Source organism: Anomaloglossus baeobatrachus, chromosome 6 (genome assembly GCF_048569485.1).
Source record: "Anomaloglossus baeobatrachus isolate aAnoBae1 chromosome 6, aAnoBae1.hap1, whole genome shotgun sequence".
NCBI lineage: Eukaryota > Metazoa > Chordata > Amphibia > Anura > Aromobatidae > Anomaloglossus > Anomaloglossus baeobatrachus.
Window position 1 is genome coordinate 548,003,843 of NC_134358.1, and position 61,754 is coordinate 548,065,596.

At 50.3% G+C, this 61,754-nt stretch overlaps 1 protein-coding gene across 3 annotated transcripts; it reads right to left on the reverse strand.

Annotated features, from left to right (window-relative positions):
* Positions 1-31,133: 31,133 nt before the first annotated feature.
* On the reverse strand, positions 31,134-59,363 carry LOC142243583 (uncharacterized). Of its 3 annotated transcripts, none has more exons than XM_075315645.1 (5): positions 59,275-59,363; positions 57,671-57,814; positions 45,071-45,259; positions 42,202-42,340; positions 31,134-32,137 (listed from the first exon to the last, which is right to left on the reverse strand). In XM_075315645.1, the coding sequence occupies exons 2-5, from the start codon at positions 57,755-57,757 to the stop codon at positions 31,347-31,349; spliced, it is 1,206 nt and encodes a 401-aa protein (XP_075171760.1). In that variant the 5' UTR covers positions 57,758-57,814; positions 59,275-59,363; the 3' UTR covers positions 31,134-31,346. The 3 variants fall into 3 exon arrangements, with proteins under 3 accessions (XP_075171760.1, XP_075171761.1, XP_075171762.1); XM_075315646.1 differs by lacking the exon at positions 59,275-59,363 and adding an exon at positions 59,147-59,251; XM_075315647.1 differs by lacking the exon at positions 59,275-59,363 and adding an exon at positions 58,783-59,100.
* Between the last annotated feature and the right edge of the window lie 2,391 nt (positions 59,364-61,754).

Genomic DNA, 61,754 nt, shown 5'->3' on the forward strand with positions numbered 1-61,754 from the left:
GCTCGGGTCCGGCTGCCGCTGCTGCCGCGGCCTCTGCTGCTCGGTGGCTCGAGCGATGGGCCGGATCCCGGGGAACTCGAGCGGCGCTCCTCGCCCGTGATTGAAAAGGGGTTTGGTTTTGGGTATTGTTTATTGTCCGTGACGCCACCCACGGTTGTGGCGATTGTGTGGACACCACCGCTGCTCGGTATGGGGATCCCGGGAGTGGTGGTATGGAGCAGCTAGATGTTGGCCCTCCCCTCCGTGGGTAGGGGGGTTTGGTGGTCCCGGGGCCCGATGATGGAGAGTTAGAATGGTTGACAGGCGGGTTATGGGGCCTGTTGGGGTGCAGGGACGCAGGGGCAGTGCTGTGCCGCACGGCATGGAGGTACTCACTCAGCAAGGAATGATGACACAGTTCACGGTAAACAAGCGGCTGGTTGGACGGGTCCCTCTGACGGCTGCGGTGTTGATGTTCCCTGCAAGTTAGCGGTGACTGTCTCTTCCCTGCACCTAAATACGGTTGTTGGTAGCGATGGATTCCCACCGGTAACCCGCTCCCCGACTTGGATATGGGCCGGAGGAGCCCCTCTCTTTTGCCCGCAGGCGCTGGCCCTGGGAAACTGGTGCCTTGGCGGTGTCTCCCCAATATGGTTGGACGGTTGCCTTCAATCGGGACTTTGCTGTTTAGAGACCCAGGAGGTCCCCTTCACTGACGGATTTGGCAAATTCACAGCGACTCCAAGCCTTGCCGGGATCCGAAAGGCACCTGCCAATGGTGCTGGCTTCTCTTTGTGTACCGGTCCGGTACCGCCGGGCCACCACCCGTCCACGGTCCTTACGGTAGACTCCAATAGGCCACTCCTGCAGACGGTCACCGCCGTCTGCCAACCTTGCTGTCTCAGTCCGGGGCACACACCCGGACCAACTTCAGGCTTTCCAAACTGTCACTTTCTCTGTCACTACTCTCACTGTCCTCCTTCTCCTTCCTCTCACTTTGAACTCTCAAACTCAACTAAACTGCCTGGTTTTCCCGCCTCCAGGACTGTGAACTCCTCAGTGGGCGGAGCCAACCGCCTGGCCCACCCCCTGGTGTGGACATCAGTCCCTGGAGGAGGGCAAAAAGGATTTGTGTTTTGACCTTGGTGTGCCTGCAGGGAATGTGGGGTGTGTGGTGATGTCATGACCTGTGACCTCTGGCTTGCCCAGGGCGTCACATGGCCACCACCGTCCGCCTCTCCGGCTACACGAGGGCCTTAGGCTCCAACCTAGGCCCCAGTCTGCGTCTGCCTCTCTGCAGACCTCCTCTCTCTTCCTCTGCCTGGACTTCACTGCCTTTGTTTCCTGCCTCAGGCCAGCTAAACTCCTCGGTGGGCGTGCCCATCTGCCTGACTCCGCCCACCTGGTGTGTCTGTCTGAACCCGAGGGAAGAAATCAGGTCTCACTGGGGATGACTGCTGTGAACTGCTGGGGGTGGGGGTGTGTGTGTGTTGTTACCTGTGGCCCCTGGCTTGTCCAGGGCGCCACACTCTCCAACAGTAGATAGCTCTCCTCCTCCCCAACAGTATATAGCTCTCCTCCTCCCCAACAGTATATAGCTCTCCTCCTCCCCAACAGTATATAGCTCTCCTCTTCCCCAACAGTATATAGCTCTCCTCCTCCCCAACAGTATATAGCTCTCCTCCTCCCCAACAGTATATAGCTCTCCTCTACACCAGTATACAGCTCCCTCCTCTACAACCGTATACAGCTCCCTCCTCTGCAACAGTATACAGCTCCCTCCTCTACAACAGTATACAGCTCCCTCCTCTACAGCAGTATACAGCTCCCTCCTCTACAACAGTATACAGCTCCCTCCTCTGCAACAGTATACAGCTCCCTCCTCTACAACAGTATACAGCTCCCTCCTCTACAACAGTATACAGCTCCCTCCTCTACAACAGTATACAGCTCCCTCCTCTACAACAGTATACAGCTCCCTCCTCTACAACAGTATACAGCTCCCTCCTCTACAACAGTATACAGCTCCCTCCTCTACAACAGTATACAGCTCCCTCCTCTACAACAGTATACAGCTCCCTCCTCTACAACAGTGTACAGCTCCCTCCTCTACAACAGTATATAGCTCTCCTCCTCTACAACAGTATACAGCTCTCCTCGTCTACAACAGTATACAGCTCTCCTCCTCTACAACAGTATACAGCTCCCTCCTCTACAACAGTATACAGCTCTCCTCCTCTCCAACAGTATATAGCTCTCCTCCTCTCCAACAGTATATAGCTCTCCTCCTCTCCAACAGTATACAGCTCCCTCCTCTCCAACAGTATACAGCTCCCTCCTCACCAACAGTATATAGCTCTCCTCCTCTACAACAGTATACAGCTCCCTCCTCTACAACAGTATACAGCTCCCTCCTCTACAACAGTATACAGCTCCCTCCTCTACAACAGTATACAGCTCCCTCTTCTACAACAGTATACAGCTCCCTCCTCTACAACAGTATACAGCTCCCTCCTCTACAACAGTATACAGCTCTCCTCCTCTACAACAGTATACAGCTCCCTCCTCTACAACATTATACAGCTCTCCTCATCTACAACAGTAGACAGCTCCCTCCTCTCCAACAGTATATAGCTCTCCTCCTCTCCAACAGTATATAGCTCTCCTCCTCTCCAACAGTATATAGCTCTCCTCCTCTCCAACAGTATATAGCTCTCCTCCTCTACAATAGTATATAGCTCTCCTCCTCTCCAACAGTATACAGCTCCCTCCTCACCAACAGTATACAGCTCCCTCCTCTACAACAGTATATATCTCTCCTCCTCTACGGTATAGTGCCCCCCCCATCTGTATACAGCTGTGGGTGTAAGGGTTAATCACCATGGAACTACACTGCAAAGTTGAATTTGGCGGCTTTTCCGGCGGGCTGGCGGTGTAAGGGTTAATCACTGTGGCATGCTGGCGGTGTAAGGGTTAATCTCGATGACACTCCACTGCAGTCTTGAAAATTGGCGGGTTTCCCGGCAGGTGCATTACAGGCGGCGGGTGCGCGTAGCTTGGGAACGCGGCCAGGAGCAGGCGGGCGGATCAAATGGAGAGCAGGCGTGGCAGGAGAGGAGGAGGCGGTAGCGGCGCATGCGCAATAAGCGATGCTCATTCGAGACCCCGGATCATTTAGCCGCTAGTACTGAACAGGATCCACTGCCGTCTCCCCTTAGCCTCCTGATGAACCTCTGAAGGGAGGGGAGAAATGCGTTGTGGCCTGGCAGGCCTGGATTCCTGCTTCTCAGGGAAGTAATTCATCTTTTCTCCCTGTTATACTATATTATATAGAATATGATTGGAGCAACCTTTTCTATTTTGCAGTAATTTGCAGGGGTGTTTGTATCCCATTTTTCTTTCAGCTCCTGGGGTATAATGGGGAAATTATCTGAGCCCCTTGTGATATGACTCTAGGTGACTGTAATATACTTTTGGGGTATACCACCCTGTAACATATGAGGTTGTAGATAACTCTTATTGATCACTACCTTTCCTAAAGTGAGTGTGTATATAAAACTCCTTGGTTATTTACAAGGATAACGTGATCCATTCTCATTTATATGTCACAGGGTTCTGCACAATCTTTCTCTCCCAGTGCAGGGCTCAACCCCCTTTGGTTCTGGGTCCCTATCTTGTGGTCCTGCCTCCACCAGCATGCACAAATCCTAGTTACACCTTGCACCACACCTGTCAGGTACACCAGTGGGCTGCTTAAGCTGGAATAGGGCCGCCCACCTAGGGGGTCAGGCAGGGAGGTAACAAGTCAGAACAGTGGTAGCCCTCGAGCTGAGAGGAGCTCTGAGGAGGCTGGGAGTTTGAGCTCCCAGGGGAAAAGCAGACTAGGTCACAGATAGTGGTCTGGACCTGGAGGAGTCGGAGACCCGGTTGCGGGAGATTGGGACTGGGTGCCTGGCTAGTCTTGGAGGATAGCCAGCAGCCGCAGTTCAATAGCTGGGCTGGGACCAAAGGCACGTCGGGGTACATGGACCCTAGGTCGGGGAGAAGCTTCAAGCAACTCTGGAATTAACCTGTGGAGGACAGGTCCTGCCTATATGGACTGTTCCCACGAAGCTCAGATCGGGGGCACTAGCGCAACGAGGTGGATAGGGTTTTCCAAGCAGAGAAGCCCACTGGGGTCCCAAGCATGAGCTCCTGAGAGCAAGCTCCTCTGTTACTCTTAGCGGGGAGCGGAGCCCGGACAGCTTCAAGCTGACGGGCCAACTGAACACTAAAATACAGTGCCAGGAGGCAGGCCACGGACTGCCAGGCAGTACAGCAGGGCACGGGACCCGGACGAGCTCCCCAAGAGGGCAGCGGCACCCAGAGACTTGGTTTACTACGTTGTCAGCGTCTACTTTCTTGCTGAGTGAGTACCTCATTAACCCCTGCTCCCAACCAGCCCTGTGCTCCCCCTGCACTGTCGCTTACCATCCAGAGTCCCGGGACCTATCACTACCCGTGGAGGGTAACGTCATCTAGCATCTAGCTGCCCCACTCCATCATCCCGGGTACTCCCAACGGCAGCGGCGGTACTCCCTATTACCACACACCACGGGTGGCGTCACAAACTATATCTCCCCTGTAAATACCCCCCCTTCTTCATTTGAGTGTAGCCCCTAGCCCCCGGGTCCGGAGGCCCTCGAGTCATGAGTAATCACCCCTGGATCTGAGAGGTTCGACCGCTGCAGGGGCGGCACATGTTGACCTGACTGCACATGGACGATAAGAGAACAAGAAGACTGATGTACTTTTATGGACTTTAGGAGAGTATAACTTTTTTTCTACAGCTTTTAAACAGGCACTCAAAGGGCATAATTACTTTTTATGGCCAATCAGGTGGCATCATTACGTGTCAGGGGGCAATCTGGAGACATTATCAATTTTTGTTGGGCAGTTGGGATATTACTTAATACAAGAGTACTTTGATCATTTTTAATTGTTATGGGAAAATGTAAGGAGCATTATTATTTTATAGTAGTGCTGCGAATTAATATTATTTTAAAAAGGACACTCACTATTACTAATTAGAAGGGTACATTTGTGGTATTATTACACTATAAGGGGGCACTCAGTATATAATTACTTTATAAAGTGCCACTTATAGTCTTCAATGGGGAACACATGGGGTATTTTTAATGTAAGTGGCACTAAAGCACAAAGGCATTACAATAACATTTACTACCAGTACAGTATTAAGGGTACTGTGCAGCACAACAAGGGGAGGGGAAACAGGCAACAGATTTGTAGGTATCACGAGGAGGGAGAATTTGGGAATAAGTGGGGAGAGTGCTGGAAATGAGGTATGTGCGTATGCTGCAGATTTTCTGCACTTAAAAACTGCACTTTGTGGTAAAAAAAAAAAAATGCATCTTGTTGCTGAAAAATGCATGTGTTTCTTTGGTGCATTTTTGTGCCATGCATTTTTTTTAGTGTATTTAATGGCTTCAAGGGCTCAAAAACGCAGAACGAAAACGCACAAAGCATTGACATGCTTCTTCTTTTTTCTGCACCCAAAACTGCAATGAAAAAAAAAGAAAGAAGCAACGTGCGCACAGCATTTTTGAATTCTCAAACTTTGCTGGGAGAAGGAGAGACACACACATGCAGTTTTGGGCAACAAACTGCACCCCAAAAAAGACGGCAAAAACATGCAGCGTGTGCACAAGGACTAAGTAAAATATGTATGTAGCAAACTTGTGGCTAGACTAGATGGGAAATACAAAAAAATGTCACATATGAGTCTACCTCTGTATGGTACTCATAGCAATCTTGGCCTTTTTATAGTTATTTTTTATTAAATATCGGCATTGTCAGCTACTGAGGTGCCCACTATAATATTTGGAGCATGTCCACCATTTTACATTGGGGGGGCACACTCTGATGTCTTTCGTCAGATGGAGTGGTGTAAAGCACAAGCGGTGTCTCCTGTAGTCACAATAAACAGTTCAAATAGTACTGTAAAGTGTAGTATAGAAACATTAACCAGGCCAAGTGTCTGCATTATCTCAGACTCACATTATACATGTCCTTTTTTTCTTACCTTTTAAAATAGAAGTCCAAATATTGCAGATGCCATCTTCATTTACTCCAAGGCTGCTCGACAGACCAGTTATACTTTTTAAAGTCTCCAACCAATTGCATATGTTGTACATCGGTTATCCACCATCTGGAAAAGCATGCAGTGGTTTACAATTAATTACAAATAATTAAAAAAAAAAAATTTAAATTCTAGGCAAAATGAAAATAATTATCTTCTACAAGTTAATTTAAATGGGTTGTCTGGTGTAAAACTAGAAGTCTGCAGTCTCTGTATGTGACTGCAGACTTGTGAAACCTCACATTGCGTGCATTGTACGCCACAAGGATTCTCCGGTATCAGCAATATGATTACGCCTGGCCACAATCCGACTAAACTGTTTCCAGTCTCACTTAATACACTTGTATCAAGCAAGGCCGCACCCATTTAGTCAGACTCTGGCCAAGAGTAATCATATCGCTGCAACCGGAGAATCCTTGCAGTGCACGCGAGTGACTGCAGACTAAGGCTATGTGCGCACTGGAAAATGGAATTTTCTCAAGAAAATTCCGCAGGTATTCAAAGATTACCGCACCCGCGGTAAAAAAAACGCGGCAAACCGCACCCGAAATCCGCATGCGGTTTGCTGCGGTTTTACAGCGGTACTGTTCGCGGTATTGCCACGGTTTTGCCGCGTGCAGGTTGGTATGTGCTTTATTGCATTCAATGCAATAAAGCACATTGAAAAAAAAAAAGTAATTTCATTCTGAGATAGAGAAATAGACAGAAGAATAGATAGATAGACAGACAGAGGGATAGATAGATAGATAGATAGATAGATAGATAGAGGGATAGAGAGATAGATAGATAGACAGACAGAGGGATAGATAGATGGATAGATAGATAGAGGGATAGAGAGATAGATAGATAGACAGACAGAGGGATAGATAGATGGATAGATAGATAGATAGATAGATAGATAGATAGATAGATAGAGGGATAGATAGATAGATAGATAGATAGATAGATAGATAGAGGGATAGATAGATAGATGGATAGATAGATAGAGGGATAGAGAGATAGATAGATAGATAGACAGAGGGATAGATAGATGGATAGATAGATAGATAGATAGAGGGATAGATAGATAGATAGATAGATAGACAGAGGGATAGATAGAGGGATAGATGGATAGAGGGATAGATGGATAGAGGGATAGATGGATAGAGGGATAGATGGATAGATAGTCCCTGTGAGCACACTCAGCATTTCTCACGGTCGGCAGTGAGTTCACATTACCGGCCGTGGGAAATGCCCTGTAGTTACCTCTGCTGTCTCGCTGCGAGGCTGCATTCAGCAGTGTCTGTGTCAGTCGCGGCTGGATGCAAGCATCGCAGGACGCCAGAGCTGTGGATTACGTCGGAGCTTTGTTTCGGGAGGGGTTAATAAAAGGGTGAACGAGGCTTGTTTGTGTTTTATTTAAAATAAAGGATTTTTCGGTGTGTGTTTTTTCACTTTACTTACGGGTTGGTCATGTCAGCTGTCACATAGACGCTGCCATGATCAAGCCTGGAGTTAATGGCGGTGATCCGCCACCATTAACTCCTTGTATTACCCTGACTGCCACTGCTACACGGCTGCAGGAAGAGCCAGGGACACTCCGGTAGTGCTGCATAATGCATGCGACAGTCCCGGGGCAGCTGCGGCTGATATTCTCGGCTGCGGGAGGGAGAGTGAGGCGGGGGACATTAACCCTGCCCCTCTCCCTCCCCAGCCTGAGAATACCGGGCCGCCGCTGTGTGTTTACCTCGGCTGGACGGTAAATATGCAGCGAAGCCCACGTGTTTTGTTTTCTATATTTCCGTTTGCTTTCTATGTGTGTTCTATGTGTCTGGGTGTGTGTGTGTCTGTGATCTGTGTGTGTTTACTCTCTGCACGGCTTCCTCTTCCTGTAATGACATCACTTCCCTGCAAAACCGCAGGCAAGCGATGTACATTACCGGAGGTAAACCGCGAAATACCGCAGGGAATAACGCAGCAAAACGCAGTGAACTGCACAGAATTTGCTGCCTGCGTTATTCCCTGCGGGATTTCACGATTACATTGGAGTCAATGGAGTGAAATCCCGCAGCGATGTGCGGAAAAGAATTGACATGCAATTGTTTTTGCTGCGGGAATCCCGCAGCAAAACATGCAGCTGTCAAATTCCGCCCAGTGCGCACAGGATTTTTTTTTTTCCCATAGGTTTTGCTGGTGAATCACTGCAGAGATGTTATGAACATTTTCTGCAGCGAAACATGCAGCAAATCCGCAGAAAATCCGCGGCAAAATCCGATAAGTGCGCACAGGGCCTAATAGTTTTACCCTGGACAACCCTTGTAAGGAGTGAATGTACAGCACATTTATTGATCTCTGAGCCCATTTCCACCTTGTCTTTATCAAAAGAACAAATTCAATGCCAGTGACAATTTCAATAACATCATCTCCATTATGTACCTGTTTAATAAGACATTTCGCATCAATTCCTGCAGTGTGTATGGCATTTAGGGATTAAAAATGCTCACTGATTTTTTTTCAAACAAGCATCTATTAGTTTTGTCAAAGTAAAAAAAATTGGCACAGATCATAAACAATTATTGACAGCAACAGTGGTTACCTGCCCAGGCCACTGAATCTAATGCGCTGGCAGGGTGCAGCAAAACCCCTTAAGGCTACTTTCACACCTCCGGCTTTTGCAATGCGGCACAATCTGGCACTTTGCAGGAAAACCGCAACCGTTTTTTTTTGCTGCCGGTTGCGTTTTTCCTGCATAGACTTTAATTAGTGCCGCATTGTGCCGCATGGGCTTGCGTTCGGTCCGGTTTTTGCCGCATGCGGCAGATTTAGCCGATGCGGCGGCCGGATGGAACGTTCCCTGCTACGTTTTTTGCTCCGGCAAAAAAAAACCGCATCGCGCCGCATACGGCCGATGCGGCGCTTTTCCCAATGCATCCCTATGGATGCCGGATGCGGCACGATGCGGCAAAAACCGCATCCGGCCGCCGCATGCGGTTTTTGCCACTGCGCGTGCTCAGTAGCATGCCGCAAGCGGCAAAAACCGGACCGGCCACATGTAAAAAACTTATGCAAAGGATGCGGTGTTTTCACCGCATCCGTTGCATAGGCTTCACAGCCGGATTGAGCCGCACTGCTCAAACCGGATGTGTGAAAGTAGCCTAATAAACAAGGCGGCAACAGGTGCAAAACACTGATGGAGTAATCACTCACACACTGCCTCTCCATGGAGGGGGGTGATTAGCCCAAACATGTCTCTTCTGCTTGTTGTCTGTCCTTAGCAGGGGTTTCTTAGCAGCTATTTTACCATGAAGGCTGCTGCACAAAGTCTCCTCTTAACAGTTGTTCTAGAGATGAGAAGGTGTGTCCAAACTTTTGGTCTGTACTGTACCTGAAACACGGACGTCTGAAACCGGCCTTAAATTGATCTCTGTCTCAAATCTTTATAACCCAATCAGTCCCATATGAAAGTTCTTGAGAAATTATTAAAATCAGTATTTATTGTCAGCTATTTGAGCAGGCGCAAAACTGTGGTACAAATTGGTGAAGTACAGCTGAAGGTTCATCTTCCTTCAGAACAAATGATCCAGTCCAAATAAACTGTTCTACATTGTACTCAATAACCCCAAAGTCTGACAGTAAGACACAGCACCTTTGTGCACCTTGTCTTCAAAATTTTGGTTAATTTAAACACTTTTCTAACAATCAAAAATATTTGAATCTTAATATTCACTTACCAATATAGAAAACAATAATAAATGTTTTAAAGTGTTAGAATTCAAAGAAGAAATGATTACTTACATTTACGGTATGTTTTCCTCTGGATTGTTACGAAAATTCTGAATTGCGCTTTCGTTTCTCAGTGGTGTAGACAGTAAATGGATGTGAAATGGGTGTGGATATTACATAACATATTGATCTTTGTTATCTTAACAAAAAGAGGAATGTGGTATGTTTACAGTTAATCACTTGAGGGCGTAGACAATTTTGCAATCCAGACCAACATAGCTAACAGTTCTGGGGCAAGTCACTATATTTAGAAGTAACTAAAATTGCCATTGCTATTTGGGAACAAACTCGTCATGCAGGTGTGACGCCTTGGCCTATCAGGTCATCACAGGGTATTTTTGCAATCTGCCCTTCTGCACAGTATCCACTCCTCCTTGGTTACGGATCCCTGTTCTTCGGTGTTGCTAAGATCAGAGCCAGTCAAAACCCTAGGAACACTTTACACTACACCCACCAGACATACCATTGGGGGGTCCTGAAGGGAATAGGGCCGCCCACTTGGGGGGTGGTAGGGGAGAAGTAAAAAAGTGAGAGGCGTTGTGTAGTGACTTTCAAGAGGAGAGGTCACAAGGAGTTGTGTAGTGACTTTCAAGAGGAGAGGTCACAAGGAGTTGTGTAGTGACTCTCAAGAAGAGAGGTCACAAGGAGTTGAGTGGTGACTCTCGAGAGGAGAGGTCACCGTTGAGGAGCATGGCTCCTTGTTGTACTAGGTGGCAGATGTTGTTCTGGGCCTGGTAGGAGCTGGAACCCCGGTCGCAGGGGATCGTGTCAAGGGGCACGGATCTGCCGAGTAGGGCAGCCGGCGGCCTTGAGCCATCTCCGGGCAGGGGCCAGGGCCCAACGGGGACCCTAGTCCGGGAAGTAGCTTCAAGCGTCCTGGTAATTTACCGACGGGGGTGAAGTCTTCAAGATTCATCCCTCACCCACTCCAAAATCGGGGTACTAGTGCAACGAGGGGATAGGACTTTTCCCAAAACACAGTCCATCAAATCGCAAGCGTGAACCCTGAGAGCAAGATCACTCCGTTAGCCATACGGGTGAGCGGGACCCGATTAGTTCCATACTATAGGGTCCAAACAGTGAACAAGGTGCCACGGAGAAGGTCACAGGCTAACAGGCAACACCAAGGGCACAGATCCAAGCGTTATCCCTCCTTGATGTAGCGGGGCTCAGAATTCTGGTTTACAAGCTGTCCTTGTCAGTATTCTTGGACTGAGTGAGTACGCAGAAACCTTTCCTTTCCCAACGGCACCCCTTCACTGCCAACACCGGGCCCTGGGGCAACACCCCCTATGCACGGGGGGTTAAACACCTCGCTGCCATACCACCGCCACAGGGCTCCCCCAACAGCAGCGGTGGTACTCCACCTTACCACGCACCGTGGGTGGCGTCACGAACTTCCAAATCCCAGCATGCAGCTTCTCCACATTCAAGAAATCTAAGAGCAGGATCCTAAACAATTCAGCGATGAGTGTCTTTCTGGAACATTTAGAGGTATTGCTAGTTAGCTGCGCTTGGCCAAAAATGTTACTAGGGAAGTATTTAAAAAGTGGTTCTTGCCAATTTTAATTGCCTGCTGAAAATTATGCAAACACAATTATAGGTATTGCTAGTTAGCAGTGCCTGACCAACTGTAAATTTTCTAGGCAACTAGCTAAAAAGTTATTCTTGGCAATTTTAATTGCCTGCTCATAATTCTGCAGTGAAACACATTTATAGGTATTGTTATTAGTCTTGCTGGAAATTTGCTATTAAATAAGCTAAAAAGGTCTTTGTCAGGTTTCCGGGTTTTCCAGTTCTCTTTTGAAAGAGCTTGCCCTCAGTTAACATGGAGTTTAATGTTCTGTTGCCCTACTTCCTGTCCAGCTGCTTAAAAGGCCGCCTCTAAGCCTAGTCCAGTGCCTGAGTATACTGCTTGCTGTGTGCTCCTGCTTTGCTGCTTCTACTTCCTGATTGCCTTTTGGATCCTTCTGAAAGACTACCGACCGACTCTGGACCATACCCGGTTTCTCCAAGCTGTGCCCGGACTCCGTCTGCCGTCTTTGGTCAGCACTTCTGCCCGGTTCCTTCTGGTTCGTAACCACTCTGGACTATCATCCCGTACGGACACTTCTGGACTTTACCACTTGCCCCTTGTGTTCCCGGCTGCTGCGCATTTAGGCCTTTCGGGGTGATTGCCGGACAGTCCCTGTATAGGGGTTCGCTCTGGTGGTCTCCCTGGGGGAGTCCGGTGCGTGGCCCCGGGAATCCCCTTCGCTCCGTTTCGGGAAGGTATTTCGTGTGTGTGTTCTACTGTTTGTTCCGTTGTGTATCTACCGTGGTTACATATTATAAACATCTTGTACCAAGAACTCGTCTCTGGTTGTCATTGCCCTAACGCTATCGAAATCCTCAGAACGTACAATAGTATTACATTATACTCAGGCCTAGAGAGGATTTCGCTGGGGCAATGACTGAGACACGAGTAGATCAGCTCTTTTCCATGATTAACTCCTTACAGCAGGAGATGGAAGCGGTACAAACTAAACTTAGAGATGTGGAGGCACAGCTGGGTCATGATCACCAGGTACTGGGTCCGGCTATTCAGGATTTGCAAGTCAGAGTGGAGGCTCAGGAAGCCGTCCCCACTACGTCCGTATCAGCTGCCGGTATGCCTAGGTTACCCCCTTTCCGTTTCAATGGTGATCGTAGTCAGTTTCGTGGATTTGTGAACCAATGTATACTATTTTTTGATGTACATGCTGATTATTACCGTTCTGACCGGTCCAAAGTGTTATGTATAATCATGTTACTAACCTCACGAGCACTGGCTTTGGCTAATCCTATGATAGAGAATCGGGACATCCGTTTAAATCACCTGGATGACTTTCTGACCGCAATGGCGCAGATGTTTGATGATCCGAATCGCCGTGCTACCGCTGAATCGGCTCTCCTTTCCTTACGTCAGGGAAAGCGTTCTGTCGTTGAATACGCCACTGAGTTCAAGAGGTTAGTGGTAGACACCGATTGGGGAAACAATGCATTATTGTCTGTTTTCAGAAAAGGTTTGTCCGGTACCATCAAGGACGAGTTAGCTCGTTCCGAGTCTCCAGGGGATTTTGAACTGTTTCTCCAGCACTGTGTGCGTGTTGATACCCGCTTGACGGAACGGAGACAGGAAAAATGGGCAGCTGTAAACCGTGTAAACAACTTTGCGTTTCCTTCCAGAGAACCCGCTCTCAGGACGCCACGGGAGGCTGAGGACGTTCCTATGCAAGTGGACTCTCTGCAAAAGCGAGAGACCAACGAACGTCGTGAACACCGGCTCCGTGAGCGTTTGTGTTTCTATTGCGGTCAATCGGACCATTTCTTGATCGACTGCCCGAAACGTCCGAATCGCCCAAATAAGGTATTGGCAGCCATGGCAGAGTGTGACAACACGGACGCAGAGTCCGATATCTCTGAGGCAAGTGGACACCTGGATGCGGTATTTCCCTTGACTGTAATGTCCACCTCACCGAAGGACTCAGAAGGGAAATATACCCATTGCTCGCTCCCCATTCAGATTCGGTGGGAGGGACAGCTAATACCTACCTCTGCAATGATAGATTCTGGGGCAGGGGGAAATTTCATGGACTCCTCTTTTGCCAGGAAACACGGTATTCGGACTCAGCAAAGATCCTCACCGGTTACCATGGAGACGGTAGACGGATCTCCGTTAATCTCTGGACCGGTTGATCGGGAAACAGTACCGCTAGAATGCGTGATGAAGCCAGGTCAGCAGGAGATCCTTGTGTTCATGATCATTTCTTCTCCTCATTTTCCGATTATTTTAGGTATTCCGTGGCTACAGTCTACAAATCCAGTCATCGATTGGGAGACTAAGGAAATATCCTTCCCACCGCAGAGTGGTTCGACCGTTAGTCCAACTGTTCCGGTTCCAGTAACACCGACTGCGGAGGGCACTGTACAGGTACCTGTTCTACCCCCGGTTTATAATGACTTTGCTGATATATGCGACAAAAGAAAAGCCGATCGGCTTCCCCCGCATAGACCGTATGATTGCCCCATAGACTTACTCCCAGGGGTGGAGACCCCGTTTGGTCATGTCTACCCATTGGCGGCACCTGAGCTAGAAGCACTAAAAGAGTACATTGATGAAAGTCTAGCCAAGGTATTTATTCGCCCGTCTACCTCACCAGCAGGGGCACCCATCTTTTTCGTGAAAAAGAAAGAGGGGACTCTGAGACCCTGTATTGACTACCGGGAACTGAATAAAATAACCATCCGGAACCGGTATCCGTTACCGTTGATTCCTGAGCTATTGGAGAGGGTCCAACAAGCAAAAATATTCACCAAATTGGATCTCCGTGGGGCATATAATCTACTTCGCATACGTCCCGGAGACGAGTGGAAGACCGCGTTCCGATGTCGGTATGGACATTTTGAGTACCTAGTGATGCCTTTTGGACTTTGTAACGCTCCCGCGGCTTTCCAACATCTAGTTAATGATATTTTTAGGGATATCATGGACCAATTCATGGTGGTTTATCTGGACGATATCCTAATCTTTTCTGATTCCCTACAGGAACACCAGGAGCACGTCAAGACCGTACTTACCCGGCTGAGGGAAAACCACCTGTACATCAAACTGGAGAAATGCGAATTCCATTCCTCACAAATACAATTCTTAGGTTATGTCATCTCTCCTCAGGGACTGGACATGGAGTCTGGCAAGATACAAGCAATTCTAGACTGGCCGGAACCGGGAAACATCAAAGAGGTACAACGCTTTGTCGGTTTTGCCAACTTTTACCGACGCTTTATCCGTAATTTTTCAGAGATCGTTCGTCCCATCACTCTGTTAACCAAGAAAGGACAGAAGTTTGTGTGGTCCGCCCAGGCCCAGGAAGCATTCCATCGTCTCAAGGTTTGTTTTACCTCAGCGCCAATATTGGTACATCCGAATCCCGCACTTCCCTTTATCGTGGAAGTCGACGCTTCCGACTACGCCTTAGGGGCCATCCTTTCTCAAAGGACTGGGGACAAGAGTCTCTTGCATCCGTGTGCTTTCTTTTCCCGCCGGTTGTCCCCTGCAGAAAGGAACTATGACATTGCGGACAAGGAATTGTTAGCGATTATTTCAGCTTTCAAGGAATGGAGACACCACTTACAGGGAGCCGCGCAGCAAGTGATAGTACTCACAGATCACCGTAATCTGGAATTTCTTAAATCTGCCAGGTGTCTGTCTCCACGGCAAGCCCGTTGGAGTTTGTTCCTTAACCAGTTCAATTTTATCGTTACATACCGTCCAGGTTCACGTAATGGGAAAGCCGATGCCTTGTCCCGAATCCATGCCGTGGACTCCGTGCCTGGAACCCCGTCTCAGACCGTGTTATCGGATGCCAATTTCGTTGGAGTAATCCAGGACCAGGACTTGTGGAAGGACATCAAGCTGGCCTATGATGGTGACGTATTTCTTGCTGCCCCCCCGAATGATGTAACTCTTGTTCTTCGGAATGGTGTGTGGTTGAGAGAACGACGCATTTATGTCCCGGAGGCCGTAAGACTTCGGGTTCTCAAGTTGGTCCATGACTCCGTGTTGGCTGGTCATAGGGGGGTACAGAAGACGCAGGAATTTCTGAGCCGTTTTTTCTGGTGGCCTACCTGTTTAAAGGATGTAAAGGACTATGTCCACTCATGTGTGGTTTGTGCCCGGTGCAAGGTCCCTCGTGTGGCTCCTACGGGACTCCTCCAACCGTTACCCGTGCCATCTCGCCCTTGGGGGTCTATCTCAATGGATTTTATTGTGGAGTTGCCAGTCTCAGGCGGTCACAATACCATTTTGGTGGTGGTGGATCGGTTGACTAAAGCTGCTCACTTTATTCCGTGTACCGGTCTTCCCTCAGCCGCAGAGACAGTGGATTTGGTTATCCAGAACGTATTCCGATTGCATGGGGTACCAGACGAGATCATCTCTGACCGGGGCGTGCAGTTCACGTCTAGGTTCTGGAAGGGGTTTTGTACGGCACTCCAGATTGATGTCTGTTTGTCTTCTGCATACCATCCTCAGACGAATGGGCAAACCGAACGGACTAATCAAACCCTGGAACAATACCTTCGATGTTATGTCAGCCATCTGCAGGACGATTGGTTGAAGATGCTTCCGTTGGCGGAGTTCTCGTATAACAACACTCAGAGCAGCTCCACTAAGGTAACGCCCTTTTTTGCTAACTTGGGTTACCATCCGACTATTGTGCCTAGGTCACCGGTTGCGGTTTCGGTGCCTGCGGTGGAGGACAGATTGACAGAGCTACGACAAAATCTGGAGGTTCTACAGGACACTGTGGCTACGGCTCAGGAGCGGTACAAGAGGTCGGCAGACACTCACCGGAAACCGGCACCCTTGTATAAGGTAGGAGACTCTGTATGGTTATCCACCAAAAACCTGAGATTGTGTGTCCCTTCGCAGAAGCTGGGACAAAAATTCATCGGTCCATTTAAGATCACCGGGATCGTGAGCCCTGTGGCCTGTCGGCTGCGGTTACCGCACCATCTGAAGGTACATCCGGTCTTTCATGTTTCTCTCCTCAAACCCGTTTCTCCTAATACGTTTCATGGTCGGGTCGTGCCTCCTCCTCCGCCTGTGATGGTCGACGGCGAGGAGCAGTTCGTGGTTGAGGACATTATTGACTCCCGGCTCCATCGTCGTCGGCTTCAGTATCTGGTACGTTGGCAGCGGTACGCCCCCGAGGACGATTCCTGGGAACCGGTGGGTAACATTCGGGCACCCCGGAAGATTGCTCAGTTTCATCGGCGGTACCCGGATAAGCCAGGTCCTGATCCGTCCTGAGGCCGTTTCTGGGGGGGGGAGTAATGTCAGGTTTCCGGGTTTTCCAGTTCTCTTTTGAAAGAGCTTGCCCTCAGTTAACATGGAGTTTAATGTTCTGTTGCCCTACTTCCTGTCCAGCTGCTTAAAAGGCCGCCTCTAAGCCTAGTCCAGTGCCTGAGTATACTGCTTGCTGTGTGCTCCTGCTTTGCTGCTTCTACTTCCTGATTGCCTTTTGGATCCTTCTGAAAGACTACCGACCGACTCTGGACCATACCCGGTTTCTCCAAGCTGTGCCCGGACTCCGTCTGCCGTCTTTGGTCAGCACTTCTGCCCGGTTCCTTCTGGTTCGTAACCACTCTGGACTATCATCCCGTACGGACACTTCTGGACTTTACCACTTGCCCCTTGTGTTCCCGGCTGCTGCGCATTTAGGCCTTTCGGGGTGATTGCCGGACAGTCCCTGTATAGGGGTTCGCTCTGGTGGTCTCCCTGGGGGAGTCCGGTGCGTGGCCCCGGGAATCCCCTTCGCTCCGTTTCGGGAAGGTATTTCGTGTGTGTGTTCTACTGTTTGTTCCGTTGTGTATCTACCGTGGTTACATATTATAAACATCTTGTACCAAGAACTCGTCTCTGGTTGTCATTGCCCTAACGCTATCGAAATCCTCAGAACGTACAATAGTATTACAGTCTTCTTGGTGCTTTTCCATGTGTGCTCAAAATTAGGCAGTGAAACGCATTTGTAGGTAGTGGTACTTTTTATTGCCTTCACAATATTGCCAACTCAGGCAGGAAAGAAATAATTAATTTTTTGTGTCACGTGTCTGACAGGTGTGGGTGTAGGTTTGCAAAACATCTGTTTGAAAGTGGAAGGGTACATCAATCATTAGTGGTAAATCACAACAAGGTTGTTGTGGAATGAAAAATAGGTGGGGTATTGGAGATGTACGTTGGGGAAGTTCTGTTAGTCAAAGGTCTAATGAGCAAACGCCGCCTCATCCTATCCCAAGAGAAATGAGAACAACTTCTGTTACTGGACAGCCTACTCCAATAGATTTTTTTTGGCAGACGCACATAGCTTTAACTTTGAAATGAGGCGGATATACAGCAGGTGCTGGAGTGGATGGCAAGCGCTGCATCAAGTGGCCTTTCCTTTTCCTGGATCCTGGTCTAGATGAAGTAGGGTCCCAGCTAGATCCCGACCTTCGTCAACTGATATCCCCCGGGGGTGGAGGTAATGATGATGAAACTCAGATTCCTGAGGCACACTCGTACTGTCCTGTGATGTCAGGTCAGGAAAAGGAGGATGGGGACAACACAGAGTATGATGATGAAGTTGTAGATCCCATTTGGTGTGAACCCAGAGGCATGCAGTTGAGTAGCTCAGCAAATGAGGAGGAGGAGGAGGAGGAAGGCAAGGATGTTATGTTGATGATTCCTGCACAAACATGTAGTGATGCAACCATGAGAAGCACTGCATCCTCATCCACAACTCTGGCTGTGGCCAGCACCGGTGGCAGGTCTCCGGTTTGCAGGAAGAGTTGCCTAGCCTGGGCCTTTTTTGAGACAGCAAAGGAAGACCCAACTTTCATTATCTGCCAATGTTGTAAATAAAGACTCAGTAGAGGCAAAAATTCAAATAATTTGACTATTACATGCATGAACAGGCACATGCACAATCAACATGCATTACTATGGGAATCTCACTGCGCTAAAATGAGAACTACCGGGCCAACCCAACAACCGGAAACCAAATCAAACGCCTCTGCTGCTTCTCTTCCTCCTGTGATCAACACCTCAGGAGCCAAGTAGTTGGGTGTCCCATACAAAGTTGTCATTAATAAAGTTTCACCAAGAATTTTGGACTGCCCAAAATCCGTGCTCTTTTAACAACATTCTTCATTAGTGGACGATAGCAGCACATTTTCAAGTTTTAGATTGTGAAAGTGTAGACCGCCTAATGTTCATAAAGATGAAGTCATGGATGTCCAGTGACTTTGCCAACCCAGTCCCACCCTGTGCAGACTAGGCGATGGTGTAGTGTCAGGCTTCTGTTAGCAAGAGGTCTACGCCTGTCTATCATGCATCTCTTGATCTCTAACATTTAAATGCCAAGCCACATCCTGTGGGTTGCATGGACCATACCTCCCTTTTTTGCAAAGACACTATGGTGTAATGGGGGAGGCAATTGAAGTCACTGAACTGCTGTCTGCCTGAAATGTTTTTAAATCTGAACACTCCAAGTCGGTTTTAAAAGTTATATTTTCACTTCAGTTTCAGTGGTCTGGGAACAAGAGGCCTACTCCTGTCTGTCATCTTGCTGTCTCTGGTGAATGTAGAAATACTGGTTCAGGCCTTGTTCAGGGCTGTTCCAACGCAGCCATGTTGCTTTGTTGGGCTATTTGTAGTGAGTGCCAACTGTTGTCACTTTTCCTGTTGCCTGACCTTAATTTTTGGAAATGTGGAGACACCAAGTAGGGTCTCCAAGTTGTCTTTTGTCTGTAGTGCCAGTCTTCTGGGAGCAAGAGGCCTAGTCAGGCATGACTTAATTTATAAAATGTCGGGTCACAGCCTTTGTGTTGTATGGACCATACCTCCCTGCTCTTTTAATGCCCTATGGGGAGGTGGGGCAACTGATGCTTCTGTATTGTTGTCTGCATGAAAGGATTTTCAATCTCGAGACAACTGATAGGTCTCAAAGTTGTCTCTTGTCTGTACTGGCAGGGGTATGGGATCACCAGCCCTACACATCTCATCCACCTCTATATTTCTTATGTCAATAGTCTAGGAAGCTAATAACTATACCGAAACAATGGTGCTGCACTGTAAAACGTATTTTTTTGCTATAATAAAAGCCTTTCAAACCCCCTAAAGGTGTTTTCTCTGCCTTATGTATGGCCTCCCATTGAACTCAATGAGGTTTCATAAAAGTTCGAAGTTCAGTTTGATAGAGGTTCAAAGAACCTTGTGCGGTTGGGCTCGGTGAACCGAACCTTGAGAGGTTTGCTCATCTCTATATGTGGTACCTCTGTGCTGCTGTGAATAACTAGATCAATGGGTCTAAACAACATCTTGGAACAAATTTATGAAATAAACCATACATTGAAGGGGGCTTTACAAGCTGCAACATCACTAGCGATGCCGCTAGTGTTCGCATCCGCCCCCGTCGTTTGTGCGTCATGGGCAAATCGCTGCCCGTGGTGCACAATATCGCTACTACCCGTCACACATACCTTCCTAACGACGTCGCTGTGGCCGGCGAACAGCCTCTTTTCTAAGGGGGCGGTCCATGCAGCGTCACAGCGATGTCACATGGCAGGCGTCCAATAGAAGCGGAGGGGCAGAGAGCAGCCGCATGAAAGTCACGCCCACCTCGTTGCTGGAGGACGCAGGTACGGTGTTGTTTGTCGTTCTTGGGGTGTCACACGTAGCGATGTGTGCTTCCGCAGGAACGACGAACTACCTGCGTCCAAAATCAGCAACGATATTTGGGAAATGGACGACGTGTCAACAATCAACGATTTGGTGAGTATTTTGCATCGTTAGCGGTCGCTCGTACATGTCACACGCAACAACGTCGCTAATGAGGCCGGTTGTGCGTCACGAATTCTGTGACCCCCAACGACATCTCGTTAGTGATGTCGTTATGTGTAAAGCGGCCTTTATCCCAAGACATTATTTGGACTCACTCATTCAGAGCAGCCTGTTTCTTGCACATGAATGGTTGTGTCACACAGGAAGACACCCTAATTCTTTTTACCCCATTTCTACCAGTTAAAGTCCTACTGCACTTTTTTTTTCTGCCCTACTTCTTTCCTCATCTACATGTCTCATACTGGTAACTCCTTTTCATTTACAATAAGCTCTGGAGGCATATTCTTAAGGCCCCGTTACACGCTACGATTTATCTGACGATCTCAGTAGCGATGTGACACGCCCAGATCGTAGTTACGATTTGCCGAGATCGCACATAGGTAGTTTAGTAGTGGTCACACGTACACATCTCACAAACGACACAACATCGTTCAGCGATATATATTGTTAGACCAAGGCGGTCGTGTGGATGTTGTTCGTCGTTTGCAGGGTGTCACAGGTAGCAATATGTCTGCTGCGTTCCAAACGACGAACAATATTTTGGAACTGAACGACGTGTCAACGATCAACGATTTTCAACCTATTTGCGATCGTCCGGAGTCACACGCAACAACGTCGCTAATGATGACGGATGTGCCTCACGGAAACCGTGACCCCGACGACATATCGTCAGATAAATCGTAGCGTGTAACAGGGCCTTTAGGCAAATCTGTGTCCGCCCGGCCCATAGATTTCAACAGTTCATTTACATATTAAGATAAATTTAGATTTCTCTGAAATAAAATATTAGATCGCATATAACAAAATGCCATTATATTAAGCTTACAAAGACCTGCGTGCCCATACAGACAGCTTAGGAAGATTGATCTTACTGACAACAGGTTGCACATGGCACATCTTCTATTTGCGAAAAGCATGGATAGAGCACGCACAAATGAAGTCTTTGGCTACTTTCACACATCCGGCTTGAGCTCTGCGGCTCAATCCGGCTGTGAAGCCTATGCAACGGATGCGGTGAAAACACTGCATCATTTGCATAAGTTTTTTACATGCGGCCGGTCCGGTTTTTGCCGCTTGCGGCATGCTACTGAGCATGCGCAGTGGCAAAAACCGCATGCGGCGGCCGGATGCGTTTTTTTCCGCATCGCGCCGCATTCGGCATCCATAGGGATGCATTGGGAAAAGCGCCGCATCGGCCGGATGTGGCGCGATGCGGTTTTTTTTTGCCGGAGCAAAAAACGTGCCAGGGAACGTTCGATCCGGCCGCCGCATCGGCTAAATCTGCCGCATGCGGCAAAAGCCGGACCGAACGCAAGCCCATGCGGCACAATGCGGCACTAATTAAAGTCTATGCAGGAAAAACGCAACCGGCAGCAAAAAAAAACGGTTGCGGTTTTCCTGCAAAGTGCCGGATTGTGCCGCATTGCAAAAGCCGGAGGTGTGAAAGCAGCCTTAGGTTAAATTCACATAAGACCTCAACTTTGCAGACCAGTCATATAAGCAGGCTCAAGAAATTGCAATTTTTTGCCAAAAATCTCATATTTATAATAAGTACAGTTGGAATTTTTAGTGCTGTAGTGCACATTCAGTGCTAGCTTTTTTGTTTTTTCTTCATTAAATTCAGGTAAGACCTGAACTTTGCAGACCAGTCATATAAGCAAATTGTGGACGTGATGGGCTCCATATGCAGCTCTGTATGTGTAGCGCCCCACAGGGCAGGTGTTTTAACCTACTTGTCGCCGGGCCTGGGGTGCAGATCCTCTGCGTCGTCACAGGGTGGCTTGGCCTCGAGGCGTACAGGAAGGGAACGATGGCGGTGGACGGGAGGCAGGAATGGAGGATGAGGGTGGTAGTTGGAGGATGGGGGTGACGGTTACGAAAGTCTATATGATGTTCGTGACCCCACCTGTGGTACGCGGCCAGATATGTGGCTGCTGCTGCAGAGTCTCTCACTGGGACAGATGTTAGATGCAGCCGGGATAGTGTTGCTCCCCACAGGCAGAGCGGGATTACCCCGGGGAGGATGTTGGAGGACGGGGGGGTGGTGGTAGTCCCCATTGGCACAGCAGCACTGGGCGACGGCGCCAGTTAAAGGGGTGGCAGAGGCAGGGGCTGCGGTTCCAAGTCTCTTTACTCACAGGTTGTTCAAGCGCTGCCCCAGAGTGCCGATCTCTGCCACGATGGGCTCCAGCCGAACCCGGATCCGTCGGCGGTCACAGACGGTGCCCGTGAAAGTCTGTTAGTGAAATGTCCCTCAGTTACTATCCGGAACTCGGGCCGAGCCTCCTGCTCCAAGCCACCAGGCCCACGAAGAGGGAGAAACACTAACTCCAGTTGTCAGTGCTAAGTGTTATCCCAAGCTGTGCCCAGGAAGGTTCTTAAGGTTCTGTCTCTAGTGTGATGGTTAGGCCTACTTCTACCCCATGTGGTGCCCGCACCCAGTGGTTGTCCTAGCGACCGGAAAAGTCCAATGCTTTGTAATGGCTCACTATCCTGTCTGCCCTAGTCCAACCCCCTGTGAGTAAGCACCTACTGTTGTATGTGTGTGTGTGTTTTGTGAAGGCACTGGCAGGTTAACCCCCTCTTGACCCGGGATAGATATTACCCCATAAAAGTGGTGTAATACCCTGTGGCGCCTGAAGCCCAGGGGCGCCACATATGCTTGTGTGCATAGCTAATGAGCGTGTCACTATTTACATGCACTAGTCTGGTACATAAATCGGGCCAGACTAACCCATGCTGAGGGAAATGTTAGCAATATCTAGACAGAATTACTTAAAATGAAGGGAATTTTGTTACTTACCGTAAATTCCTTTTCTTCTAGCTCTTATTGGGAGACCCAGACGATTGGGTGTATAGCACTGCCTCCGGAGGCCACACAAAGCAATTACACTAAAAAGTGTAAGGCCCCTCCCCTTCTGGCTATACACCCCCAGTGGGATCACTGGCTCACCAGTTTTAGTGCAAAAGCAAGAAGGAGGAAAGCCAATAACTGGTTTAAACAAATTCTCTCCGAGTAACATCGGAGAACTGAAAACCGTTCAACATGAACAACATGTGTATCCGCAAACAAACCAAAAATCCCGAAGGACAACAGGGCGGGTGCTGGGTCTCCCAATAAGAGCTAGAAGAAAAGGAATTTACGGTAAGTAACAAAATTCCCTTCTTCTTCGGCGCTCTATTGGGAGACCCAGACGATTGGGACGTCCAAAAGCTGTCCCTGGGTGGGTAAAGAAATACCTCATGTTAGAGCTGCAAGACAGCCCTCCCCTACGGGGAGGCAACTGCCGCCTGCAGGACTCTTCTACCTAGGCTGGCGTCCGCCGAAGCATAGGTATGCACCTGATAATGTTTGGTGAAAGTGTGCAGACTCGACCAGGTAGCTGCCTGGCACACCTGTTGAGCCGTAGCCTGGTGTCGTAATGCCCAGGATGCACCCACGGCTCTGGTAGAATGGGCCTTCAGCCCTGATGGAACCGGAAGCCCAGCAGAACGGTAGGCTTCAAGAATTGGTTCTTTGATCCATCGAGCCAGGGTGGCCTTAGAAGCCTGCGACCCTTTGCGCTTACCAGCGACAAGGACAAAGAGTGCATCCGAACGGCGCAAGGGCGTCGTGCGGGAAATGTAGATTCTGAGTGCTCTCACCAGATCTAACAAATGTAAATCCTTCTCATACCGATGAACTGCATGAGGACAAAACGAAGGCAAAGAGATATCCTGATTAAGATGAAAAGAGGATACCACCTTCGGGAGAAACTCCTGAATGGGGCGCAGCACAACCTTGTCCTGGTGGAAGACCAGGAAGGGAGCCTTGGATGATAGTGCTGCCAGCTCAGACACTCTCCGAAGAGATGTGATCGCTACCAGAAAAGCCACTTTCTGTGATAGTCTAGAAAGTGAAACCTCCCTCAGAGGCTCGAAGGGCGGCTTCTGGAGGGCAACTAGTACCCTGTTCAGATCCCATGGATCTAACGGCCGCTTGGACGGGGGTACGATATGGCAAACCCCCTGTAGGAACGTGCGCACCTTAGGAAGGCGTGCCAAACGCCTCTGAAAAAAGACGGATAGCGCCGAGACCTGACCTTTAAGGGAGCCGAGCGACAAACCTTTTTCTAACCCAGATTGCAGGAAAGAAAGAAAGGTAGGCAATGCAAATGGCCAGGGAGACACTCCCTGAGCAGAGGACCAGGATAAGAATATCCTCCACGTTCTGTGGTAGATCTTAGCGGACGTGGGCTTCCTAGCCTGTCTCATGGTGGCAACGACCCCTTGGGACAATCCTGAAGACGCTAGGATCCAGGACTCAATGGCCACACAGTCAGGTTCAGGGCCGCAGAATTCCGATGGAAAAACGGCCCTTGGGACAGTAAGTCTGGTCGGTCTGGGAGTGCCCACGGTTGGCCGACCGTGAGCTGCCACAGATCCGGATACCACGCCCTCCTCGGCCAGTCTGGGGCGACAAGTATGACGCGGCTGCAATCGGATCTGATCTTGCGTAGCACTCTGGGCAAGAGTGCCAGAGGTGGAAACACATAAGGGAGCCGAAACTGCGACCAATCTTGCACTAGGGCGTCTGCCGCCAGCGCTCTTTGATCGCGAGACCGTGCCATGAAGGTTGGGACCTTGTTGTTGTGCCGTGACGCCATTAGGTCGACGTCCGGCACCCCCCAGCGGCGACAGATTTCCTGAAACACATCTGGGTGAAGGGACCATTCCCCTGCGTCCATGCCCTGGCGACTGAGGAAGTCTGCTTCCCAGTTTTCTACGCCGGGGATGTGAACTGCGGATATGGTGGAGGCTGTGGCTTCCACCCACATCAGAATCCGCCGGACTTCCTGGAAGGCTTGCCGACTGCGTGTCCCCCCTTGGTGGTTGATGTATGCCACCGCTGTGGAGTTGTCCGACTGAATTCGGATCTGCCTTCCTTCCAGCCACTGCTGGAAGGCTAGTAGGGCAAGATACACTGCTCTGATTTCCAGAACATTGATCTGAAGGGTGGACTCCTGCTGAGTCCACGTACCCTGAGCCCTGTGGTGGAGAAAGACTGCTCCCCACCCTGACAGACTCGCGTCTGTCGTGACCACCGACCAAGACGGTGGTAGGAAGGATCTTCCCTGTGATAATGAGGTGGGAAGAAGCCACCACTGCAGAGAGTCTTTGGCCGTCTGGGAAAGGGAGACTTTCCTGTCCAGGGATGTTGACTTCCCGTCCCATTGGCGGAGAATGTCCCATTGAAGTGGACGCAGATGAAACTGCGCAAACGGAACCGCCTCTATTGCCGCCACCATCTTCCCGAGGAAGTGCATGAGGCGTCTTAAGGAGTGCGACTGACTTTGAAGGAGAGCCTGCACCCCAGTCTGTAGAGACCGCTGCTTGTCCAGCGGAAGCTTCACTATCGCTGAGAGAGTATGAAACTCCATGCCAAGATACGTTAGTGATTGGGTCGGTGACAGATTTGACTTTGGGAAGTTGATGATCCACCCGAACGCCTGGAGAGTCTCCAGTGCAACATTCAGGCTGAGTTGGCATGCCTCTTGAGAGGGTGCCTTGACCAGTAGATCGTCCAAGTAAGGGATCACAGAGTGTCCGTGAGAGTGCAAGACTGCTACCACTGCCGCCATGATCTTGGTGAACACCCGAGGGGCTGTCGCCAGACCAAATGGCAGAGCTACGAACTGAAGATGGTCGTCTCCTATCACGAAGCGTAGAAAGCGTTGGTGCTCTGTAGCAATCGGCACGTGGAGATAAGCATCTTTGATGTCTATTGATGCTAGGAAATCTCCTTGAGACATTGAGGCAATGACTGAGCGGAGGGATTCCATCCGGAACCGCCTGGCGTTCACATGCTTGTTGAGCAGTTTTAGGTCCAGAACAGGACGGAAGGAGCCGTCCTTTTTTGGAACCACAAAGAGATTGGAGTAAAATCCTCGCCCCCGTTCCTGAGGGGGGACAGGGATCACGACTCCTTCTGCTCTTAGAGAGTCCACCGCCTGCAGCAGGGCATCTGCTCGGTTGGGGTGTGGGGAGGTTCTGAAGAACCGAAGTGGAGGCCGAGAACTGAACTCGATTCTGTACCCGCGAGACAAAATGTCTGTTACCCACCGGTCTTTGACCTGTGACAGCCAAATGTCGCAAAAGCGGGAGAGCCTGCCACCGACCGAGGATGCGGAGGGAGGAGGCCGAAAGTCATGAGGTAGCCGCTTTGGAAGCGGTTCCTCCATTTGCTTTCCTGGGGCGTGAGTGAGCCCGCCAGGAATCTGAGCTCCCTTGTTCTTTCTGAGTCCTTTTGGACGAGGAGAATTGGGCCTTGCCCGAGCCTCGAAAGGACCGAAACCTCGACTGCCACTTTTTCTGTTGAGGTTTACTTGCTCTGGGCTGTGGTAAGGAAGAGTCCTTACCCTTGGACTGTTTTATGATTTCAGCCAATGGCTCACCAAACAGTCTGTCTCTAGATAATGGCAAGCTGGTTAAGCATTTTTTGGAACCAGCATCTGCTTTCCAGTCCTTTAACCACAAGGCTCTGCGCAAAACCACAGAATTGGCGGACGCCATAGCGGTACGGCTCGTAGATTCTAGGACAGCATTGATAGCATAGGTCGCAAACGCAGACATTTGCGAAGTTAGGGACGCCACTTGCGGCACTGCTGGATGTATGATAGCATCCACCTGTGCTAAACCAGCTGAAATAGCTTGGAGTGCCCACACGGCCGCGAATGCTGGAGCAAACGACGCGCCGATAGCTTCATAGACAGATTTCAACCAAAGGTCCATCTGTCTGTCGTTGGCATCTTTAAGTGAAGCGCCATCCTCTACTGCGACTATGGATCTAGCCGCAAGCTTGGAAATTGGGGGATCCACCTTTGGACACTGGGTCCAGCGTTTGGCCACCTCAGAGGGAAAAGGATAACGGGTATCCTTAGAACGTTTAGAGAAACGCTTGTCTGGATGAGCGTCGTGTTTCTGGATCGATTCTCTGAAGTCAGAGTGGTCCAAAAAAGCACTTAATTTACGCTTGGGATACAGGAAATGGAACTTCTCCTGCTGTGCAGCTGCCTCCTCTGCAGAAGGGGCTGGGGGAGAAATATCCAACAGTCTATTAATTGCCGATATAAGGTCATTAACCATGGCGTCACCATCAGGGGCATCCAGATTGAGAGGGGCCTCAGGATTAGAATCCTGATCACCGTCCTCAGTCTCATCACAGAGAGACTCTTCTCGCTGAGACCCTGAGCAGTGTGATGACGTGGAGGGTCTTTCCCAGCGAGCTCGCTTAGGCTGCCTGGGACTGTCATCTGAGTCAGAGACTTCAGCCTGTGATGCTTGAGACCCCCTTGAAGTACGGATTAGTTCCAACTGAGGGGGACCGGAGAGCATAGACACAGCGGTGTCCATGGTCTGAGTAACTGGCCTGGACTGCAAGGTCTCCAGGATTTTTGTCATAGTCACAGACATTTTATCAGCAAAAACTGCAAAGTCTGTCCCCGTCACCGGGGCAGGGTTCACAGGCGTCTCTGCCTGGGCCACTACCACCATAGGCTCTGGCTGACGAAGTGCCACTGGGACTGAACATTGCACACAATGTGAGTCATTGGAGCCTGCTGGTAGATTAGCCCCACATGCAGTACAAACAGTGTACACAGCCTGTGCCTTGGCACCCTTGCGTTTTGCGGATGACATGTTGCTGCCTCCTCAGAGCAGTACAGGGTGTCCAGCCAAGAAGCGACCTTACAGTGCAACTATATATATATATATATATATATGGTACCAAGAAAAAAGTACACTAATATAACACTGAGGCACTAGTGGGGCCAGCACTAAAGTGCAGCTTACCGCCCGCTTAGGAGCGGGTGTGTGGTCGCCGAAATCCCTTTAGTCTGGGTCTCCCAGAGCCTGCTGCCTTTCCCCAGCCAGACCGCATGTGTAATGGCTGCCGGCGTCCTTGTGGAGAGGGGGGGCGGGCCCTGGGCGTATACAGACGAAGAGCGGGAAGCCTGCTTCCCACTGTGCCTAGTGAGAGGGCTGGAGCATGTAAATAAAGCTCCAGCCCTCGGCGCTGCCAATTGAGCAGCGTCTCTCCCCTACCCTGATTGACAGGGTGGGGGCGGGAACGAAGCGGCGTTAGGCCGCAGAAGCCGGGGGCTAAAGTTAGAAGCGCCGCCGCCGTAAAAGCGCGGTCGGCGCAAAGTCCCCGGCGCACCACAAGTCGCAGCTGCGCCGCCGCTCCAGTAGCGGTCGGCGCAGTAGTTCCCAACATGTAACGTCACTCAGCAAAGCTGCAGTGACCTAGCCCCAGCGCACAGCGCTACTGTCCCCGGCGCACTATAACGCTCAGCAAGCCTTGAGAGTGTCCGTGCCTGCCGGGGACACAGAGTACCTGAAAGTTGCAGGGCCTTGTCCCTGAACGGCACTCCCGCTCCAAATCCAGCAGGTTCTCTGGGTCTGTGGATGGAGCCCGGCCTCAGGGCTTGGGGGCCGGCAAGATCCCACTTCCACAGAGCCCTCCAGGGGATGTGGAAGGAAAACAGCATGTGGGCTCCAGCCTCTGTACCAGCAATAGGTACCTCAACCTTACAAGCACCACCGCGGGTGAGAAGGGAGCATGCTGGGGGCCCCATATGGGCCCTCTTTTCTTCCATCCGATATAGCCAGCAGCTACTGCTGACTACAAACAGTGGAGCTATGCGTGGATGTCTGACCTCCTTCGCACAAAGCAGAAAACTGGTGAGCCAGTGATCCCACTGGGGGTGTATAGCCAGAAGGGGAGGGGCCTTACACTTTTTAGTGTAATTGCTTTGTGTGGCCTCCGGAGGCAGTGCTATACACCCAATCGTCTGGGTCTCCCAATAGAGCGCCGAAGAAAAGAGCTTTAGAGTCATGCCCACGATCAGTATTTGCAGTGGTTTGGATGCAGCATGCTTCAGCTGCTACCAAAACGCTGCGTTGCACAGTACAAGCATAGTGGAAAGGATTTCTAGAAATCCCGTGCCCACTGTGTTTGTTTTTTGCGCAGCAAACACTGAGCTGCAGTGTAGTTTTCCAGACCGCAGCATGTCAATTGTTTGCAGTGGAATCGCATGTGTCCTCCATGGGGAGAACACAAGCAGGAGACCGCAGTGCACTGAAGCCTGATCGTGGGCACAAGCAGTTGCGGTCTCCTGCGGAGGAGACTCGTGGACCTGCAGGTCAGGACCCGCTGCATCCAGGACAGAGTGAGTCCTGATCATGGGCACATACCCTTAGGCTATGTGCGCACGTGTGCGTATTTCATGCAGTTACGCTGCGCTATGTAGCACAGCGTAACTGCATGCGTCCTGCATCCCCTGCATAATCTATGGAGATAGTGCAAGGGCCGTGCGCACGTGGCGTCTTGGAGCGCAGCGCTTCGGCTGCTGCCCGAAGCGCGCGTTCTAAGAAGTGACATGTCACTTCTTTCCTGCGCTCTGCCGGCAGCCCCCGCTCTGTATATGGCAGGGGCTGCAGTCAGAGCACATGGAATCGGGTTTTTTTTTTCATTACGCACTGTTTCTGCAGCGATTTGAGGCGCACGTGTGCTGTTCAAATCGCTGCAGAAATTTCTGCAGGGCAGAATGCAACGTGCGCACATAGCCTTAAAGTGTAGATGAACATAAATAGGACAAACAATGCAGTTACAAAGAGGATAAACAGGCATGACCGGTGAGAGCACACTTACTTTCAAGGCACTTGCAAGCAGTGAGGTTAAAGTGGATGGCAGAATATAACCCTTCCAAAAAATATTTTCTTTCGAATTCTTCTGCTCTTTCCTCTTCATATGGAAATATGTAAAGACTTTTTACACTTTGCACTTTGTTAGCAATGTAGATGGCACACCCTGACACACCGATACCGCAATCACGCACTACATATGACATAAAACAACTATTAGAAGTTTATGACCACTCACAATTGGTTATCTTCACTTTTTGTTGATTGTTTTGCATTTTTTTGATCAACCTATTTGCACAAGCTTTATGGCATAATTGATTGATAACAATGATGTGAAGGTTGAGTGCATTCAAATAGAAAATATACCATATGGGCAGTACAGTGGCTCAGTGGTTAGCATTGTTGGTTTGCAGCGCTGGGGTCCTGAGTTCAAATCAACATCTGCAAGGAGTTTGCATGTTCTCCGTGTGTTTGTGTGTTTTTTCACACACTCCAAAGACATACTGATAGGGAATTTAGATTGCGAGCCCCAATGGGAACAGTGATGATGATCTCGGTAAAGCGCTGTGGAATATGATGGTGCTATATGTGCATGCCTAATAATAATAATATTATACCATGTAGTTTTAGCCCCTTCACCACACGGCGATTTTATATTTTTAACCTTTCTTAATCCTATCAAGGCTGCGGTTATCCCGGTTGCTTGTGCACCTTTTTCTACCTCACTTTTTCCTTCCACTCAACTTTCCATTATTAAGCTTGCATACAGCACTCTGAACAGCCAGCTTCTTTATCAATGACCTTTTGTGGCTTACCCTCCTTGTGAAGTGTGTCAATGACTGCCTTCTGGACATCTGTCAAGTCTTCCCCATCATTGTGTAGCCTACTGAACCAGACTAAGGGACCATTTTAAACACTTAGGAAGCCTTTGCAGGTGTTTTGTGGTAATTATTCTAATTTTCTGAGATAATGAGTTTTGGGTTTTCATTGGCTGTAAGCCATAATCATTAACAGAAATAAACACATTAAATAGATCTAATACATAGGAATAGATCCCTCTGTGTGTAATGACTCTCTATAACATACGTGTTTAATTTTTTGTATTCAATTAGTGAAATAAATTAACTTTTTGATGATATTCTAATTAATTGACATGCACCTGTATACAAAGGATGACGGTATTTGATTTTTTTGTGATTTTGTAAGGATATTTTCAACACTTTTTTTAAAAAAAAAAGTTATCAATTTTTAATCCTTTTTTAGATATGGACATATAAAAGTAATTCATCATTTTAATATACAGATACTGGTAAAGTTTAGGTCAGGACCTTCCTCAAGGTAATGTTCCCATACAGGTGCGAGGGCCTGTAACTGATCGTTTCAGTGTGGAGCTTTCAGGTGTGCGATGAGTCCAGATTTCTGAACGAAGCTTTTATCACACTGTGAACACGAAAAAAGTTTTCCGCTTGTGTGAAGTTTAATATGTTTAGTCAGATATGATTTCTGTGTAAAGCCCTTGTCACAATAAGGGCAAAAGAACGGCTTGTGTCCAATGTGAATCATCTGATGGCAATGGAGGTTGGATTTCAGCAAGAAACGTTTTCCGCACTCGGTACAAGAGAACGGTTTCTCCCCTGTGTGAATGCGCTCGTGTTTTGTCAACGTTGCTTTTTGGGCAAAACTTTTCCCGCACTGTCGACAAGAAAACGGGCGCTCCCCTGTATGGGTTCTTTGATGTTCAACCAATTTTGACTTCTGGGTAAAGCATTTCCCGCAAAACGAACATTGCTTCTCTCCAGTATGAATCCTTTTATGTTCTACCAGTTGTTCTTTCCTCATAAAAGACTTGCCGCACTCGAGGCACGTGAATGGTTTTTCCCCAGTGTGAGTGCGCTGATGGGTGAGGAGTCTTGAACGAAACTTGAAACTTTTACTGCAGTCGGAACAAGAAAATAGCTTCTGCCCTTTCCGGCGCTGAGAAATTATACCCTGGGGACAGAGACCAAATTGTTCGGATGTAGGTGCGGATACTTGTTCGTTTTCACTTAGGTTAGATGAGGTGTATTCAGCAGGGATCGGACTCTCTATACTCTGCAGTATAGAATTTTCTGAAATCTCTTGGATTAAATAGTCGCCTGTTTCAAGTTTGGGAGTAAAGATTATATCCTCATCTGTTGGGAAGATAAAAAGAAATGTATGTAAATGTTCAATAGGTTTCACGTGAGTAACTAATGAAATTAATTTAGCAACATGGCGTTAATCTCCAATTACTTTGGCCATTTATGGTTTATAGTACTGGCTTCAAAATATTAAAATGGGTAAACCCAAAATCTGAAGACAGCGGGGGCGGACCGCCGTCTCTACAGGAAGCGGTGGGGGGGGAGGACCTCCGTCTCTACAGGAAGCGGTGGGGGGGAGGACCTCCGTCTCTACAGGAAGCGGTGGGGGGGACCTCCGTCTCTACAGGAAGCAGTGGGGGGGGACCTCCGTCTCTACAGGAAGCGATGGGGGGAACCTCAGTCTCTACAGGAAGCGGTGGGGGGGAACCTCCGTCTCTACAGGAAGCGGTGGGGGGAACCTCCGTCTCTACAGGAAGCGGTGGGGGGAACCTCCGTCTCTACAGGAAGCGGTGGGGGGGAACCTCCGTCTCTACAGGAAGCCGGGGGGGGGGAACCTCCGTCTCTACAGGAAGCGGTGGGGGGGAACCTCCGTCTCTACAGGAAGCGGTGGGCGGGAACCTCCGTCTCTACAGGAAGCGGTGGGGGGGAACCTCCGTCTCTACAGGAAGCGGTGGGGGGGAACCTCCGTCTCTACAGGAAGCGGTGGGGGGGAACCTCCGTCTCTACAGGAAGCGGTGGGGGGGAACCTCCGTCTCTACAGGAAGCGGTGGGGGGGAACCTCCGTCTCTACAGGAAGCGGTGGGGGGGAACCTCCGTCTCTACAGGAAGCGGTGGGGGGGAACCTCCGTCTCTACAGGAAGCGGTGGGGGGGGAATCTCCGTCTCTACAGGAAGCGGTGGGGGGGGAACCTCCGTCTCTACAGGAAGCGGTGGGGGGGGGGAACCTCCGTCTCTACAGGAAGCGGTGGGGGGGGGGACCTCCGTCTCTACAGGAAGCGGTGGGGGGGGGACCTCCGTCTCTACAGGAAGCGGTGGGGGGGGGACCTCCGTCTCTACAGGAAGCGGTGGGGGGGGGACCTCCGTCTCTACAGGAAGCGGTGGGGGGGGGGACCTCCGTCTCTACAGGAAGCGGTGGGGGGGGGACCTCCGTCTCTACAGGAAGCGGTGGGGGGGGGACCTCCGTCTCTACAGGAAGCGGTGGGGGGGGGACCTCCGTCTCTACAGGAAGCGGTGGGGGGGGGACCTCCGTCTCTACAGGAAGCGGTGGGGGGGGGACCTCCGTCTCTACAGGAAGCGGTGGGGGGGGGACCTCCGTCTCTACAGGAAGCGGTGGGGGGGAACCTCCGTCTCTACAGGAAGCGGTGGGGGGGAACCTCCGTCTCTACAGGAAGCGGTGGGGGGGGGGGGATCTCCGTCTCTACAGGAAGCGGTGGGGGGGGGGACCTCCGTCTCTACAGGAAGCGGTGGGGGGGAACCTCCGTCTCTACAGGAAGCGGTGGGGGGGAACCTCCGTCTCTACAGGAAGCGGTGGGGGGGGGAACCGCCGTCTCTACAGGAAGCGGTGGGGGGGGAACCGCCGTCTCTACAGGAAGCGGTGGGGGGGGAACCGCCGTCTCTACAGGAAGCGGTGGGGGGGGAACCGCCGTCTCTACAGGAAGCGGTGGGGGGGGGAACCGCCGTCTCTACAGGAAGCGGTGGGGGGGGGAACCGCCGTCTCTACAGGAAGCGGTGGGGGGGGAACCGCCGTCTCTACAGGAAGCGGTGGGGGGGAACCGCCGTCTCTACAGGAAGCGGTGGGGGGGGGGGGGCCGCCGTCTCTACAGGAAGCGGGGGGAGGGGACCTTCGACTCTACAGGAAGCGGGGGGAGGGGACCTTCGTCTCTACAGGAAGTGTGGGGAGGGACTTCCACCTCTACAGGAAGCACGGGGGAGGGACTTCCACCTCTACAGGAAGCACGGGGGAGGGAGATCTCTGCCTCTACAGGAAGCGGGGGGGGGGGGAATTCCCGTCTACAGGAAGCGGTGGGGGGGAGGGGAACCTCCGTCTCTACAGGAAGCGGTGAAGGGGGGGGAAGGGGAACCTCCGTCTCTACAGGAAGCGGTGGGGGGGGGACCTCCGTCTCTACAGGAAGCGGTGGGGGAGGGGACCTCCGTCTCTACAGGGAGCGATTGGGGGGACCTCCGTCTCTACAGGAAGCGGTGGGAGGGACTTCCACCTCTACAGGAAGTACGGGGGAAGGAGATCTCTGCCTCTACAGGAAGCACGGGGGAGGGAGATCTCTGTCTCTACAGGAAGCACAAGGGAAGGGGGGGGATTCCAGTCTCTGCAGGAAGAGGGGAGGGGATTCCCGTCTCTGCAGGAAGCGGGGGGAATCTCTGTCTCTATACAGGAAGTGGATCTGCTACTCTCTAGGGAGCTGGTATGGATGTCTGTCTCTTATCTCCCATGTCTGTGAAACTGCGTACTGGTTTCACATACTTGCACTTTCTGTTTGGTATAGGTAAGCCATTGAATTGTAGCAAGGGCTATGCTATATACAGTCATATGAAAAAGTTTGGGCACCCCTATTAATGTTAACCTTTTTTCTTTATACCAATTTGGGTTTTTGCAGCAGCTATTTCAGTTTCATATATCTAATAACTGATGGACTGAGTAATATTTCTGGATTGAAATGAGGTTTTTTGTACTAACAGAAAATGTGCAATCTGCCTTTAAACTAAATTTTACCGGTGCAAAAGTATGGTCACCCTTATCAATTTCTTGATTTGAACACTCCTAACTACTTTTTACTGACTTACTGAAACACTAAATTATTTCTGTAACCTCATTGAGCTTTGAGCTTCATAGGCAGGTGTATCCAATCATGAGAAAAGGTATTTAAGGTGGCCACTTGCAAGTTGTTCTCCTATTTGAATCTCCTATGAAGAGTGGCATCATGGGCTCCTCAAAACAACTCTCAAATGATCTGAAAACAAAGATTATTCAACATAGTTGTTCAGGGGAAGGTACAAAAAGTTGTCTCAGAGATTTAAACTGTCAGTTTCCACTGTGAGGAACATAGTAAGGAAATGGAAGAACACAGGTACAGTTCTTGTTAAGCCCAGATGTGACAGGCCAAGAAAAATATCAGAAAGGCAGAGAAGAAGAATGGTGAGAACAGTCAAGGACAATCCACAGACCACCTCCAAAGACCTGCAGCTTCATCTTGCTGCAGATGGTGTCAATGTGCAACGGTCAACAATACAGTGCACGTTGCATAAGGAGAAGCTGCATGGGAGAGTGATGCGAAAGAAGCCATTTCTGCAAGCACGCCACAAACAGAGTCGCCTGAGGTATGCAAAAGCACATTTGGACAAGCCAGTTACATTTTGGAAGAAGGTCCTGTGGACTGATGAAACAAAGATTGAGTTGTTTGGTCATACAAAAAGGCGTTATGCATGGAGACAAAAAAACACAGCATTCCAAGAAAAGCACTTGCTACCCACAGTAAAATTTGGTGGAGGTTCCATCATGCTTTGGGGCTGTGTGGCCAATGCCAGCACCGGGAATATTGCTATAGTTGAGGGTCGCATGGATTCAACTCAGTATCAGCAGTTTCTTGACAATAATGTGCAAGAATCAATGACGAAGTTGAAGTTACGCAGGGGATGGATATTTCAGCAAGACAATGATCCAAAGCACCGCTCCAAATCTACTCAGGCATTCATGCAGAGGAACAATTACAATGCTCTGGAATGGCCATCCCAGTCCCCAGACCTGAAGATCATTGAAAATCTGTGGGATGATTTGAAGCAGCTGTCCATGCTCGGCGACCTTAACTGAACTGGAATTGTTTTGTAAACAGGAATGGTCAAATCTACCTTCATCCAGGATCCAGGAACTCATTAAAAGCTACAGGAAGCGACTAGAGGCTGTGATTTTTGCTAAAGGAGGATCTACAAAATATTACTGTCACTTTTATGTTGAGGTGCCCATACTTATGCACCTGTCAAATTTAGTTTAAATGCGGATTGCACATTTTCTGTTAGTACAATAAACCTCGTTTCAATCCAGAAATATTACTCAGTCTATCAGTTATTAGATATATGAAACTGAAATAGCAAAAACCCAAATTGTTATAAAGAAAAAAGGTTAACATTAATAGGGGTGCCCAAACTTTTTCATATGACTGTATATTTAAATTATTTGTCTTTTACTGAATTTGTGTGAAAAGACTGGCAATGCTTCAAGATGCTCTTTTCTAGTACAAGCTATATTTTATTCTGAATTCTTTTTGTCAATGGCAGCATGAAAACATTCTGCCATTGGAACGAAAAAAGAGAATTTTGTTTACTTACCGTAAATTCTTTTTCTTATAGTTCCGTCATGGGAGACCCAGACCATGGGTGTATAGCTACTGCCCCCGGAGGACACACAAAGTTACTACACTCAAAAACGTGTAGCTCCTCCCTCCTAGCATATACACCCCCTGCTAGCCAGATCTAGCCAGTTTAGTGCAAAAGCTGAAGGAGGACATCCACCCACAAGAGAGACAGAGTAAAAACCGGAAGAACCGGAACCTCTGTCTACAACAATAACAGCCGGTGAAGACACACGGAACAAGAAACCTGCCAACAGGCATAGGGAGGGTGCTGGGTCTCCCATGACGGAACTATAAGAAAAAGAATTTACGGTAAGTAAACAAAATTCTCTTTTTCTTCATCGTTCCTATGGGAGACCCAGACCATGGGACGTTCAAAAGCAGTCCATGGGTGGGAATAAACAGACAACTGAGAAGCAGGCAAACCTAACTTCACAAATGGGCGACAGACGCCGGAAAAATGCGTCTGTCCAAGCCCACGTCTGCCAAAGCATGAGCATGCGTTGGGAGTGCTTCGAAAAAGCATGCAGACTAATTTGAGCTGCAGTCTGACAGACCTATTGAGCCGCAACCTGGTGCCTGAAAGCCCAAAAATAAAGGCGCCGACAGGTCTGCCAAATGTGCCCCGATCCCCAGCGGGGAAGGCACCTGAGTACACTCATAGGTCTCGGAAATGGCCGACCTAGGCCAACATCAGGGTCAGCTTAGATGCCGAGAGACCGTTACGCTGACGACCAGTCAGCACTAGAGAGGTGCACCGCCTAATAACGGCGGTGCGAGACACATAGATCCGGAGCGCCCGCACCAGATCCAGGATATGCAACGCTTCCTCAAGCGATGAACAGGAGCCGGACAAAAGGAAGGCAGGAAAATTGCCCCGGATAAGGTGGAGACAGAAACCACCTTAGGGAAAAAAGTCCGGAGTCGGACGAAGACCACCTTGTCTTGATGCAAAAGACCAAAAAAGGGGAACGACTCCGAGAGAGTGCAGCCAGAACTCTCAGGCGGGAAATTATAGCCACTAGAAGGTGTACCTTTCTGTGAAAGATGAAACAACAAAACCTCCCCAAGAGGCGCAAAGGGGGGTTTCCGGGAACCGGGAGGACCGGATTAAGGTCCCAGGTCTCCATAGACCGCCGGAAAAGCGGAATGATGTGAGATGCGCCCTTAAAGGAGCGCACCAGAGCCAGCCGGGCGATACGCCGCTGGCACATACTGACAGGGCCGAGACCTGTCCCTTAATGAGGGATAGTCCTAGCTGTAGACCGGACTGTGGAAGGGACAGGAGGGTCGGCTAGGCCAAAAAGGTCAAAGGACACTTTGGAGCTCGAGTCAAGGCAGAGATGACTTCGGGAAGGATATCAGAAGTCGCTAAGATCCAGGACTCAAGAGCTATGCCGTCAAGAACTCTGACGGGAAAAACGGACCTTTTGAGAAAAGGTCTGAACGGTCCGGAAGATGCCATGGCAACCCAACGGACAGAAGGAGCAGGTCAGAGGACCAAGCCCGCTTGGGTCAGTCTGGAAGAATGACCCGACGGCCCCCTTTACCGATCTTGCGCAGGACTCTGGACAAGAGGTAGAGGGTGAAATTCGAAAAGAGACAAGCTGGGATCAAACATGAACCAGTGTGTCTACCGCAAAACCTGAGGATTGTGGACCGCGGTTGGACAGCTGAAATAGCCTGCCTCGTAGTTTTCACATCTAGGATGTGGACTGCGGATACGGTGGACTAAGAGTCCCTTGTCCACTGAGGAATGTTGAGCCGCCAAGATTGCCAGGCGGCTGAGCGTCCCGCCCTGGAAGCTGAAATAGGAAAACGCTGTCACGTTGTCCGACTGGACTCGAATGTGCCTAGCCGCTCACAGATGGGGAAGGCTTGGAGAGCCAGAAATACAGCAGTGATTTCCAGCACATTAATCCAGAGGGCTGATTCGGACAGAGTCCAAGCGCCCTGCGCTCCACGGTGGAGATATCCTGCTCCCCAGGCGGATAGGCTAGCATCCTGGTGAGGATCACCCGGGACGGGCCAGAGAGGAGCGCCCCTGAGACAGAGTGGCCGAAGCCACCACTGAAAACGAGCCTCTGGTCAGTGGCGAAGCCACCACCCCGTGGGAGGATTGAGTTCGCTTGTACAGCGGAAAACATCCAGACTCAGAGGACGCAGGGGAAACTGGGCAAGGAACCGCTTCCATTGACGCCCCTGGTTCGAAGTCAGAGTGGACTTAGACAGAAAGACAAGCCACCCGAATAGGTCAGCGTGGCGAGAGTGAGCGAAGCACTCTGCTAAGAGTCAGCACAGGATGAAGCCCCAACAAGAAGGCTGACCAGGGCAAAAGATCACTGCCAAACCCTAGGGGGGCAAGGACCGTAATCACAGCTGCCTCAATGATAATATTCGAGGGGCCTTGGCTAATCCCAAGGGAAGAGCCACGAATTGGACCACTCCGATTGTCAAAACGTAGTCAACGCTGGTGAGAAACTGCGATTGACTCCTGCCGATAGGCAGCTCTGATGCCGATGGCTGCTAAGGAATCTCCTTGGGCTCTTGATTGATCCGGTGAGAAAAACACACGGAACAAAACCGAGACTCCATGTGAAAACGCCCCACCTGGCCATGCTTGAAAAGCTAAAGATCCAGGTCGGAAGGCACCGCCCTCTTCGGGGACTAGGAATAGATTTAAGCAAAAATCTCAGAACCGTTCCCAGTCGGGAACCGGTACAATTACTCCATTGGCCAGCAAGAAATGCCACAGCCTGTGAGAAGGCGGCGGCCTTGGAGCCGGGAGGAGTTGACAGAAAAAATCTGTTTGGCGGGTGGACAGAAGTCCATCCTGTAGCCCAGGGAGATATAATGTCGCCCCCATTTAACGGAGACGTGTTAGAACCCTACGTCGCCAAATGGAGAGAGCCTGCCACCGACCAAGGAGGTTGTTGGCGTGGCTAAATAGCTCGGAGGAAACTGACTCAGTGACAGCATCTCCTGCGGTCTTCTGAAGACGCAGCTTCGAGCCATTTGGTTCCATGAACCTAGGCTGAGCTAGAGGACGATCAGATGGAGGAACGGAAACCATCGAAACCTCAACTGATTCCTGCCCTGGACAGGTTCCCTGGTTTAGGTTTGTGGCAAGGAAGCACACTCCCCGCCAAGAGCTTCCTTAATTTCACCCAGCTTGGTTCCGGGGAAACTGGGCCCACCAAGGGGGAGCCCAGCCAGGAACCTCCATAGAGGCATCTGCCTTCCAATTTCGAAGCCACAGGAGCCTGCGGATAGCGAGGAAGGTAGCCCAGACCACCGCCGTGCGGCGTCTAGCATGGCAGACCTGGCAGAGGATGAAAAGACTGAAGTCTGGAGTTCAGGCAACCGTTTTGGGCATAGAGTCCCTGTGAGAGAATGCATCTCATCCAGAGAAGCAGAGAAGTTACAAAAAACCGCACTGCTGTAAGCTGAGGAGAACAAGCTCCTGCCGTTCCCATACCGACTTGGCCCAAAGGACAACCGGGCGGACCGCAGAACCTTAAGTGAGGAGCCATCAGCCACTGACATAACGGTCCGGGCTGAGCCACCTGAGGTGAATGAGCCCACTTCTTGACCACCATTGGTGGACAGGGGAAACACAGTCCTCAGAAACACGCTTCATCTCAGAGCGGATTGAGGTCCAGTACAAAATTAATGTACGGTAGAATCCTATAGAGGTGCCGTCAGCCACTGATACAACTAACCGGGCAGTCTAGACCGGAGTGGCTACCCTCTCTGAAGGGAGGGGGAGACAGGCAGCAGAACCCCGCTGTGGGGTCTGCAGGATAGGCTGTGGGCTTGGACGCAGCGGGCTGAAAACTGGAGTGGTTAAGTAACACACTCCTTGACCTGCTAAAGGTAAACTGTGCCTTTCTGCCAGCGGGGAATACTCCCCTGATCAGGCGGACACAAGAATAATGGACGCAAGCCAATCATTCGCATCTGCGTCACCTACGGACGGATCAATATACATAAAGTAGCGTCCGTGTCCGCGGTAGAGACATCTTCCTCGTCCGGTGAATCAGCTCGTAATCGGAGCTGCGGGACGGGGAGGACAGGGGACCCTGCGTCTCCCTGTCAGGAGAACGGGGTCTGAGCCCAGAAGGAGAGTCCCTTGTGAGCTTGGCCGAGCGAGCAGAAACGCCCTGAGAGGGGAACTGCATGCTCAGCAGATGCCGGGACAGCCGACCCCTGGAAATAGGAATCCTATGGGGGTCAGCCGCCAAAACCGGAGCAGCTGGAGGGACCATTAATGAGCCCCCATGCTGAGGGGCCACAGTGGTTAGGAGCTCGGTATAGCCGTACGAGACTACCTGCAGTGGATAATAAAAAAACAGCCTGCAGCCTCGCTCTGTGAGACATGCTGCAGAGGTGGGGGCTCTGTCTAGCATGCGTAGAATACCCAAGTCAGGGGTTCAGCCTGGGGGGACTCCCACCTAAGAACCATTACAGTGTGCCGGTTCAGGCAATATGAGGTTACATGCAGCACATGTAGAGTACAGCCTTGTTGCTTTGCTGCTAGAGTGAGACATGCTGCTGAGGAGGAGATTCTATGATAAAGAATTAACTCCTTCAGAATGCCTGAGAGTGTATAAAAAGTGCACAACCAGAGGTTGTGACTTATCAGGCCATATTATGAGTGCCCTCCGGATTCCAAGCCTGGACCCTCAGCCAGTATTCCCTCCCTGTGCTGCAGGGCAGCCAGCGCCGACCAGTGTACTAAGACGCTGAGAAAATGGCGCCAGAGTGAGGGGGGGAGGCGGGGGTTAACCCAGGAGCGGGAATCGGAGGGCGAAGGAGATGTACAGGGGAGGGAATCATCACCTCAAAAAGGAGCGTCCTCCCCTGTGCAGAGCGGCCGGCGGGCGGCTCTGCAGCGTCCCCCTGCATGCCTGACATGCAGGGGAACGAAACGAAACTAGGCCGCGGCTGAAGCCGGGGCCTAAAGTTATGCATGCGGCCGAAAATCAGGCCTCATCGGCGCGGTTCTCAGTAAAAACTGTGGAACCGGCCGGAAACACAGTAAACAAAGCAGCATTATTCAGCAATCACTGTCCCCCGCAATAAAAGTGCCCCACATGCAGAAAGACCCTCTGAATAAACGTCTCTATACTTAGCTTTGAGACGCAGGGTCCAGTCCCTGTGGGGTGGGGGTCAGTGCTCCATCCAGCAGGGTCCTGCACAAGGGCTGCGGATGGAGGCCGGTCTCCTGCAAGGCAGTGAGAACCGTGTTGGCTCCCACTTCAAATCAGAGCCCCTAAGGGATGTTGAAGGAGCGCGGCATGAAGGGCTCCTGCCCTGAAGTCAACCTTAACAGCACTGCCGCCAGGGGAGTGTGAAGGGACATGCCGGGGGTCCAGTGGACCCGCTTTTCTTCCAAATCTTTGTAAAAAATGAAAAATCAAAAAGGGATGCATGTGTGTGTGTGGATCCTCCTGACACAAAGCAAGAAACTGGCTAGATCTGGCTAGCAGGGGGTGTATATGCTAGGAGGGAGGAGCTACACGTTTTTGAGTGTAGTAACTTTGTGTGTCCTCCGGGGGCAGTAGCTATACACCCATGGTCTGGGTCTCCCATAGGAACGATGAAGAAATAAATATAAAAATCATTACTTTATTGTACGGGTAAAAATTTTCCTTTACAGTGCACAGTGTTCATTACTGTAGGAAGAGTTAAATGACGACGTCCTCACCCACCAACCCCTTGTAGCCTCTTAATGAGGTCAATACTAATTTACCATAGATGGTTTCTGCTTCCGGTGATGGAAGCTGCTGGTCATCCAGGACGATGTTCTCGTACAGATTCTTGTTTTTATCTATATAATCCCATTCTTCTATAGAGAAGTAGACAGCGACGTCCTGACAGCGCGCAGGAACCTGCAATATACAAGGATACACACAGGATTACAGGCGTCATCCCATACATCATTTTCCGACTCCTGATCTTTCGTAACTTCTTGCTTCCCTGTGTGTCTTTTGTTGCTGCTCCTAATCTGTGTTATTGGGAGATGATGCCTTGAAAAAAGAAGTTTTCTTCTTCTAGCAGCTGATAATAGTTGAGTCTTTCTTACTTTCCCTCTACAAGGAGCGATAATTTCCATGTCTGTAGAGACTTTCCTCCTCTCCTGATGGGCAGAACTGAGCACAGCTGTTTAAGGCCCCTTTCACACGTCAGTGATTCTGGTACGTTTGTGCTTTTTTTTTTAAACGTACAAGAATCACTGACATACGCAGACCCATTATAATGAATGGGTCTGCTCACACATCAGTGATTTTTTACAGCATGTGTCTCCGTGCGGCGTACCCGCGTGTGCGTGATTGCTGCACGGAGACATGTCCATTTTTTTCTGGCATCACTGATGTTCCACGGACCACGCAGTGGTGTGGTCCGTGAAACACGTGCCAGAAAAAAACGTGCTTTTAAAATAATAAACATTTTAACTCACCTGGTGTCCAGCGATGTCCTCTGCAGCCCGTTCTCCAGGCTCTTCTGTGCCGGCTGATTACTGTCGCGCATATTCATTATGCGCGACACAGCCGACCCAAAAGCAGCTCCTGCAGGGGTCACCGCCGGCCGGATGCTGCGTCGCGGGAGGATTCAGCACCACGGACAGCGGGAGCGGGCGCAGGTGAGTGAATCTCTAAGTGCAATCACGGGCCACGGAGAACGGAGCCCGGATTGCACTTAGACAACCCACGTGTGCCGTGATTTTCGGCACACGCAGGGACATGTGCGTGTTTTACACGCCAGTGAAAAACGTCTGTGTTTTTCACTGACGTGTGAAACGGGCCTAATACTGAGGAACTGCGCAAATACTGACATATTGCAAAGGCAAAGACTGAATATTTCTACACTATCCATTACTTTTCAAGGCTTCTGCCCTTGTCCACGGCAGCTGGATCTCATCTTCTGGGCCTCATCTGATGTCTAATCAATGCAGGGAGTTTATCACAATTTCTTGGGGTTTTGTGTATCCTTCGGCTTTTTGAACATTGACTGCAGGTTTTCGATGGGAGGGCGGCACAATGGCTCAGTGGTTGCACTGCAGTCTTGTGGTGGCTCAGTAGTTAGCACTGCAGTCTTGCAGCACTGGGGTCCTGGGTTCAAATCCTACAAAGGACAACATCTGAAGGAGTCTGTATGTTCTCCCCGTGTTTGTGTGGGTTTCCTCCGGGTACTCCGGTTTCCTCCCACACTCCAAAGACATACAGATAGGGAATTTAGATTGTGAGCCCCAATGGGGACAGAGTTGTCAATGTATGTAAAGCGCTGTGGAATTAATAGCGCTATATAAATGAATAAAATTATTATTATATTGAGATCTGAATCCAAACTTTCAATGTTTTGTTCACCAAACAGATGGCTGTACATTGCTGCTGAGTTTGACCACCAGGTGGCGCCAAACTATAAGGAAATGTCCCGACTCTCAAATCTTCATGGAATTGATTTTTTCACAGTATGTAGATGGTAATAATTTTTTTTTTTTTTTTAATGGTGGTCTCAAGGGAATTTTTTTACCATGTTGAGAGTCAACTTTTTCTTTTCCAGCCGATGGTGTCATGCGAGGACTTGTTTGTGCAAAGCAGCTGTAATTTCTATCAATACAACTTTGCATGCAACTGTTTACTTGCTGTTATCTCCCTTCTAACTCGTAAACCCCCCCCCCTCCCCATCGGTTGTGCGACACGGGCAAATCGCTGCCCATGGCGCACAACATCGCTAGGACCCGTCACACGGACTTACCTGCCTAGCGACGTAGCTGTGGCCGGCGAACCGACTCCTTTCTAAGGGGGCGGTTTGTGCGGCGTCACAGAGACGTCACACGGCAGCCGTCCAATAGAAGCGGAGGGGCAAAGAGCAGCCGAAAGAAACTGACGCCCACCTCGTTGCCGGAGGACGCAGGTACGCTGTTGTTCCTCGTTCCTGGGGTGTCACACGTAGCGATGTGTGCTGCCTCAGGAACGATGAACAACCTGCGTCCTGCAGCAGCAACGATATTTGGGATTAGAACGACGTGTCAACGATCAACGATTGGGTGAGTAATTTTGATCGTTAGCGGTCGTTCGTACATTTCACACGCAGCGACGTCGCTAACGAGGCCGGATGTGCGTCACGAATTCCATGACCCCAACCACATCTCGTTAGCGATGTCGTTGCGTGTAAAGCCCCCTTAAGTTGTCAAATTGACCACGAGAGACAGGTGGTCTTGTAAAGCCAACCAAGGAAATAGAAAAAAAAAAAAAAGATTTGCGCTCCCCTAAGTCCGGGGTCCAGTTCGGACCTCAGTGGCAGCCATACCAGGGCAGGGTTACCTACTGCAATTCTCCACCCAGCATCCTGGGCACCTCTGCCTCTTATTAGGCCTCCCGCAAAGCCACAAAGGACCCAAGTGGACGCCACACCAGGGTAGTTTGGATACTTTTACTCAGATTTACTATGAAGGAGTAAGCTACCCAGTGAGCTTAAATATTTGCTACTGACAACTAGTTTTATTTGGGGGGAGGGGGGCAGGCTGCTACTGATGTCTTTACACTGTCACATTCCCAGCAGAATGAATGGCCGAACATCCAGAAATCATGGCGTGTAGTTGCCACTGTTGTTCTTACCTCTCCTGTTAGCAGCTGAATGATTTGGTTGGTGAGCTGAAGAATCCTTTCATTACTGGATTCCCTTTCTCCTGAGGGACACCGAGATGTCTCAATGAGCTCCTCAGATATGACAGGTCCTATAGACACAGACGGTCCGCAGGCTGACGCTATGTAATCAGCGAAGCTCTTCTTCACGACTGTGTAATCCTGAGCAGAACAAAAACACAGTAAAACACCAACATCCTGAAAAAAAGAGAATTTTGTTTACTTACCGTAAATTCTTTTTCTTATAGTTCCGTATTGGGAGACCCAGACCATGGGTGTTTAGCTTCTGCCTCCGGAGGACACACAAAGTACTACACTTAAAAGTGTAGCTCCTCCCTCTGAGATTATACACCCCCTGGTGAGCAGACCCAGCCAGTTTAGTGCAAAAGCTGAAGGAGAATAGCCACCCACAAGTAAAACAGAGCAAGAACCGGAACAACCGGAGACTCTGTCAACGACAACAGCCGGTGATAACACGCGGAACAAGAAATTGCCAACAGGCAACAGGGAGGGAGTTGGGTCTCCCAATACGGAACTATAAGAAAAAGAATTTACGGTAAGTAACAAAATTCTCTTTTTCTTTATCGTTCCTTTGGGAGACCCAAACCATGGGACGTCTCAAAGCAGTCCATGGGTGGGAATAAACAGAAAAAACTAAGAAGTAGGCAGAACCTAACTTCACAAATGGGCGACAGCCGCCTGAAGGATGCGTCTGCCCAAGCTCGCATCTGCCGAAGCATGAGCATGCACTTGGTAGTGCTTTGAAAAGGTATGCAGGCTAGTCCAAGTGGCAGCCTGACAGACTTGCTGAGCCGTAGCCTGGTGCCTGAAAGCCCAAGAGGCACCGACAGCTCTGGTCGAGTGTGCCTTGATCCCCGGCGGGAGAGGCACCTGAGAACACTGGTAGGCGTCCGAAATGGTCGACCTAATCCAACGGGCTAAGGTCGGCTTAGAAGCAGAGAGGCCCTTGCACCGGCCTGTGGTTAGCACAAAAAGAGAAGTGCACCGCCTAAGACGAAACAAAGAAACCTCCCTAAGAGGCTCAAAGGGGGGTTTCTGCAAAACCGTGAGAACCAAGTTAAGGTCCCAGGGATCCAAGGGCTGCCGGTAAGGCGGAATGATGTGAGACGCGCCTTGCATGAAGGTGCAGACCTGAGGCAGCCGAGCGAGACGCTGCTGGAACAGAACTGACAGAGCTGAGACTTGTCCCTTGAAAGAGTTGAGGGACAGTCCTAGCTGCAGACCGGACTGTAGAAAAGACAGAAGGGTCGGCAAGGAGAATGGCCAAGGAGGATGGTCAGTAGAGTGACACCGTGACAGAAAAATTTTCCAAGTCCTGTGATAGATCTTAGCGGAGGAAGACTTACGGGCCCGAGTCATAGTGGAGATGACTTCAGGAGGAATACCAGAAGCCGTCAAGATCCAGGACTCAAGAGCCACGCCATCAATTTGAGAGCCGCAGAATTCAGGCGGAAAAACGGACCTTGTGAGAGTAGGTCTGGACGGTCCGGGAGATGCCACGGCATCTCTACGGACAGATGGAGCAGGTCTGGATACCAAGCTCGCCTGGGCCAGTCCGGTGCAATGAGGATGACTCGACAGCCCTCCATTCCGATCTTGCGCAGAACTCTGGGCAAGAGAGCTAGAGGGGGAAACACGTAGGACAGACGAAACTGGGACCAGTCTTGAACCAGTGCGTCCGCGGCGAATGCCTGAGGGTCGTGGGAGCGAGCCACGTAAACGGGAACCTTGTTGTTGTGACGGGATGCCATTAGGTCCACGTCAGGAGTGCCCCATTTGCGGCAGATTGACTGGAACACTGCCGGTTGCAGGGACCACTCGCCTCCGTCCACGGACTGACGGCTGAGATAATCTGCCTCCCAGTTTTCCATGCCTGGGATGTGGATTGCGGAGATGGTGGACTTGGAGTCCTCCGCCCATTGAAGGATGCGTTGTACCTCCAACATTGCTAGGCGGCTGCGTGTCCCGCCTTGGAGATTGATGTAGGCAACCGCTGTCGCGTTGTCTGACTGGACTCGAATGTGCCTGCCCGCCAACAGGTGGTGAAAAGCTAGGAGAGCTAGAACCACAGCTCTGGTCTCCAGCACATTGATTGGAAGGGCTGACTCGGACGGAGTCCAAGTGCCCTGCGCTCTGTGGTGGAGACATACCGCTCCCCAGCCGGATAGACTGGCATCCGTGGTGAGAATCACCCAGGACGGAGCCAGGAAGGAGCGTCCCTGGGACAGGGAGAGAGGCCGAAGCCACCACTGAAGAGAGCTCCTGGTTTGTGGCGACAGAGCCACTAACCTGTGTAAGGAGGAAGGCCGCTTGTCCCAACAGCGGAGAATGTCCAGCTGCAGGGAAAGCAGATGGAACTGGGCAAAGGGAACAGCCTCCATGGACGCCACCATCTGACCCAGCACCTGCATCAGACGCCTGAGGGTATAACGGCGGGGCCTCAGCAGAGAGCGCATCGCCAGTTGGAGGGACTGCTGTTTGACTAAGGGCAACTTCACAAGTGCTGGCAAAGTCTCGAACTGCATCCCTAGGTACGTGAGACTCTGGGTCGGAATCAGAGTGGATTTGGGCAGATTGACCAGCCACCCGAATTGGGCTAGAGTGGCAAGAGTGAGCGAGACACTCCGCTGACAGTCTGCACTGGATGAAGCCTTGACTAGAAGGTCGTCCAGGTAAGGAATCACTGCCAACCCCTGGAGGTGCAGAACCGCAATCACTGCTGCCATGACCTTGGTGAATACCCGAGGGGCCGTGGCTAACCTGAAGGGGAGAGCCACAAATTGGAAATGTTCCTCTCCGATTGCAAAACGTAGCCAACGCTGGTGTGAAACTGCAATTGGCACATGCAGATAGGCATCTCTGATGTCGGTGGACGCCAGGAAATCCCCTTGGGTCATTGAGGCAATGACTGATCTCAGAGACTCCATGCGAAAGTGCCGCACCTGAACATGCTTGTTGAGAAGCTTGAGATCCAGGATGGGCCGGAAGGTACCGTCCTTTTTGGGAACTAGGAAGAGATTTGAGTAGAAACCTCTGAACCGTTCCCGGGCGGGAACCGGTACAATTACTCCGTTGGCCTGCAAGGATGCCACGTCCTGTGAGAAGGCGGCGGCCTTGGAGCAGGGGGGAGTTGAGAGAAAAAAATCTGTTTGGCGGGCTGGAAGAGAATTCTATCCTGTAGCCGTGGGAGATGATATCCCTCACCCACTGATCGGAGACGTGTTGAAACCACGCGTCGCCAAAGTGGGAGAGCCTGCCACTGACTAAGGACGTTGCTGGCGCGGACAGATAGTCACGAGGAGGCTGCCTTAGTCTTTTGTGGACGCGCTTTTGGGCGCCAGTTGGATTTCTGGTCCTTGGCTGAGTTAATGGACGAGGCCGAGGGCTTAGAGGACGACCAGTTGGAGGAACGAAAGGAACGAAACCTCGACTGATTCCTACCCTGGACAGGTTTCCTGGTTTTGGTTTGTGGCATAGAAGTACTCTTCCCGCCAGTAGCTTCCTTAATAATTTCATCCAGCTGTTCTCCGAACAGCCGGGACCCAGCAAAAGGGAGCCCAGCAAGGTACTTCTTTGAAGAAGCATCTGCCTTCCACTCTCGAAGCCACAAGATTCTGCGGATAGCGAGGGAATTAGCTGAAGCCACCGCAGTGCGGTGAGAAGCTTCCAGTATGGCAGACATAGCATAGGATGAAAAAGCTGAAGCTTGGGAACTTAAGGCAACCATTTCGGGCATGGATTCCCTGGCGAGGGAATGCAACTCCTCTAGAGAAGCAGAGATGGCTTTGAGAGCCCACACTGCTGCAAAAGTCGGAGAAAACGCGGCCCCCGCCGCTTCATACACGGATTTGGCCAGAAGGTCAATCTGGCGGTCAGTGGAATCCTTAAGGGAGGTGCCATCAGCCACCGACACAACGGTCCGGGCTGAGAGCCTAGACACCGGGGGGGGTCTACCTTTGGGGAATGAGCCCACTCCTTGACCACCTCAAGTGGAAAGGGAAAACGGACATCAGAACCACGCTTTGGGAAGCGTTTGTCAGGACATGCCCTGGGCTTGGTCACAGCGGCCTGAAAACTGGAGTGGTTAAAGAACACACTCTTTGCTTTCTTAGGCGAGGTAAACTGGTGCTTTTCTGCCAGAGAGGGTTGTTCCTCTGATACTGGCGGATTGAGATCCAGTACAGAATTAATGGAAGCAATCAAGTCACTAAGATCTGAGTCAGTTTCGGACAGATCAATGGGGTACATGGAGTTAGCCTCCGAGCCCCCTGTAAAGGCATCCTCCTCATCCTGCGAGTCAGCTCTGGAATCAGAGCCACGGGAGGAGGAGGGAGAGGAAACCCTGCGCCTCCTCTTAGGAGGACGGGGTCTGGGCCCTGATGATGAATCCTCTGAGAGCTCCGGTCCTGAGAGAGCCCTAGCAGCGGAGGCACCCTGTGAAGGGGGCTGATGCATAGTCAGCAAAGTCCTGGACAAAAGTCCCATGGACTCAGTAAGGACTGGGATATGGACCTAGAAAAGGATTCTACCCAAGCCGGGGGTTCAGCCACAGGAGCAGGAGCAGCCTGAGAGACCACTGGGGGAGAGACTCCAGGCTGTGGCACCGCCAAGTTAGAGCAGAGATCACAATGTGGATAGGTGCTCGGTTCAGGCAGCAGGAGCTTACATGCAGTGCATACTGAATAAAGCTTTGGAGCCTTGCTCCTCGTGTGAGACATGCTGCTGGAGTGGGGGCTCTGCCAGAATGAACCCCAGGGAAAATATACAGAGGTCCACAACCAGAGGTTGTGGCTTACCAGACCGCTGGAGCAGTGTTGTGTGCCCTCCAGATCCCAAAGCCCGGACCTCCAAACACAGCATCCAGCAGGGATGCAGAGCGCAGACCAGCGCTGAGTGAATCTCTGAGGAAATGGCCGCCGGAGCGAGGAGAGGGGGCGGGACTTGCATGAAGAGCGGGATCTGGAGGGCCATAGAAACCTACAGGGGAGGAGACACGCACAGCAGTGGGGAGTGTCCCTCCCCTGTGAGAACGGCCGCCGGGCGGAGCTAAGCCTGTCCCTCTGCATGAATGACAAGCGAGGGCAGTGAATAGAAACTAGGCCTCCGGCGAAGCCGGGGCCTAAATTAGAGCGGCGAGGCCGATGAGCAGGCACCATCGGCGCGGTTCTCGTGCGACAGCTAGAGAACCCGCCGGAAATGTCAGTAAACACAGAAAACACACTCTCCCCAAACAATAAGGCACAGGGACCCCCATAAATAAACGTCTCAGGTACTTAGCTTGCTGAGACGCAGGGCCAGGCCCCTGAGGATGAGTGCTCCGGTCCAGCAGGGTCCTGAAGGGCTGTGGATGGAGACCGGCCTCCTGCCAAGCATGGAGACCGTGCTGGCTCCCACTTCAAGCCAGAGCCCAGGAGGGATGGTGAAGGAGCGCGGCATGTAAGGCTCCAGCCTTGGAAATCAACCTTAACAACACCGCCGACACAGTGGGGGTGAGAAGGGACATGCCGGGAGTCCAGACGTGGACCCGCTTTTCTTCAAACTCTTTCCAAAAATCAAACAAATCATATGAGAATGCATGTGTGGATGTATGCCTCCTGAACACAAAGCGATAAACTGGCTGGGTCTACTCACAAGGGGGTGTATAAGCTCAGGGGGAGGAGCTACACTTTTAAGTGTAGTACTTTGTGTGTCCTCCGGAGGCAGAAGCTAAACACCCATGGTCTGGGTCTCCCAAAGGAACGATAAAGAAATACGTAATTACTTACCGGTAATGTGTTTTTTCTGAACCCATGACGGCACCACGAGAGAGGATCCGCCCATCCAGGACAGGAAACCTTCAGGTTAAAAAGGGGCGGTCCTCTCGCCGCTTCAGTTTAATTACAGAGCATGAGAGGACCTCCGAAAAAAACAAGAGGTTAGTATAAGGCCACCACCAGAAAGAAGGGAATTTTGTTTACTTACCGTAAATTCTTTTTCTTCTAGCTCCAATTGGGAGACCCAGACAATTGGGTGTATAGCTACTGCCTCCGGAGGCCACACAAAGCACTACACTTAAAAGTGTAAAGCCCCTCCCCTTCTGCCTATACACCCCCCGTGGGATCACGGGCTCCTCAGTTTTAGTGCAAGAGCAAGAAGGAGGAAAGCCAATAACTGGTTTAAAAACAAATTCGATCCGAAGAAACATCGGAGAACTGAAACCATTCAACATGAACAACATGTGTACCCGAAAAAACAAAAATCCCTAAGAAAACAGGGCGGGTGCTGGGTCTCCCAATTGGAGCTAGAAGAAAAGGAATTTACGGTAAGTAAACAAAATTCCCTTCTTCTTTGTCGCTCCTAATTGGGAGACCCAGACAATTGGGACGTCCAAAAGCAGTCCCTGGGTGGGTAAAATAACACCTCGTGATAGGGCCGTAAAAACAGCCCTTTCCTACAGGTGGGCAACCGCCGCCTGAAGGACTTGTCTACCTAGGCTGGCGTCCGCCGAAGCGTAGGTATGCACCTGATAATGCTTGGTAAAAGTGTGCAGACTCGACCAGGTAGCCGCCTGGCACACCTGCTGAGCCGTAGCCTGGTGCCGTAATGCCCAGGATGCACCCACGTCTCTGGTAGAATGGGCCTTCAGCCCTGAGGGAACCGGAATCCCAGCAGAACGGTAGGCTTCAAGAATTGGTTCCTTGATCCACCGAGCCAGGGTGGATTTGGAAGCTTGCGACCCTTTACGCTGACCAGCGACAAGGACAAAGAGTGCATCCGAGCGGCGCAGAGGCGCCGTGCGGGAAATGTAGATTCTGAGTGCTCTCACCAGATCCAACAAATGCAAATCCTTTTCACATTGATGAACTGGATGAGGACACAAAGAAGGTAAGACGATATCCTGATTGAGATGAAAGGGGGATACCACCTTAGGGAGAAACTCCGGAATCGGGCGCAGAACCACCTTGTCCTGGTGAAACACCAGGAAGGGAGATTTGCATGACAGCGCTGCTAGCTCGGACACTCTCCGAAGAGACGTGACCGCTACTAGAAAGGCCACTTTCTGTGAAAGGCGAGAAAGGGAAACATCCCTCATAGGCTCGAAAGGCGGCTTCTGGAGAGCAATTAGAACCCTGTTCAGATCCCAGGGCTCTAACGGCCGCTTGTAAGGAGGGATGATATGACAAACCCCTTGCAGGAACGTGCGTACCTGAGGAAGTCGTGCTAGGCGTTTCTGAAAAAATACAGATAGCGCTGAGACTTGTCCTTTAAGGGAGCCTAGCGACAAACCTTTTTCCAAACCGGATTGCAGGAAGGAAAGAAGAGTAGGCAATGCAAATGGCCAGGGAGAAACTCCCTGAGCAGAGCACCAAGATAAGAATATCTTCCACGTCCTGTGGTAGATCTTGGCGGAGGATGGTTTTCTAGCCTGTCTCATGGTGGCAATGACCTCTTGAGATAATCCTGAAGACGCTAGGATCCAGGACTCAATGGCCACACAGTCAGGTTCAGGGCCGCAGAATTCCGATGGAAAAACGGCCCTTGGGACAACAAGTCTGGTCGGTCTGGTAGTGCCCACGGTTGGCCTACCGTGAGGTGCCACAGATCCGGGTACCACGACCTCCTCGGCCAGTCTGGAGCGACGAGGATGGCGCGGCGGCAGTCGGACCTGATCTTGCGCAGCACTCTGGGCAACAGTGCCAGAGGTGGGAACACATAAGGTAGCCGGAACTGCGACCAATCTTGAACTAAGGCGTCCGCCGCCAGAGCTCGGTGATCGTGAGACCGTGCCATGAAAGCCGGGACCTTGTTGTTGTGCCGGGACGCCATTAGGTCGACGTCCGGCCTCCCCCAGCGGCGACAGATCTCCTGAAACACGTCCGGGTGAAGAGACCATTCCCCTGCGTCCATACCCTGGCGACTGAGGAAGTCTGCTTCCCAGTTTTCCACGCCTGGGATGTGAACTGCGGATATGGTGGATGCCATGTCTTCCACCCACGTCAGAATCCGCCGGACTTCCCAGAAGGCTTGCCGACTGCGTGTTCCTCCTTGGTGGTTGATGTATGCCACCGCTGTGGAGTTGTCCGACTGAATTCGGATCTGCTTGCCTTCCAGCCACTGCTGGAAGGCTTGTAGGGCAAGATACACTGCTCTGATTTCCAGAACATTGATCTGAAGGGTGGACTCTTGCTGAGTCCACGTACCTTGAGCCCTGTGGTGGAGAAAAACTGCTCCCCACCCTGAAAGACTCGCGTCTGTCGTAACCACCGCCCAGGATGGGGGTAGAAAGGACTTTCCTTTTGACAATGAGGTGGGAAGAAGCCACCACCGAAGAGATTCGTTGGCCGCCTGAGAAAGGGAGACGTTCCTGTCGAGGGACGTCGACTTCCCGTCCCATTGGCGGAGAATGTCCCATTGTAGTGGACGCAGATGAAACTGCGCGAAAGGAACTGCCTCCATTGTTGCTACCATCTTTCCTAGGAAGTGCATGAGGCGTCTCAAGGGGTGTGACTGGCCTTGAAGGAGAGATTGCACCCCTGTCTGTAGTGAACGCTGTTTGTCCAGCGGAAGCTTCACTATCGCTGAGAGAGTATGAAACTCCATGCCAAGGTATGTTAGCGATTGGGTCGGGGTCAGATTTGACTTTGAAAAGTTGATGATCCACCCGAAACTCTGGAGAGTCTCCAGCGCAACGTTCAGGCTGTGTTGGCATGCCTCTTGAGAGGGTGCCTTGACAAGTAGATCGTCCAAATACGGGATCACAGAGTGACCTTGAGAGTGCAGGACTGCTACTACTGCTGCCATGACCTTGGTGAAGACCCGTGGGGCTGTCGCCAGCCCGAAAGGCAGAGCTACGAACTGAAGGTGTTCGTCTCCTATAACGAAGCGTAGAAAACGCTGGTGCTCTGGAGCAATCGGCACGTGGAGATAAGCATCCTTGATGTCTATTGATGCTAGGAAATCTCCTTGAGACATTGAGGCGATGACGGAGCGGAGGGATTCCATCCGGAACCTCCTGGTTTTCACGTGCTTGTTGAGCAGTTTTAGATCCAGAACGGGACGGAAAGACCCGTCCTTTTTTGGCACCACAAACAAATTGGAGTAAAAACCGTGACCTTGCTCCTGAAGAGGAACAGGGGTCACCACTCCTTCTGCCTTTAGAGTGCACACCGCTTGCAGAAGAGCATCGGCTCGGTCGGGAGGTGGAGAAGTTCTGAAGAATCGAGTTGGAGGACGAGAACTGAACTCTATCCTGTACCCGTGAGACAGAATGTCTCTCACCCAACGGTCTTTGACCTGTGGCAGCCAAATGTCGCCAAAGCGGGAGAGCCTGCCACCGACCGAGGATGCGGAGAGAGGAGGCCGAAAGTCATGAGGAAGCCGCCTTGGTAGCGGGTCTTCCGGCTGTCTTTTTTGGGCGTGACTGAGCCCGCCAAGAATCTGAGCTCCTCTGATCCTTTTGAGTCCTTTTGGACGAGGAGAATTGGGACCTGCCCGAGCCTCGAAAGGACCGAAACCCCGACTGTCCCCTCCTCTGTTGGGGTTTGTTTTGTCTGGGCTGAGGTAAGGATGAATCCTTACCCTTGGACTGTTTAATGATTTCATCCAAACGCTCTCACCAAACAGTCGGTCACCAGAAAATGGCAAACTGGTTAAGCACTTTTTGGAAGCAGAATCTGCCTTCCATTCCCTTAACCACAAGGCTCTGCGTAAAACCACGGAGTTGGCGGACGCCACTGCCGTACGGCTCGTAGAGTCCAGGACAGCATTAATCGCGTAAGACGCAAATGCAGACATTTGAGAGGTTAAGGATGCCACCTGCGGAACAGATGTACGTGTGACCGTGTCAATCTGTGTAAGACCAGCTGAAATAGCTTGGAGTGCCCATACGGCTGCGAATGCTGGAGCAAACGACGCGCCGATAGCTTCATAGATGGATTTCAACCAGAGCTCCATCTGTCTGTCAGTGGCATCTTTAAGTGAAGCCCCATCTTCCACTGCAACTATGGATCTAGCCGCAAGCCTGGAGATTGGAGGATCCACCTTGGGACACTGGGTCCAGCCCTTGACCACGTCAGGGGGAAAGGGATAACGTGTATCCTTAAGCCGTTTGGAGAAACGTTTATCTGGATAAGCGTGGTGTTTCTGGACTGCCTCTCTAAAGTCAGAGTGGTCCAGAAAAGTACTTAATTTACGCTTGGGATACCTGAAATGGAATTTCTCCTGCTGTGAAGCTGACTCCTCCACCGGAGGAGCTGGGGGAGAAATATCCAACATTCTATTGATGGACGCTATAAGATCATTCACTATGGCGTCACCATCAGGAGTATCCAGATTGAGAGCGGTCTCAGGATCAGAATCCTGATCAGCTACCTCCGCCTCATCACACAGAGAGTCCTCCTGCTGGGACCCTGACCAGTGTGATGAAGTCGAGGGCCGCTCATAGCGAGCTCGCTTAGGCTGTCTGGGACTGTCGTCCGTGTCAGAGCCTTCACCCTGGGATGCATGGGACACCCCCGGAGCCCGGAGCTGTTCCAACTGAGGGGGACCAGGGAGCAATGATTCAACAGTGCCCATGGTCTGAGTTACTGGTCTAGACTGCAAAGTTTCTAGAATTTTAGTCATAGTCACAGACAATCTATCAGCAAAAACTGCAAACTCCGTCCCCGTCACCTGGACAGTATTTACAGGAGGTTCTGCCTGGGTCACCTCTAGCAGAGGCCCCGGCAGAGCAAGTGCCACAGGGGCCGAGCACTGCACACAATGGGGGTCAGTGGAACCTGCCGGTAGAGTAGCCTCACATGCGGTACAAGCAGCATAGAAAGCCTGTGCCTTGGCACCCTTGCTTTTTGCGGATGACATGCTGTTGTCTCCTCTGAGCAATCTAGGAGGGTATATAGCCAAAAACACCAGCGACCGTACAGTGCAATGTATAGCGTACAAGCATAAAAATACAAATGTACACTTCGGCACTAGTGGGGTCAGCACCCGAGGTGCCGCTTACCGCCCGCTCAAACGCGGGTGTGTGGTCGCCAGAATCCCGTGTCTGGGTCTCCCAGAACTTGTCTCCCCTCTCCAGCTCAGACTGCACACAGGAATGGCTGCCGGCGTTCTGTGAAGAGGGGCGGACCGTGGGCGTGCCTCAGACAAAGTGCGGGAAACTGGCGTCCCACTGTGCCCAGTGTGAGGGCTGGAGTATGTAAAGTAGACTCCAGCCCTCTGTGCTGACATTCTGTACAGCGTCCCGCCCTTCCCCTGACTGGCAGGCCTGGGGGCGGGAACGACACGAAACTAGGCCGCAAAAGCCGGGGACTCGAGTAATAAGCGCGGCCGTCATATATGCACGGCCAGCGCGGAAGTCCCCGGCGCACCACAAGTCCCAGCCGTGCCGCAGCGTGAACTGACAGCAGCGGCCGGCGCGGCAGTTCCCAATACATTGACTCACTCAGCAGAGCTGTAGCTAGTAATGGCACAAGCGCGCAGCGCTGTTGTCCCCGGCGCACTAACACACCCAGCAATGCTGCAGTGTGTCTGCGCGCGGTCTGTACGGGGACACAGAGTACCTTGACGTAGCAGGGCCCTGTCCCTGACGATACTCAGCTCCATATCCAGCAGAATCCCCAGGGGCTGTGGATGGAGCACGGTCTCAGTGCCTGGAGACCGGTAAAATCCCACTTCACCCAGAGCCCTAAGGGGGATGGGGAAGGAAACAGCATGTGGGCTCCAGCCTCCGTACCCGCAATGGGTACCTCAACCTTAACAAACACCGCCGACAAAAGTGGGGTGAGAAGGGAGCATGCTGGGGGCCCTATATGGGCCCTCTTTTCTTCCATCCGACATAGTCAGCAGCTGCTGCTGACTAAACAGTGGAGCTATGCGTGGATGTCTGACCTCCTTCGCACAAAGCATGAAAACTGAGGAGCCCGTGATCCCACGGGGGGTGTATAGGCAGAAGGGGAGGGGCTTTACACTTTTAAGTGTAGTGCTTTGTGTGGCCTCCGGAGGCAGTAGCTATACACCCAATTGTCTGGGTCTCCCAATTAGGAGCGACAAAGAAAATTGTGGAAGAAGGAAGAAAGGAAGGTGAACCAACCAACAATCCCCAGTGCAGGGTGGGAATATAAGGGTGCCGTCATGGGTTTGGAAAAAACACATTACCGGTAAGTAATTACGTATTTTTCCCTCACCCTATGACGGCACAACGAGAGAATTACAGCGAAAAGAAAAATTAGGGAGGGACCACAGCCTGTAGAACACGCCTCCCAGAGGTGAGGTCGGAGAAGGAAAGATCCAACCTATAATGCTTATAAAAGGTCGAGGACCATGTAGCAGCTTTACAAATTTGAGCAATGGAAACATTTCGTGAAGCGGTGAGAGGACCGCCCCTTTTTAACCTGAAGGTTTCCTGTCCTGGATGGGCGAATCCTCTCTCGTGGTGCCGTCATAGGGTGAGGGAAAAATATATTTTACTATAAGGCATTGTTCTCCATCTTGCAGATCACAGGGCATGCTGGTAGTTGTAGTTTTACCACAGATGGAGACCACTGCTGTAGGGAATGAGGCAGTATTACTCACCTCTCCCGTGAGGAGGAAAATAATCTCCAGGGTGAGGCTTAAAATCCTGTTAGTCATGTAAATCTTTATATCATCCATGGAGGTCATCTTTTGGAAAAACAATTTTCCTGCTGAGAACTGCGGCTCCCAAGGAGATTCCTGTGCCTGGATGTAAAATTAAAAAACAAAGAATAAACTTAATATTCATATGAAGAACGTCAAGAATAAACATATAGAGACGGCTCCAGACTAGGAATTAAAAAAAAAAAATGGGGAAGTGAAAGAAGGGGACGTAGGTGAGCTGTGATATCGCCTATTGTGAATGGTGGATCCTGTCTTATCTACTGTATACAGAAGTGTTATCAGTACTTGTACAGTAGGAGGTGAGCTGTGACATCACCTATTGTGAATGGTGAATCCTGTGTTATCTACTGTATATAGAGGTGTTATCAGTCATTTTACAGGAGAGGGAGGAGGTACGCTGTGATATCACCTATTGTGAATAATGGATCCTGTGTTATCTACTGTATATAGAGGTGTTATCAGTCATTGTTCAGGAGAAAGGAGGTGAGCTGTGATATCACCTATTGTTGTGAATAATGGATCCTGTGTTATCTACTGTATATAGAGGTGTTATCAGTTATTGTTCAGGAGGAGGAGGTGAGCTGTGATATCACCTATTGTGAATAATGGATCCTGTGTTATCTACTGCATATAGAGTTGTTGTCAGTCATTGTTCAGAAGGAGGAGGTAAGCTGTGACATCACCTATTGTGAGTGATGAATCCTGTGTTATCTACTGTGTATAGAGGTATTATCAGTTATTGTACAGGAGGAGGTGGTGAGCTGTGACATCACATATAAGTGGTGACTCCTGTGTTATCTACTTTATATAGAAGTGTTATCAGTCATTGTACAAGAGGAGGAGGAGGTGAGCTGGAAGTCAATTTTACAGTGTCAGCCTATGGAATGTCAGAAACGAGGCTCCATAGACTTCCATAGTAAAAACGACTTTCGGCTGAAGCACAGACCTCCAGTGTGATCCAGAAACTCCAAACTAGTCACGTGACACAGAAGAAGAGCGCAATGGAGCTGGACACTGGTTGGAGAGAATATTGTTACACTGACACTTACACAGGTCTAGGTTTGGCGGGAGAGTCTTTAATTGTCAGGATCAGTGGTCATTAATGGGGAGTGCCCCTACATGTGGACAATTTACAGTTATTCCCCAGACTGGGGCTGATCCCAGCTGTTAGTACCAGTTATTCTGGTGGTTAGAAGCTGCAGGAGCACTACAAGTCCCAGCATGGCCTGATAACACAGGGTGGCAGCACATGCTTGTAGTTTCAGAAAATGAAGGATACATAGAACACTATTTTCAGCAGACAATGACTGATTTGTATGGCTGCAGTATGAATACAGCTCCTGGGGAACTGCAGCTTCTTCCACTAGAAACTAGATATAACCTCCCCCATATAAAAGCGAGTAGAATCCTCACAGCTGGCGTCACACTCCTCCCCCTGCCTCTACTGCTCGGGTGTCCGGTGTAAGATAACGGCAGCCGGGTTCTCGCCCCCTCCCATCACACAGCAGCCTGCAACTTAGCAGTAAAACACGACTACTTACGAGCGCACAGACCTCTGGGAGCAAACGATGACATCATTTCTAGGCGCCACGCCGATCAGAGAACGCTAACTCCTGGCAGCCAGGAGAGATTACGTCGTTTCTACGCGACGACTGTGCAATATTACCGCGCCAGCTGAGGACGGTGACGTCATTTTTCTAGCATTTCCGCCAGTACTTCGTTGAATAAAGCTTTGTTCAATACTGTTGGCTAGTCTACAGATCCTTTAGTAACCAATCATAGTGCAGCTTTCATCTGTCAAGGGCACCGTAGAGCATGCAAGCCGTGCTGTGATTGGTTGCTATGGGAAACTAAAATGGTTTAATAAATCTATTGTGACTAGCAACTGTTTTTGAGATTTAGCTCCTATTGCTGATAGGTCAGAACCAAATCACAGGCAACATTGATTATTATCGGGGTCCTCCTGGATTATATTATGTGTCCGTTTTTCGACCAAATAAAAACCAAAACAAACTGTTCAAGTTACACTGATCATTTGCAAGCAAATCACAGTCGCATCCAACCAATTTCCTTTCTTGTGTTTTTGTTTTTTCCTCCCCTTCTCCCGAAAGCCATAACTTTTTTAGATTTCCTTATCCACATAGACATATGAGGGCTTATTTGTTTGGAAAATTAGTTTTTAAATATTTAAATATATATATATATATATATATTTATTTATTTATTTATTTATTTATATATATATATATATATATATATATATATATATATGTGCACAGTACAGACCAAAAGCACTGCTAAGGACAGGCAACAAGCAGAAGATACTTGTTTGGGTTAATGGACATTAATTAGACCAGTGGAAATCTGTGCTTTGGTCTGATGAGTCCAAATTTGAGATCGTTGGATCCAGCCACCATGGCTTTGTAGAAAAGGTGAACGGATGGACTCTACATGGCTGGTCCCCACCGTGAAGCATGGCGGAGGAGGTGTGATGGTGTGGGGGTGCTTTGCTGGTGACACTGTTGGGGATTTATTCAAAATTCAAGGCATACTGAACCAGCATGGCTACCACAGTATCTTGCAGCGGTGTACTATTCCATCCGGTTTGCGTTTAGTTGGACTATCATTTATTTTTCAACAGGACAATGACCCAAAACACACCTCCAGGCTGTGTAAGGGCAATTTGACTAAGAAGGAGAGTGATGGGGTGCTACACCAGATGACCTGGCCTCCTTAGTCACCAGACCTGAACCCAATCGAGATGGTTTGGGGTGAGCTGGACCGCAGAGTGAAGGTAAAAGGGCCAACAAGTGCTAAGCATTTCTGGGAACTCCTTCAAGACTGTTGGAAAACCATTTCCGGTGACTACCTCTTGAAGCTCATCAAGAGAATGCCAAGAGTGTGCAAAGCAGTGATCAAAGCAAAAGGTGGCTACTTTGAAGAACCTAGAATATAAGACAATTTTTCAGTTGTTTCACACTTTTCTAAGTATTTCATTCCACATGTGTTAATTCATAGTTTTGATGTCTTCAATGTGAATCTACAATTTTCAGAGTCCTGAAAATAAAGAAAACTCTTTGAATGAGAAGGTGTGTCCAAACATTTGGTCTGTACTGTATATATATATATATATATATATATATATATATGTCAGTGGTTGCTATAGGAACCAGCCGGGGAAAAGACAGCACTGGAAAGAGACAGCCGGGGAAAGAGACAGCCGGGGAAAGAGACAGATGGGGAAAGAGACAGACCGGGAAAGAGACAGACCTGGAAAGAGACAGACCTGGAAAGAGACAGACGGGGAAAGAGACAGCCCTGAAAAGAGACGGTCCTGGAAAGAGTCAGCAGAGCAAAGAGACAGCCCTGGAAAGAGGGAGCCCTGGAAAGAGACAGACGGGGAAAGAGACAGACGGAGAAAGAGACAGACCTGGAAACAGACAGCCCTGGAAAGAGAGAGACGGGCAAAGAGACAGACGGACAAAGAGACAAACGGGCAAAGAGACAGACGGGCAAAGAGACAGACCTGGAAAGAGACAGACCTGGAAAGAAACAGCTCTGGAAAGAGACAGACGGGGAAAGAGACAGACAGGGAAAGAGACAGACCTGGAAAGAGACAGATCAAGACAGACAGAAAAGAGACAGATGGGGAAAGAGACAGACAGACACACACATAGAGACAGACACAGAGATAGAGAGAGACAGAGAGACACAGAGATGGAGACTGATAGACTGATACAGATAGAAATAGTCAGACAGAGACATAGACACAAACAGACAAGGAAAGAGACAGACAGAGAGACAGACAGCGACACACAGACAGAGACTGGGAGAGGGACAGAGAGACAGTTACTATTCCGGGCAACGCCCGGGTACTACAGCTAGTATATATATATATATATATATATATATATATATATATATATATATGTGTGTATATATATATATATATATATATATATATATATATCTAGTTGTACTTTTGAATGACACCATACTGCATACAGTGCTGGAAAATGTA

Coding starts and splice junctions, on each gene's coding strand:
- LOC142243583 (XM_075315645.1), bottom strand. CDS start 57,757: ATGACCTCCATGGATGATATAAAGATTTACATGACTAACAGGATTTTA. Junction 45,260..57,670: donor TTTTCCTCCTCACGGGAGAG/GTGAGTAATACT, acceptor TGTTCTGCTCAG/GATTACACAGTCGTGAAGAA. Junction 32,138..42,201: donor GGAAGCAGAAACCATCTATG/GTAAATTAGTAT, acceptor TCTTCCCAACAG/ATGAGGATATAATCTTTACT.